Source organism: Melospiza melodia, chromosome 1 (assembly GCF_035770615.1).
Source record: "Melospiza melodia melodia isolate bMelMel2 chromosome 1, bMelMel2.pri, whole genome shotgun sequence".
Lineage (NCBI taxonomy): Eukaryota > Metazoa > Chordata > Aves > Passeriformes > Passerellidae > Melospiza > Melospiza melodia.
In genome coordinates, this window is record NC_086194.1 from 171815226 (window position 1) to 171886259 (window position 71034).

Sequence of the window (71034 nt, forward strand, 5' to 3'; positions counted from 1 at the left end):
GTTGCATCCCACCCTGGACTATTTTCCCTCATTGGAGAAAGACCAGGGATGGAGCAGGGAATGGGGCTAAATCCATCTGAGTACAAAGATTTTCTGGAAAAGGATCTGCAGAGGCTAAGTCCTTTAGCTGAACATCTTTGTGGCCAATCAATCTATTGCTAAAAATAAACATTTTAGTTTAAAACACTCTGAGCTCCTTTCCCTGCTGTGTTCCCTGACTCCAGCCTGGATAACCCCTGGATGTTTTAGAGGTAATGAACCCAAGGAATTGAGGATGCATCAGATAACAAAGCCCCAGCTCCTGGATCTCTGCTGGGTGCAGGTGCTTATCACTCCCAAAGGCTCTTTGGTTGTCAAATGGAGCTGATTGAAGTTTAATTTCTTTACTTAGTCCTATCTTGCCTCAGTTCTGCTGTGAATTTCTCAAACACAAGTAGGAATGTGACTGTCCTAATTTCAAAGATTCTTCTCTCAGCTGTACCCAACCAGAGCCCTGCAGGATCCACAGTCCCACAAAGGGCAGCTTCCCCCAACCTCATGGGCTACATCTGACTCAGTTTTAAGGTCTGAACAACTCAGGGCATTTCATTTTTTATGTCAACCACATGCTTTTGCTAAGAAAAAATATTCCATAAGCCAAATAACCCCAAATTTTCAGAGGGCAGTAGATACTTGAGTCACCCATGAACCAAGGAAGAAAGAGCAGAAAATGAGGCAGGAAGCAATTGAAGCAGATATTTCAAAGTTTTATTGTATAAATCTACAAAAGGCTTTGCTACAATAGCAAATTGAGTGTAGCACTATTCTACTGGCAGGCTCTAGTGGCTTGGTGTGATCTTGTAACTCCAACATGACACATGAGGAATAAACTGCCTGATCCAGTCAGATCCAGGGCAGGTGATGTCGGCTTACAAAGACCTTTTGGCTTCAACCCCTACAACCTGCAGCAATTCGACGCATTTGCCTTTTGCACAAGGTTGCTTGAATTAATAATATCTCTAGTAAAAATAAAACCTCTAAAGTAGTTTCATCAGTAAATGCAAAAATCGCCTAGGGAGGAAAAAAAAAATGCAGTGGTTGAAATCTGCTAAAGTTCCAGAGGTACAACACATCCACACACTTCTCATTCACGTGACTCTGCCCCAGGAAAATAAACTACCAGTCCTTCCTGGAGAGGCTGGTAATAAAAACCAGGGTGCTACAAGTAAAGCTCCGGTTTGCTGGGAGCGACAATTGAAATCAAATCAGTCCAGGAAATTCAGTTCTGCACACTCCAAAAAGCCAGCTGAAAATGTAAAATAACTCAGGACCAAATGACCAAGTAGCACAGACAGGCTAATTCCCAAAAAAAAGCAGGAAAAATAAAATGCCTATTGAGGCAGTCTAGTCCCTTGGAAGAGACTGTGAAAATAAGCACCTCAAAATCAAATATAATTTAGACCTTAAGATGATGCCCGGGAATCTGCCTTTACATGGTTTTATGGAATTTTCCAGTCCTGGACATTTTTGCTGAGCCTTGTTGGAATGTGCCTTAGGTCCCTCTGGCTTGATTCAAATGCAACAAAACACCACAGAATTTAAGTAATGTGGATTTTTTTGCTCAAAACACACACACACACACATCCCCCACACACCCGCACCCACACACAGGACAGTTGGCTCTGGAAGAGAGAGGAACCAACTGGACCTCTTCGGCTGAGAGATGAACCAAAACTGTCTTGTCCAGCTCAACTCGAGCTCTTTTTGGGCTCCCTGGGTCTGGATGGAAACAGTCACTCCAAAGCCAGCACAAGAACCCCGGTTCTTGCAGTAACTCTGGCCCATGCAGACCCAGAGAGCGCCTGCTGTCTCACAAGGCTCCTTGCTGGCAAGACAGCTGGCCCAGATGTGCAGGCTCCAACAGTTCAGACAAGCATCTGGACCGAGGGATGCTTCTCCAAACTCCGGGAGCCCTTTGAGGTTTGGAACTGATACCCGCATGAAAGGACTCAGGAGAGGTGAGTTACAGCATGGCCAGCGCGGAGGGTTCGTAGCCAAGGCAGGATCAGCCCCCTGGCAAAGTTAATCAGGAAAGTTTTTGTTTTTTTTTTTTCAGTGAGGATCATTTTCTAGTGAAGATTTCTTTAGGTGAGTCCCAGCGGCCCCAGACTGCAGAGATGTGCATAATCCTCTCTTCACAGACAGTCAGCATCCCTGCTGTCCCCAAAGCCTGGACTTGGTTCTTCTGTTCTGGCCTCTTTTCATTCTCAGCACTTTGAGTACCTGGACCAGCTCAGGCTTTTCTTTGTCCAGCTGGAAGCAGCTTCCCAGTTTCATTCTGGCTCTCAGCACCTTGAATGTTTGCATTGCACTGCATGGGAGGCTCTTTGGTGCATGGTTTGCCCTCTGTCTGCCTGCAGCACTTTCTTCTCCCCTGGGAGAGCTCTTGGACACAGAGAAGGAATCTCAGCAACAGCAGCAGGGATTGCTGGAAAAGAAAAAAAAAATGCAACAACTCCTATTAGATTTTTGAAGTGGGGAGAAAGGGGAAATTCTCAGGAGCTGGGATTAAATTTTGCTGTGCCTGCAGCCTGGAGGACCCACCAGGTGTTGGGGTTTAAGGATCTGCCCATGGTCCAGCCAAGGGAAAGCCACAATGTGCAGTGCCTGGAGCATCAATTACTGGGGCTGGTGCTTGGGTTCTGACACCAAGGAGCTGAAATCCCACCTCTCAGGTGGTGCCAGGCTTGCCAGGCTGCTGCAGCCCCTGGGACTGAGTTTCAAGACCAGCACAGCTGTTTGCACTTGGGCTGTTCAATATATTGGGGCACTGGGGGGATTAAGGCAGACCCACAAAGCAATATGGGATGTAATTACCTGTGCCAGTCTTTCCTCCAGGTGGTGGATCTGGCTGTTGGTGGCTGAGGGTCCTGAGAGCAGGTCTGATGTTGAGGCCTTTGTTTTGCAGCTTTTTCTGTGGCTTTCCTCCCAAATGCTGCATGCTGCGAAGTGATTCCTTCTCAGAGGAGGATCTGAGTGAGTCACTGGAAGCAAGAGCAGACAAAGCTTGTAATACACGGCCAGCTCATCCTCAGCAGTGACTCCCACTCCCCCCATCACTCAGCCTGGGTCATTAGTGAGAAATGCTCCTTTTCTCTGCACACTGAGCTGTTGACAAACTGGGAAAGAGTGAGAGGAGAGCTCCCACCATTCCTGAGAAACAGCTCCCAGCAAGGATGCAGAGCAGACCTGCAGCTCCTCTGGGCTGTGCATGGACCTGGGATGTGCTGCCTCAGGTTGGGACTCAGGCCCAGAGGTTCTCCATGAAGGACAAGGCAGATTCTGGGGCTGGGCTAATTAAGGAGCTTCCCATTCTTTTCCCATATTAATTAGAAAGTGCAGGATACTGCCCTCTTTGGAAACTTTTCCCATTCCTGTATTTCCCTTTGGCTGGCTCTCCCTTCCCCTTTCTCCCAACCCCAATGCTTCATATCCTTTTTCTGCTGAGTTTTTATCCCAGTTTCTAGTGGACATTAGCTCTGAGGAGAGAATGCCAGAGAGCTTCCTTACCTTCAGCCTCTTGGAAGAAGTCACAGCAAAGGCCTTCTGAGCCACCAGTGCCACGTGCCACCGCTGTGGCAGTGCCAGAACCATCCCAGGGTCACTCCTGCTGCTGCATCCCCGCTGTTTATTTGGTCTGGAGGTGGATGCAGATGATGCCCAAGATGTGTCCAGCCTCGGGAAGCTTTGGAGAGCCAAACTTCAGGAATGCCTTGCTTCTCTCAGTCCTGTCATCAAGCACTGGCCAAAGGTGAGTGCTGAGCGTTTCCTGTCTCAACATGGAAGAAGTCACAAAGTCCAAGTCCATCTCCATCTGTTGCGAGATGTTGCAGGAATTCCTCTGTGAGCAGACAACACTGTGTCCTCAGGTGCTCCAGGGGTGCCCGGCGTTTCCAGGAGCATTTGGAGTCTCTCTGTGTGAGCAGAAACTCCCTGCAGCAATGCACAGGCTAAAACTGTGCTGGGGCACACAGATCCTCTCTCTTCACTTCTTTTGGCTTTTACATGGCAAAAGCTCCTGTTGTCTCCACACATCAGCATGGAGCCAATTTGCTGCTCTGGGGATATTTTGCTCTGAATTTAGGTTGTGTTTGTTTGTTTCATTCAAAGAATAAGGGGATTTTTTCCTTTCCCTCCCCCCCAGTCTCTCTCAAAAGAGCTCTGGTGTCTCTTCTCTCTACCTTAAACACCCTCTTTTCGCTGAAAGGAAGGAGACTGCTCCTTCAATAAATGAGCTCAGAATTTAATTAGAAAATCTGTTTCCTGCTGAATGCACAGGATAATGTGCAGAGAAAGGATGAAATCTGCCTCTGCACTGCAGTGGCCTTGAACTAGAGTGAGCAGAAACTAAGACAAGAAGTAAACCAGTAAGAGCCTCTTGAGAGGAAACACATTAAAGCAGGTATTAGGTGCAGTGAAATGAAAACCACAGAAAATAATCCAGATTCTTAAAGCTTTCCGTTCCTGAAATAATAGGATTTTTTTTTTCTCTTCTTGAGCCAAAAAATAATCAAAAAATTACTTTAATCCTTTGGAGAAAGTAAGAGCAGGAGATTGCCAAGTGAACAGAAACCCAGAGGTTAATTAAAAACAGGCAAGGGTCAAAAAGAAAGCTGTCTCCTTAGGACAGGAGGGAGGAGAGAAGGAAAAAGAGAGATCCAGATGGGTAGGAACCCTCCACCAACTGCTGCACTCCTGTGAAGTCCTTGAGAGCTGCCAGCGCCGAGCGGCCGCTTCACAAGTTGGGGATTGTCTCTAGTTTTCTTGTCAGGGAATTCTCATAAAATTGGCTGTTCCCCGCAGTGGTGCCAGCAGGGTCCCCAGCACCACAGCATGGCACGGCCTGGGTGAGGGGGGCAGCCCCATCCTGGGGTGCCTCTCCCCCACCACCTCCCTCCCCCCAGGAGCAAAGCCAATCCCTCTGCTCTGGGCTGTTGGACTGAGCACTCCTCAGGTCTCAGCCAGAACTTCCCTCCAAGGAGAAGCTTCCTAAATAAGCCCCCTTTCTCCCTTCCACTGGACCCAGACCCCCCTGAGGGGAGCTCATATGACAGTGGCTGGGGGGCTGGGGGGCTCTGGTTGAGTCCCGTTGCTCGGCACGGGACTGGCAGTGGTTGAGGGGGGCACGGTCTCCACGGAGTCTCCTGGCTGAACCTCAGGGGTCCTCTGTGGGCTGGGCTCCTCAGAGTGCTCCATGTTGCCTTGGACCTCCTTCCCCCTCTGGATCAGCTGCTCTAAGGTCTTGGGCAGGGGGTAGCTCAGGAAACGCTTCAGTTTGGGCTGGAGGGTGCCTACCACGTACTGGATGATCTCCTCCTCATCTGCATCCACATAGAGGGTCTGGTACAGGTCTCTCTTGCGCCAGAGGAACTGATCCAGGGGCTCGCCCTCTTTCTGGGGCAAATCCAGCTCCCTTTTGATGGCATCCCTAGTCAGAGTTCCCTCGCTGTACTGCAGGAACTCCTTCTTGAACTCAACCCAGTTTTTGACGGAGTCCTGCTTGTACTCCCACCACTTTTTAGCTGGGCCGTTCATGTGGTTTTGGATCTGAGACAGCCAATACTCCTCCGTTCCACCCACCTGCTTTAAGTATTCCTCCAAGTGGCTCAAGAACTCCCGGGGATCCTCAAACACCTGGGTCTCCACCGGGGAGGCTGGAGCATCCTCGGACACGGAGACCCACTGGTAGGAATCGTGGCCCTGGGGGATGCTGGGCACCTCTCCAGGAGGAGGGGTCAGGGCATACATCTGGCTCATGTCCAGGGCATAATCATAAATCTCTCCCTCACTCGGCCTTATCTCCGGGCCTCCCACCCCGACGGACACCGTCTGCTTGCCCTGCTCCCCAGGGCAGTATTTGCCTCCCATGGACTCCAGGCGGTCAGCCCACTTTTCCAGGCGGAAAAAGACCTCCTTCCAAACATTCATCTCCCTCTTGACCCACCTCTCCAGGTGGGCAATGGTCTCCTGGCATCTAATCAGGCAGGCCTTGATGGACTTCTTCCATCTCTGATTTTCAGTTGGGACATGGTCCTCTAAGTTGTTCTCCAACTTCCCCACGGATTTCTGCAACCCCTTCAGTTCTCGCTCCACCTGCTTGGAGACCTCTGTCAGGAGGTGCCGGTGGGTCCTCCGGACATGCTCCAGCATTTCTGCCCTGCACTTCCCTATCTGCAGGATCACATTGGGCTTGTTGGCAACTCCACGGTGCCCCTGGAAGGAGTGGACGCCCGCGCTGGTGACATTGTCCAGCTGCATGGCTCCGACCGTGCGAGTGGCAAACACAGAAAAACTGGGTAATAAGCCCCTGGCACTAAAGCTGGATCCCAAAAAACCCCACCACAACACTTCCTGAGAGACACACAGAGACTTCTAAACCCCCCTCCAAGGACTTTTGGACACAAACACAACCCAATCAGATATCACCGCAGAGCGAGCTGGTCGGTCCACGTGGATCCCAGAGAGAGTTGTAGGCAAATTTCTCCCGGTGCCAAGCTGGAAACGCCGGTCTCACGTGTTCAGGGGAGTCCCAGAGAGAACCAGGATCCTCCAGGAACAGAGAGAGAGAGGAGTTGGATAGGATGTCCAATCCCGCTGGGAATCTGGAACGCCGCAAAGTCCCCGCCGGAGGAAAAATCACAAGAGATGCACAAGCTGGAAGCTGCAGCAAAAAATCCGGGTGATTTCTCCTCGGGCAAACTAGGTGAGTCGAAAACCGCTTTCACTGGAGATGCTAAGAGCTGCTTCTCCTCCCTGTCTGAACTGCCACTAGTCCAGGCTCCTCCATCTACTTATACTCCACGCAGCTCAACATGTGGGTGGTGCCCAGCCTCCTCCGGCACTCTCAGCGCAGCGTTCATTGGAGGAAAAGCGAGGCCGGTGTCTGTGGCAACCCAGATTTTGGCAGCCTCCCCTCGCTTGCCACCCCCTCGCTCACGCCCCCAGACTCGACGCGAGAGAAGCGCTTGAAAGGTGCTGGAGAGACAGTTGGAGAGATGGATGAGTAATCGCACCTTCCGCCTCTAGGAGCGCAGGAAAAACACTTATTCCTTCCACAACTCTTTACTCAGCAAGGTCATCATTAACATGCGTCCCCTGGCAGGGCTCGGGGAGGGCGGGACGAGGAGGAATGCGGTGTGTCAGACGCCCCCGCACACCCCCTGAGCTCACCACACACACACAGGGTGAGCTCACTCCTCATGCAAATGCCTGGGAATGGTGGAAAATCAGCAGCAGGAAAAAAAGAAAAAAAAAAGAAAAAAAAGGGGAGAGAAGAGAAAGGAAAAGCAAAGGGGGGGGGGGGGATGCAGAGGGGGAAACATTCAAAGGAGCCACTTCAGCACAAATTGGAGCACTCTGGACTTTCTCAGGCTTTGGTGGGTGGGAGTCATCCCCGTGGCTTAATTGCACCAGACCAACCACTATCTTGGGAATTTTGGGTGAGGGAGGGGGACGACATCCTGGACTTTTTTACACCGAATTAAATCCGCCCATCAAAAGCCTGTTCTGTACTTAGCTTTGAATCAGATGCTTAATCAGTGAGCCAGCCCACCAGCGCAGATGAAGCTACATTTGTTCTTCGCTTCTTGACAAGGCAGGAAAAGCCAACCATAAAAGGAATCTCCGGGTCTTACATAAGGCAGAGATAAAGGATTCCCTAATCCGAGAGAGTTTCCCCGCTGCCGGAACACCCTCGGGGAGGTGCTGAGGACATCTGGGGCCTTCTCGTCCTTTCCCAATGCCAGTGGCCAGAGGCAGTGGGATGCTGATCCATCGGGATAATCCCAAAAGGGGGTTTGAGCCTGTTGGCAGCTGGGGGTGCCCTGCCTATCCTCAGGATGGTGGGCAGTGTGCCAAGGAGGCTTAAGGTGGGTCCTCACTCCCAAAGCTCCTGGCTCGGTGGTTCCTGGTGGGAATTCAGCCATCCCAGAGGAGCAAAAAGAGGAGGAGGAGGCAGAGGGTGTTTCAGTGAAGTCCTGCTGAAAGGAGGTCCCGGTGAGTTCAGGTTAAAGCAGAATCACAAACTGGTGGTGGTTAATTTGAAGGGTGTGAGGGGCAAGGGTCAGGATTTCCTTTTTTGCCCACAAATCTGTGTGGTGCAGGAGGGTCCATGTCTGTCCCCTAGCAGGTGATGGCTCTCAGGGGACAAGGGGGTTACTTAGGGCAGCAGCAGCTGACCTAGGAGGGCTGCATGGTTTGGTTGAAGGGAGGGGAGGGAAAGAATAGCACAGTGAGTGGGGAAGGGGACGAAACCCTGAGGGTGTAACACAGAATTCCTAATCCAGCAGCCCCTCCCAGTGCCACTTCTTCTGACTGCCCTCTGCCTCGCTTACTTCTTCAATTTCACCCAGTTTTCTTCAGCACAAGATTTTAGGGCAGCTGTGGTTGTGTTCAGGGAAAGTCAAACATCAATCACTTGAGGGGTTGGGAGAGATCTGGAGCCTTTTATGCTGCGGTCTCAGTGCCCCAGAATCTGCCTCAAACCTCCTCTGGCAGGAAGAGATAACACGGACTGGGAGAGACTCTGCAACCTTTGTACCTCTGGATTGGTGCAAAGATCTTCCCTGGAGAGCTTTTCACCCAGGAACCCCAGAAATGACCCCTAGGATCAGGACAATATAAAGTGGCATTAACTCTGTGAAATGACCTGGATTCAGCCTCTCCTTGTCCCATCAAATGCCAGAGTCTGGGACGGAATGGCTCCTAAACCTGCTCCAATAAATGTGACCCTTTCCAGGCCCTGCTGCCTCTCTTTGCCCCTCCTTTGCTTTTCAGCTGGGGAGGAATCCTGGATCTGACTGGCCTTGTTTGACACTCAGTGCAGGATCTCAGGATTATTAAGGATGAAGGGGACTCAGGAGGTTTCTACCTCAAACTCCTACTCTGAGCTGAGTCAGCTGCTGGGTCAGCTGAGATGGTTTCACACACTGAAAACTTCAGGGATGGCGATTGCTCGGAGGGAAAACATTTCTCCTTGTACCCAAACTGAGTGTCCTGTTGGAATTTGGAGCTGCTGCCCCTTGTCCTCTCACTAGCCACCAAAAAGATCCTGATTTTATCTCCTTAATAACCTCCCCCCAGGGACAGGGCACTGCTGTTAGGTCCCCCAAATCCATCACTTCTCCAGTGTCTAATCCCACATCAGGCACCAGCTCTGACCATCCCAATGGCCTGAACTCATTCCCTATGATCAGTGTCATGTGTTAAGCGGCCCAAACCTGATTGCAGCAGCTAAATATGATCCAAAATTCTCTGACTGGAGGGGGATAATCCCGTCCATGATCTCCTGGCTGTATTTATTTTCCCATCATCCAGGATCATTATTTTGCTACCAGGACACACTGCTGTATCATTCTCAGCCGTGCTGAGCACGGGTCCAGTTTTCCCAGTCTGCTGCTGCCCAGGGACTCTTTTTTCCCCCCAGAAATCCCAGAATTAGCCCTTGCTGAACATCACCATGTTTCTCTTGGCTCTTCCCTCCAGCTTTTCCAGGTCTCTGGGTTAATCTCATTCAGCCTGCTTTCACAGAGCTCTCCCCCTAATCACTCTCCTCCTAATTCTGTGGAGGTGGTGGGGGAGGTGGGAGAAGCGAGGACGAATGGGGGTTTTCCTTCTGGACCTGCTGGGGAACGGAGTTGCTGATTAAGACGTGTGTGATAAGCATTTTCTTTGTATTTTCTAATTAAAGTGAGGTGCGTGGGAAGAGGAGGAGGAGAGAGGGGAGCCGGAAGCCAAGGGAGGAGGGAGATGTGGAGCGAGGTGATGGAGAGAGGCAATTTGAGGCAGACAGGCAGATTCCAGGCACAGAGAGGCAGACAGGCATGGAAGGACAGGATCCACATAATGGGACAGGATAGGGAGGAGGCAGAATTCTTCTGGGTGGCCACAGGGTGTCCAAGGTAAAGAGAGGGGCAAGAAGAGCAGGAAGGAAAGTGGGAAGTGAGGATGAGGGCGAGCAGTTTGCTCCAAAAGAGCTCTGCTGAAGCAAGGGAAGGAGAGAAAATAGCAAAAAAGCCACATCTCAGAGCTCAGCAGGGATGGTGTCAACGTGGGTTGTCTCCCTAGAGCTTCCTGGAGAGTTTTAAAGCACCGGAGGTTAGGATCAGATCCAAAAAAAAAAAAATGAGGAGAGAGAAAGGGAAAAGCCAACAGACCAAATAAAGGCAGCAAAAAGGAGCATGTGGCAGTGAGCAGCTACTGAGTCTTCCCCTGAGGGGAGTGGGACCCGAATAAAGGGACACTGAGTCACTGGCACCTTCCCTGGTGCTATCACTGTCTGCTGAGGACACCAGAGCCTGGTGGCACTCACCCCTTGGCATCACTTCAGGCTGTGGGCTCTCTCTGCCTTAGAACAAATGTGTTTGGTTTAGGGGTTTTTTTGGGGGGGTTGACAGGCCTTTGCCACCTCATCTGGATGAGTGTTCTGCTCAGAGGCTCCTTATGGCAGGAGATGTCACTCCTTGGAGAGCTGTGAGCAGATGAACCTGGTGGGTGGGCGAGAAGGGAGAGATCCCGAGGGAAACTTGGAGAAGTTTCTGGTGCAGCTGATTTTGTGCTGCACACGCTCTGAGGAGCTCTGGTGGATGCTGAAGTGCCCTCCTGTGCTGCCAGGGTCCCTCCCCGGTTGTGCACTGAGATGTTCATTGTGTTCCTCCTCGGAATCGCTGTCTGGAGGAGCCTTTCTTTCACCCAGGACTCTTTGAAGCACCTGAAATTGGAAGCATAAAGCCATGTGGGCAATTCATCCCATATTCTTGCAGGAACTAATATCTTCTAGTGGTGAACAAGGGATTTGCTGCATTATCCTATATTCCCCGTGCTAGAATTTTCCCTTTCCCTTCCATAATTGCTTCCTCTTTCTAGAAGAAAAAAAGAAGAAAATAAGAAACCACATTTTACCCCCATCTGCCTCCGCATCCTTTCAATCCCTAATAATTCTCCTACAGCTCACCAGACAATGCTGCCCAGTCATTTGTTTGGTAGCAAAACCCTCGGAAGGAAATAAAATTAAGAAGAAACCAAGGTGTTGGGCTTTTAAATTCGCGAGGAAACGAAAGAGGGAAAAGAATAGCACATTAAATTTGCACCATACGTTTCTATTCATCCATGCCCAACCCTGGAACACTTTATTGCACTGGAGCTGGCACTCACAACGCAGAGTTTTGCTTTTAAAACATGGCTCACACGTCAGTAGGTCCTTTGTTCTCGGCCACCCATTGTCCCCCAGGCCCACTTCACTTACTGGGAGGGTGTGGAAGCAATTGGGAGTCTGAGGGCATCCTGCTATCAATATTACCCCATAATGGTGATTGTTATTAGTGCCACTCCTTCTGGTGCAGAATTCTCTCTGCAATTCCTTTTCATCTGGAAAGCCCTACTTTGAGAGGACGATAAAGTGCTTTGTTTTCCAACTAAAAATATCTCCCGCGTTTTGTAATTCTCCCCTCTTCTTATTTAATGAGGTGTTTGTTATTTTGGTTTCCTTGCTGGGCAGAGGAAATCTTAATGAGTCTCTTCTTGTGCTGCTTTTTTGCCTCCTCAAGCCTGCCTGAGGCTAAAAGCAAGGAAGTCAAAGGAGGTATCAGCATTTTTCACACTCTGGCATTAGCTGTTATGACCCTCCCGAGGTCAACACAAATAGAAAGACATCTCCAAATGAACTTCATTTTCCTCCCCTGCACAGCCGTGATGAGCTGGAAAAACACATTTGTCGCCCTGTCAGGAGGGCCTGGTTCACAACTGGTTTGTGACATTTCTTCTGCCACGTTTTACAGCTGAGTTTGGCCCACTTTGGGCCTCACACTTGACTCCTCGCCCACCTGCCCCCTTTCAGGGTGTCCCTCTAAGTGCTCCAGTAAAAGTTTCTGATTTTAATGCTTTTTTTTTTTTACTCCTCCTCAGCAGCAAACACTGCAAATCACGGGTCTGCTAAAAAAAGGGAGAGCACTGGGGTGGCTGTGAGGAGCAGACCTGGTTGCTCTGCTGGTGTGGCCTTGCTGACAGAGTCCCACCAGGCCAGGAGAGCTCTGCTCCCTCTGCTCCTCATCCTCTGCCATCATCCCATGGAGATCTACAGATAATTTGTGGCCCGTGGAGCCATTCCCCTCCTCTCCTACATCCCATTTCAATCTGGGCTTCACGTTGACACCCCCAAGGCCCTGTGAGAGGAGTGGTGGTGGTGGTGGAGCACTGGGATTTCACAGCCACACAAGGAAAATGGGGCATGGTCCTTGCTGGTGGCATCAAATCCTACCCTTGATGATGATGATTCCTGTGGTGACCAAGGGAAGCTGTGCAGACAGAGGATTTTGGCTGTACCAGCTGCTCAGGTGATGAGGAGTGAGGGGCTCAGGCTGCTCCAGACCTTTCCTCTGCTGGTGTGGCCTTGCTGACAGAGTCCCACCAAGCCAGGAGAGCTCTGCTCCTCATCCTCTGCCATCATCCCAAGGAGATTTACAGATAATTTGTGGCCCAGGGAGCCGGTTCCCTCCTCCCCTGCACCTCATTTCATTCTGGGCTTCACGTTGACACCCCCAAGGCCCTGTGAGAGGAGGGATGGTAGTGATGGTGGAGCACTGGGATATCACAGCCACATGGGGAAAATGGGTCATGGTCCTTGCTGGTGGCATCAAATCCTACCCTTGATGATGATGATGATTCTTGTGGTGGCCAAGGGAAGCTGTTCAGCCACAGGATTTTGGCTGTACCAGCTGCTCAGGTGATGAGGAGTGAGGGGCTCAGGCTGCTCCAGACCTTTCCTGCTCCTGCTCATCCTGCTGCTCCCATGCTAAGCGTCTCTTTCACTTTTCTCAGCACTTACATGGATTCTTTTCTCCTGCCCTAGAGCACATGGGAAGGACTTTAGGGGTGCTGGGGGTCTCGTTTACCATCACCGAAGTTAGGCTGGCTCGTGGAAAGATTTCCATCTTCAGACTCGCTGCTATGGGCTGTGGGGAGGATAGAGAAATGGGATTGTCCTGTGGCCGTAAGAGAAAATCCTGCCTTGTGGTGGTGAGCAGCCAGAGTTGATTCCATGGAGAATCCACCACAGCCCCTCTTCCACATCCAAATTACAGATTCCTGCCTCTTCTGTGAGTGGCAGCACCTCTGTTTCCATGAGGAAATACACCTGGGGAAGCTAAGGAATGCTCAGGAAAGAACACCTCAGGTACTGCAGGTGTTCTCCAAGGTATCATCCAGACATTTTTCTCCCTGCCTGAACCACTGATCAGTTACTGCCTTGCTCAATGGATGGATGGTTTTTCTCTCTCCAGGAACACCTAAGCCCTCACCCTCTAAATGTTTTATTTTCCCTCATTCAGGCTGAAATCCCAGAGCATTTCCAAACCTGTCCAGGATGTGGCCACAGAGGTGTCTTTGGACAACACCTCAGACAGGTTTAAAGCCACATTCTGCCAAATTTTGCACCAGGATTTCAACCCAAGTGTCCTCAGTGATGGGACATTCCTTAAAATGAAGGGAAAACCTCAATGGTTTATTACAACTCACTTTGTGGCCATAGTTTGTACTTATCTCTGAACAGGGATGTGTGTCTGTCTGTCTGTCTGCATTGGACTCCATCGGGACATTCCAAGGGACACTAGGGGGACATGGAGCCTTTCCACGATCACATCAGGACACCAGGCTAATGTTCCCAACCTAACCTGTGTCCCCAGGGCTCTGTCAGCTCCCTGCTCTCACAGCCATCGCCACCATGAAGACACAAACTAGGCCACTGCTCTCCTCTTTTTAGCAGTTCTGTCACCAAGTTGTGACTCAATTTACCTTTTTTTTCCACCTTTCCATCTTGCTTCTCCTTCTTCTAAGCTGTTTCCCCTATTTTTGTCCCCACCAAGCATCTCTGTTAACAAAAGATTTCCTCTAAGCATCCTCGCTAATCTTGCTTAGCCACAGGGAGCCACAGCTGGAGTCAGTGCAGAAATTGTCCCCTTGTCCCAAGGAAACAACAGAGCACCTGCAAAGAGGCTCCTGCATCGCTGGGAACAGCAGGGGTGATGCCAGGACATTTCTGGAATAAAGGGAGCCTCATTCAGCACATCCTCATCCCAGCCCAATTCTACCAGCGTTCCCATTTCCTTTATTTAAGTACCTGTAAATGAGAGATGGGTAATTAGGGCCCGCAGGGAAGCTTGAGGGAAACAGAATAACGTGAGAAGCAAGCAGCAGACTGTGCTAATTTCTTCCTTCCAAATCTAGGAGGCCCCAGACGTCACTAAAAGCTTTATTAAAACAGGGGTGGGAGGAGCTGGGGAGTGAGTTGCTGTGGAAAGTTTTTCAGGAGTTCCTTGCTCCAAAAACCCCTCACGACTCCTCAGCACATCACTTCCCCAACTCTGAACGCAACTCCTTGGTGGTCTCAGGCTGGAGGTCACAGAATCCTAGAAAAGTTTGGGTTGGAAGGGAATTTTGAAGGGCATTAAGCTCCCACCCCTTTTCCATGGGCACATTCCATTAGTCCAGGTTGCTCCAAGCCCCATCCATCCTGGCCTTGAACACTTCCAGGGATGGGATATCCACAGGATTAGAAGCATAAACTTGGGACAGGAGTGATCTTGACACCAATCTGTTCCTCGTCCTCACAAAATCATTGGAATATTATTCCATCTCCCTTCTCCTCAGGTTGTCTTTCAAGAGGGCTGGTCATATCTAGAAAAAAAAAAAAAGCTGCTGATGGAAATGTTTGTCCACATAGATCTGTTGGATCTTAGCAAGACCAAAAAGGGGAAAGAATAATACTGAAAACAAGGGGGGAAGGGAGGAAAGAAAATGAAGAGAGAGAGAGAAAAAAAGGGGGAATAAAAAAAAGGAAAGAAAACAGGGGAAAATAGGAAAAAAAAATCTAACAGTATAGTGACAGTCAGAGTTACTTGAGCCTGATTTTAGTGACAGATCCCTAAGGATTGCAGAATTTTTTGTTCGTGTCCCTCAGACATGAACAAAAATGGGATGATCCCGCTGTAGGGCAGTCGGGATGGGATGGGATGGGATGGGATGGGATGGGATGGGATGGGATGGGATGGGATGGGATGGGATGGGATGGGATGGGATGGGATGGGCAGCACTCCCCTGTGCTGTGCTCCTGCTCCCAGCCTGGCGGATGCTGGGGAGGCGCTGGCAGCTCGCTCCCAGCACAATGGGATCGAGCTCTCCATGGATCCCCGCAGGAATGCTGCGACAGAGAAAGGGAATTTGGGGGGGGGGGGATTCAGGGTAATTCCTCCAGCCCTGCCAACCCTTCCCTGCCCTCACTCCCCTCTCACACAGAGCGCTGACCTTCCCCGAGGAACCTCAGCCCCCGCTGCGGGGGGAGGATGCGCTATCCTGGATTTCCCACCCTGCTCCCCCCTTTTTCCTTTTTTTGTTTTCTTTTTTTTTTTTGTTTTCGAGCAGGGGAGGGAGGGGAGGGCGAGGCGAAGCGGCAGCTCGGCGGCGTTAATGGGTTCCTTGAGGAGAAGCCGAGGGTAGAGCATCCATCCATCCATCCATCCCTGCAGGTACCTGGAGAGCCATGAGCCATTCCCGGGATGAGGCATCGGCGGTGGGTGGGAATGCGGGGGGAAACGGGGGAGTGGGAGAGGGGCAGACAAAAGGGAGGGATGAGTAGTGTGTGTGTGTGTGTTTGTGTGCAGGGGGATCTGCCGCACGCTCCTGCCTTTCTTCCACCTGCCTGCCAACACCCAGATGCCGGGTGAGCTTTCCAGGGGGGTGAAAATGAGCCACGGCAGCACCCCCAAGGCGTTGCTAAAATAAGGATGCTGTGGGCACGGTTCCCCCCCAGGTGTGGTGCCTACTCTGGGGTGGGTTAGAGCCAGGTTTTCTCCTCTTTTAGAGATGCATCAGGGAGGGGGAGAGAGCCCCTGCAGTGCTGCTTTGCTCAGAGCTAGGAAGGCTCTCTGAAGGGATCATACAATCCTAGAATCCTAGGTGCAATCCTAGGATTGGGGTTGGATTGGGATGTAAAAATAAATAATAATAAATAATATAAAAATAATCCCATTCCAACCCCCTGCCATGGGCAGGGATACCTTTCTCTAGACCAGGCTGGTCAGAACAATGTTTTGGGAATTTGTGACAGAAGGGGAAACCCTGAGATTTGGTGTTTTGTGGCCTCCACAATACACACAGGAAGATCCTTCCTTCCCATCCACTGCTGGTTCTCCAAAATCCTTCAACTCCCTCCCCAAGTTCTGTGAGGGTGACGCAATCTTGCCTTGCCAGGATACCCCCAGGTTTCTGTCAGTGGTCGTGCAGGAATTGTAGTGAACATGAAATCTCTACCCAAAGCTTGAGTTTAAGTGGGAATGAGGAGGTGGAGGTTGTATTAAAATCATGTTTGTCACTTACATAGAATCATGGAATTGTTACTGTTGGAAAATCCCTGTATCACTGGCACAGGTTGCCCAGAGAAGCAGTGGTTGCTCTATCCCTGGAAGTGTCCAAGGCCAGGTTGGATGGGGCTTGGAGCAACCTGGGATAGTGGAAGGTCCATGGCAGGGAGTGGAAGTGGATGATCTTTGAGGTCCCTTCCAATCCAAACCATTCCATGATCATCAGTGATCAAATTCAACGATCAACAAGTGCAGCTATGAACCCAGCACCACCACTGTGTTCACCACTAAAATATGTCCTCAAATCATTAAAAATTAGTCTGGTTTTGTCCAAAACAGACATAGGATAGGGTTCCCTTCCCAGGAATTTTGGGAAACCATATTCAGAGCACGTCTATTTTAACTGGGACACGAATTGTGGTTTCTTCACAGCTGAAGAGTTCTGACCCCCACATCAGCAACTACCCAACCTCTGCAAGAGCTTTGCATTTTGGATAACAATAAACATCCATCAGGCCAGACCAAGGTATCAACCTGACTGTCTTAAACCTCAGAATACACACCCCAGGCAATGCATCCCAGCAGGAAAGCCAACACCAGAGAATTGTTTAGGTGGGACAACACCTCTAAGATCATGAAGCCCAACCAATAAACCAGCCCTGCCAATGTCCCCAAGTGCCACATCTGCACATCTGTTAAATCTCTCCAGGGATGGGGACTCCATAACTGCCACATCCATCTCCCTGACTGTGCACATTTGGTCACACAGAACACACAGAGATGCCACCAGGAGTGACCAAGCCTTGCTCTGACCCATAAGTGTTCACCTAAGGCACAGAAGTCCAGACCAAGAAAGGACCTGAACTCACCACACCCAGGCTGAGCACCCCTAAGAGCACCTTATTTCCTTTCTCAGCCCCAAAAACAGAGGGTTTCCCCTCAGGCTGTTTGGTCTGGATGAATTTGTGGTTTGCACTGAAGTCTTGTGGGTTTAGGGGAGACCCCTGAGGCTCAAAAAGCAATTACCCCAGAGCTTCCAGGTAGAGTCCTGCCTTGTTTCTGAAAGGACACCCCCCTCTCCTTAATTTGGGCACTGAATGACCAGAACAGAACTTTCTTGCTCCTCTTCTCTCCCCAAGTACTTGTACAAGACTGCCTGTGACATTTAGAGCAGCTAAAATTATCTCAATTAAATATCTCCACTGGTTTCCCTTTGTTCTCTTTTCCTTTCTAGTTCTTTCCTTCCAGACAGCTGGAACATATTCTTTAGACACTCTTTAAAGACAAAAGGGAAAAAATAAAAACCCTCCCTACCTCAAAAACCCAACAACTAAATCTCATGTAGCTTCAGCCCAGCTTTATTTAGAAACACAGTTGAAATAAATGTTGAGAATATTTTATGTTGCTCCAGGATTCATCCATTACAGACTAGAGAGTGCCCAATAAAGTAATTCCTTTGTGGATTGCAGGTCTGGTGGAGGTGTGGGAGAAAGGGATAAAGTGTTGTGCACTGATTTTTGGGGGATACTTGGTACCATGAGACAAAACTCGGCCTTGTTGGCCTCTGTGATGTTCCTCCTCTTGCCCACATGTTCATCCTGACAACACCTGGTCCTGTTGACTGACCTTTAATCTTTACAAATTCCCTGCCAATCTGTTCTGGGAGTGAAAATTCCTTCCCAGCATGAAATTTGGCAGCTGCCTCATCCCTGTGCCTGAAGCATGAATCACCAGAGTTAAGTAACAAACCCGTTTATACATCAAGACACAATCACTGTCCATGCAATCATTCTGTGTTTTTCAATGTGAAGCCCATTATTTGTACATTCTGTTTATATTCATCTTCCCCCCCCCTCCCCTTTTCTTCCATTATTTTTTTCCCCCTGTACCTTCTGGATGTTTTGCAAAACAATGAAAAAACTTCAGAAGGAGGCTGGGATGTTAACCAGAGGCGGAAAATATCTCCTAGCCCCCAAGAATGGTTGTTTACTATTAATTTTAGGAGTTTCTGGGAAATCTCTCAGGGAACCTCACCAAAGAATGTTTGGCAAGAACAATTGGTTCCCTAATGAGGTTCAGGCCCACCTGGTTTGTGTATTAATATCTTATAAATATATTAACACACCCCTACACACATTAAAACACCTGTTATTTTTTACAAATATTTCCTTGGTGCTGCTCTTCTGTCTTTTTAGCACCTATTTCATTCTTGTGGTCTATTAGTCATTAAATAAGTGATTCCCAAATGTGTTTGGTTTATTCTGCTGAAAATGAAGTTTTGCTGGGTTGACATGGCAGTGGGTGATCCATATTGGAAGGAAGATGTGGGGAAGGCAGAGGCACTGAGAGTTTGTGGGGGCAGAGCAGGATCTGCCAGTGTTATTAAGGCTGGGGAAAGCAGCAGGGCTTGTGCTGAACTGCAGCATTGCAATATTCAGGAGCTGGCACAAAACAAATTTAGGACAAGGCTTGTGTCTCCCAGTGCTTGCTCCAAGATTTTCAGACAAGGTTTCTCCTGCTGCCTGGTCAGGCTGTGTCCATGCAGGACACAACCATGGACATGGACATTGCCCTCTCTTTTCCACACAGAGCTCAGGTGCCCTCATCCAGCTCAGAAAGTTCTGCCTTAAATGCGTTCCTTTGTCTGAAACTATGATTTGGTGAGCACAGACCTCTGCTTTCCCAAATTTTCTCTTCCAGTCCGAGTGAAATGCATCCAAGATGCTGCCCAGAGAGCTGTGGCTGCCCATCCCTGGAAGTGTTCAAGGCCAGGTTGGGCAGGGCTTGAAGCAAGCTGGGATAGTGGAAGATCCATGGCAGGGAGATGGGAATGAGATGATTTTTAAGGTCCCTTGCAACCCAAACCATTGGAGGGTTCTAAGAGCTCTCAGGTCTCTTGTCGCAGACAACTTTTATGAAAAATCCTTTCCTTAGGATTTTTCCTCCTGAGAAGCTGAGAGGCCTCAGGAACAAAATGTAAACAATGATTATCTGCTGCTGTGGAATACAACCGGTGGATCTGTGATTGGTCTCATGTGGTTGTTTGTAATTAATGGCCAATCACAGCCCAGCTGGCTTGGACACAGAGCCCGAGCCACAAACTTTTGTTATCATTCCTTTCTTTTCTATTCTTAGCTAGCCTTCTGATGAAACCTTTTCTTCTATTCTTTTAGTATAGTTTAATGTAATATATATATCATAAAATAATAAATCAAGCCTTCTGAAGCATAGAGTCAGATGCTCGTCTCTTCCCTCATCCAAGAACCCCTGTGAACACCGTCACAGTCTCTCACTTTGAGAACTACTAAACACTAAAACATTGTTTTTCTCAGAAAAAAAAGGGGGTTAAATCTGGGGACAACTTAAATTCCAGGTCTGGGTTTTGTTCTCACTGGGCCTCCCTAGCAGTGAGTTTGTGGTTATTTCACCACAGGGCAGATTGCAAATACTCATCCAGGCCCAGATTATTTCTGCATTCCTCCACCCAAGCTCTGTGTTTACAGCACAGGGATACTGCACCTCAGGAGAGCAGAGCTGTTATTCATAGCCTGAATTCCTAACTTAAAAAAAAAAAAAAAAAAAATTAAAGAACCCAGAATGCCACCCCCCCTGAATGATGGACTGACAATCTCAGCATCTTTTAGACATCAGACTTCAGGAGGGAGAGGAAATGGCTGTGTGACAGGCAGAGTTTGGCAGCTGGGCTTCATTAACTCTGTTTTTCAAAGCTGCATTTGTGTCTCCAGCATAACAATGATGTTATCACAGGCCTCATCTTCCATCCCCTCACAGCCATTGTGGTGGGAAGGACCCCAGTGCCCTTTGGGCCATTATCTCTTTCTTTCCCTAACATATTAAACTGCCATCAAAGAAGAGTTTTGCAAATATGGTTTGTTGCTTATCACAGCCTTACATTTCAGAGGTGCTGCTGCTGTTGCATGTTTTGTACAGTTTTATTTTCAAGCAGTCCATTTTTCCCCTAATGGGCTCACTTGGGGGTCTGTTCAACCAGAGGAGAAAATGGAGCTGAGCAAACTTCCTGCTGAGAGACCTTTACAAACCTCAAGAAACCTTTCTCAGAAACAGAAGTTCCACGTTTCCTAATGAGATCATTTTCATAAAAGTCTGGGGAGAGAGAGCAGAAAGAGAAAATAGTGACAGCAAAATAGAGATAATCACTAAAAATGATTTTCAAGTAAACCAAGAGCCCTCTTGGTGTAATGAGACAGAAAAATTTCAAGAAGCCTGAAGGAAGAACATGTGTTTTTTATGACACATCAGAGCCAAGTCAGGGAGTGAAAAGCAATCACATCCCAACCCTGCAGCTGGATGTCACTCCCCTGGTACAGAGTTGAGGAAAGAGCGAGGAAATGCAACAAAAATCCATCGAGGCAGAACGTGGTGCCAGGATGTGTGCAGGAAAAACTAACATGGGTGACAAATTTGATGTGCTGGGTTGGGTGAAAAAGGTCACCTCTCTGTGCCTCCTTCTGGGTGATGCCCCTGTCCAAGCTAAAAAAGAGTGAATTGCACAAGAGGTGGTGAATCCGGACTGGAACACAAAGGCATGCATGGCTCTGGACAGGGAGGTTGGGATAATTTGGTGGTAACTCTCAGCAAATCATGGAATCACAGAATGGCTCGGAAATGAGTTGGAAAGGACTTAAGGATCATCTACTTCCATTCTCCTGCCTGGGCAGGGACACCTTCCACTATCCCAGGGTGCTCCAAGCCCCATCCAACCTGTCCTGGAACTCTTCCAGGGATGGAGCAGCCACAGCTTCTCTGAGCAAACTGTGCCAGGGCCTCACCACCCTCACAGGAAGAATTTCTTCCTAATCTCTAATCTAAATTTACTCTTCCTCATCTTAGTCCCATTCTCTCTTTTCCTGCCACTCCATCCCTTGTAAATTGTCTCTCTCCATCTTTTTTGTGGGCTCCTGTCAGGTACTGGAAGGCCACAATCAGGTCACCCCAAAGTCTCTTCTTCTCCAGGCTGAACATTCCCAATTCTGTCATTTTTCTCCTCACAGCAGAGCTGCTCCATCCCTCTCATCACCTTGGTGCCTCTTCTGGACTCCTCCAACATCTCCATGTCCTTTATGTGCTGGATGCAACATTCCAGGTGGGATCTCTCCAGGCTGGAACAGAGGGACAAAATCCTGTTCCTCACTTGCTGCCTGCAGTTCTTTGGATGCAGCCCAGGACATTTGGCTTTCTCACTGGAAATGTAATTATGGATGTAATTCCACAACCTTTGAAAGCTTCTTCTGCCTGATGGCAGATGGATATTTGAGAAAGCACAGGCAGATCAGACTGGAGTGGTAGGAAAACTGGGAAAAAAGGGAGGAGGGGAAGCAGGGGCAGAGGGATGGCCTGTCATCTGTTTGTCATGGCCAGAGCCTGAGCCACCCGCGTGGGAGCGGTGATTAAACACTTGGCTGGTGGCATGAAATGACACCTCCAGCACGGCTCTGCACAAGGTGCCAGCAGGGTTTCGCAGGCTGACACCATCCTGGTGCCTCCAGAAGCCGGAGCATGAGGACAAGGAGGTGCCAGAGGAGATGTACAGAAGAACATCCAGCTCCAAACCCAGCCTGCAACATTTTCCATGAGTTAGTGCCTAAAAAAGGAAAAACAACAGGGTGTTATATCACCAGATGCTCTGCTGATCTCCAGAGATTTGTGGCTCAGGCCCTGCATGAACCAAAGTGGGAAGTTCCATATTTTTATGCTCTTTGCAGAGGTTTTTTTTCCCCCTCCATAAATCTTCCTGGTCATCTTTTAAATATTTTTACAGTTTGGGGATCTATAATAGCAGGGATTTGCACAGATAACCAGACACTGTGTGAGGAAATGTCTTCTTTTTCTTTGTTGCAAGCTTGGAACTTGCTCTTTTCCAATGATAACCTTCAGTTCCTGCATCAGAAGAATCAATAAGCCACCAACCCATAATGATTTCTCTCTAGATTCTAAAATACCATTTCTTTCTTTAGGTCCTGTAATATCCTTCCCTTTACTTTTTTTTTTTTTTTTTTTTTTTGTTGATTGGATAAATAAGGTTTACACAGCAATTCCCTCTGCAGAAGGTACTTTATTAAGGGCTTTTTTTCACATTTTTCATGGGATGAAGGCACCAAAATAACACCCCAAAGAGTAATCAAGAAGTGAATGACACAATAGTTTTTTTTTTTTTTTTTCAGGGGGAATGGCACAGTGGAGAGAGGACAACAGGAGATATCCCAGTATTTCACTCCTTCCACTTCATTCTCTCCCTACAGAGCTCCAGCCCTGAGGTCTGAATTGAGCTGGAACAACAGCTTTAATTTCTTCCTCTTCAATAAAGAAAAGTGTGATCTTCCATGTGACTTGTCAAACTGGCTCCACAAGTCTGACTTCTGATGACTTTGCCCACAGACTTCCAGTTCTGGTGTTCCACCAGCTGAAAAACCCAAGTTCCCAGTGAGTCAGCTCCTCAAACTTCTAATTTAACTGCAATGTAGCACTTCTATCAAGGCCTGTTCTTTATCAGATCCTTCACTTCTTCCTTTCCACCAACACTGCTGAGCATTTGCAAAGTGGCAGCGCAGCTCAGCTTTCCACAGGAATTCTGTGCCCAGCTGAAGCTTCTGTATTTCCAGTGAGGAAGAGTGGGCTGTCAAATACCACACAGTTTCCATGTTGGGATCGTTTCTTCCTGTCTGAGGAAAGCTGGTGGGAAGCCACTTTCCTTGACAAGGAAAAAGCTGCTGAAGCAAAAGTGGGACAGCTGGAAAGGCAGAGCCAAGTGCAAGTGAGACAGGCATCCACATCTTCCCTTTCCTAGGGAGAACCTGCAGATGGATCCTTGTCACCCACTGGGAGCCGTCAGGACAGGGATGATGGCAGCTCTGTGGAGTGAGAGATTAGCTCAGCCTCTGAGAAAACTCTGGAGCCTCCAACTTCAAAAGGATGTGGAGTGAATTCAAAGGAGGCCATTGAGTTCCAAATGCTGGAGCTCCTGTGCTCTGGAGCCAGGCTGGGAGAGCTGGAAAAGTCCAGCCTGGAGAAAGGAAGGCTCCAGGGAGACCTCAGGGCCCCTTCCAGTGCCTCAAGTGGCTCCAGGAGAGCTGGAGAGGGACTTGGGACGGAGGGATGGAGGGACAGGAAAAGAGAGAATTGTCACTGTGATATTTTATGAAAAATCCCTTTGCTGGGTTTTCTTTTCTTGGGAGGCTGGGAGGCTTCAGCTTCTTCCTTGTTGCTTTGGAATGTGATTTGGAGAATTGTTTATTCAGCATGTGAATTGTTTTAATTAAATGACCAATCCCAATCCAGCTGTGTTGGGACTCTGGTCAGTCACAGGTTTTTATTATTCATTCTTGTTTTAGCCTTCTGATGCATACTTTCTACTTTCTCTTTCTTTAGTATAGTTTAGTATATAATTTTCTTTTAATATAATATCATAAAATATTAAATCAGCCTTCTGAGATCTTGGAGTCAAATTCTCATCTCTCACCTCATCCTGGGGTTCAAAACACCACAACAAGGAATGGCTTTAAATTGACACAGGGTAGGGTTGGACTGAATATTAGGAAGAAATTCTTCCCTGTGAGGGTGGTGAGGCCCTGGCACAGGTTTCCCAGAGAAGCTGTGGCTGCCCCATCCCTGGAAGTGTCCAAGGCCAGGCTGGATGGGGTTTGGAGCACTCTGGAATAGTGGAAGGTATCCAATCCTGTGGCAGGAGGTAGAACTGGTCCTTTCAAATTCTCTCTATCCCAAACCATTCCATGTGTCCATGAAAATCAGTTTGGGTGCTACCACTGCAGATATGGCTGTGAGAATAATTCCAGTCTTGGGTGTTTATCCAATCCGCCATTCTGATTTGAAGACCTTTGATAATTGTTGACCTTTCTGGGGTCTGAAAGTTGATGTTTAGGCCAGATGTTTATATATCAAAAATAGTCAAGTGTCCACTGAGCCAGCTTGAGTGGTAGAAGTCTGAAATCCCATCATGTTCGAATAGGTTTTGGGACAAGCTGACCCCCTAGCAGAGCTGAAGTAGCTCAGCTGGGAGAGCATTAGACTGAAGATCTAAAGGTCCCTGGTTCAATCCCGGGCTTCAGCAGACTTTTCCTGCACTTTTGGGTGCCCAGGCCTGGGCTCTGCACTGCAGGAGAGACCTGCACACCCAGGACAGAGCCCAGCCCAGGGCCAGCAGCACTGGGAGCCACTGGAGGGCACAGGAGCATCTCAGCTGTGGGGAAAGGAGGAGAAACTGGGCCCAGCGGCCTTGAGAGAGTGTGGAGCTCCCCTGCTCTGGCATGTTCCCAAGTGGGAATATGGGGGCCTGGAGGTGGTGCTGGGCAAGGGGCTGCTGTAGGTTCTGCTTGAGCAGGGCTTTGGAGCAGGTATCTCATGGACGAATCTTGGGAATATTTTGGATCAGGAATTCCAGAATTTGCGGATTCCGGGATTTGGGACTTTTTGGGAATATTTTGGATGGGAAATTCTGGGATTTGGTGATTCCCAGGAATATTTGGGATCGTAATTTCTGGGATTGGGGAATTTTGAGAATATTTGGGATGTGGAATTCTGGGATTTAGGAATTGTGGGAATTTTTGGGCTGGGGAATTCTGGGATTGGGGAATTTTGGGAATCAGAAATTCTGGGATTGGGGAATTTTGGGATTTTGGGGAATTTTGGGACTATTTAGGATGGAAAGTTCTGGGATTTGAGAATTCTGGGAATATTTTGGAATATTTGGGATTGAGGAATTCCAGGTTTGAGAATTTTGGGATTGGAATATTCTGGGATGTGGGAATTCCAGGATTTGGGAACATTTGGACCTCAACCAGCCTGAGCCTGTGAAAGAGGGACAGGGTTTTACAATTCAAGTATTTTACAAAAAATTGTGATGTAAAGGGATTTTTGTTCCTTCCACTGCCTGTTCCCAGTCCTGTGGCATGGACTGCCCTGAGAAGAAGCAGAAAGGTTGACCCATCTTTGGTGTATGGCCAAGCAGGAAATCAAAACTGGGTTTTGGGAAATAGGAAAAACCCCTTATCCTTGAAAGTGCTTTTTAGCATCAATCACAACTGACTTTGAAGCAACCCCTCTCCCTAAAATTTGTATTTTCCAAGCGGAAGGTCTCCAGTGTGTTTACCTGTTGTTTATAGGGAAAAATATCATTGGTACCAGGGCTGAAGTAGCTCAGCTGGGAGAGTGTTAGACTGAAGATCTAAAGGTCCCTGGTTCAATCTTGGGCTTCAGCAGACTTTTCCTGCACTTTTGGGCGCCCAGGCCTGGGCTCTGCACTGCAGGAGAGACCTGCACACCCAGGACAGAGCCCAGCCCAGGGCCAGCAGCGCTGGGAGCCACTGGAGGGCACAGGAGCATCTCAGCTGTGGGGAAAGGAGGAGAAACTGGGCCCTGTGGCCTTGAGAGAGTGTGGAGCTCCCCTTCTCTGGCATGATCCCATCTGGAGGTGGTGCTGGGCAAGGGGCTGCTGTAGGTTCTGCTTGAGCAGGGCTTTGGAGCAGGTATCTCATGGAGGAATTTTGGGAATATTTCAGATCAGGACTTCCAGAATTTGGGAATTCTTGGTTTGGGGAATTTTGGGAATGTTTTGGATGGGACATTCTGTGATTTTGGAATTCCTGGGAATATTTGAGATCAGGAATTCTGGGATTTGGGAATTTTGGGGAATTCTGGGATTGGGGTATTCCAGGATTTGGGAATTTTAGGAATATTTGGGATAGGGAATTTTGGAATTCAGAAATTCTGAGATTTGGGAACTTTGGGAATATTTGGGATCAGTAATTCCAGAATTTGGCAATTCCAGGATTTGGGAATATTTGGACCTCAACCAGTCTGAGCCTGTGGAAGAGGGACAGGGTTTTACAATTCAAGTATTTTACCAAAAATTGTGATATAAAGAGATTTTTGTTCCTTCCACTGCCTGTTCCCAGTCCTGTGGCATGGACTGCCCTGAGAAGAAGCAGAAAGGTTGACCCACCTTTGGTGTATGGCCAAGCAGGAAATCAAAACTGGGTTTGGGAAAATAGGAAAAACCCCTTATCCTTGAAAGTGCTTTTTAGCATCAATCACAACGGACTTTGAAGCAACCCCTCTCCCTAAAATTTGTATTTTCCAAGCGGAAGGTCTCCAGTGTGTTTACCTGTTGTTTATAGGGAAAAATATTCTTGTTATCAGGGCTGAAGTAGCTCAGCTGGGAGAGCGTTAGACTGAAGATCTAAAGGTCCCTGGTTCAATCCCAGGCTTCAGCAGGGTTTTAGCAGTTGGAATCAATGTTGCATCCCTGGATGTGTCCAGGAAATGACTGGACATGGCATTCAGGCATCTTGCTTAGTTGATGAGTCAAAGCTTGGACTCTGTCTTGGAAATCTTCTGCAATCTTAATGGTTCTCTGGTTTTATCCTTGTGGGTCCTTCCAGCACAGGGTACTCTATGATTCTCTGATTAAGTTTTCTACTTTTTCCTGACCATTTCATGTTTTTATCCTGACTCTTGTCAAATGATGGTGTTCAATGTGCAGACACCCCACCAAACTGAGTAACTCTGCTTTGTGTTTGCTCCTTTTGTCCCTTTCCTATTCCTGTTCCGTGGGAGAATGGACCAGAGACCAACACCAGAGACAGGACATGAAATGCCAGTTGTCCAAAAAGACAAGTGAGAAGCAGCAAACCCTTGATCTTCTCAAGATCAACCCCAATGCTCATCCAATCCCTTCTTCATAGACATAGGCAAAAGACAGGAACTTTTCTCCCCCCTTTTCCTTCTGGTGGTGCTCTAAAAGTCAGGGACATCAGGCTGCCTGATATCCATAAATTCCAAAAATACTTCCCTGACCAGGATGTGTTTAAAATAACTTTGGTGTATAAACCAAAAACATCATCACTTGCTTAAGCCTTGAAGAGATACCAGGGGTCCTGCTGGGCAAATATCTCTGCCGAGAGCCACCACTCAAATACACCTTAAATGCAACACCACAAATACAACACCACAAATGCAACACCACAAACATAACACACCACAAATGCAAGACCACAAACACACCACCTCAAATGCAACACCACAAACACAAAACCACAAATGCAACACCACAAACACAACACCACAAATTCAACATCACAAACGCAACACCACAAATGCAACATCACAAACACAACACCAGAAATGCAACACCACAAATGCAACACCACAAATGCAGCAGCTGCTCACCCAGGCCGGACCTTTTCAGACCTGATGCCCTCAGGCAGGATCATCTGGCTCAGGGATGCACCAGCTGGAAATTAGCCTTTATTCCACCTGTCTTTGCCTGGATCTAAATTAGGCCAGGAGCCTCCTGGTCCCCAAATTGGATCAAAGTGGGTCAGAACTCCCTGCAAGGTCCATGTGTGGGATTAAATGATATCAAATTTTGTGTGTGTCTTGGGCTTCGTTTTGTTATGAAAGCAGAGCTCAGGTGTTATGAACATCCCAAATATTGCCCTGAGGTTTAAGAACAGTTCACACACCATGGTTGTGCTGAGGGGCTCCGACCTCACTAACCCCCTGGAGAAAGGCAGCCCTGAGCCCCAAGGAGAGAGGCAAATCCCTTAAGGAGAGAGGCAAATCCCATACCAGAGACACCAACCTGATGGTGACCAGAATGGCTTAAATGTGACAATCTGTGTGCTCCCAGACTATGCCCAGACACAGTTCCCTGCATAGCAGGAGTCAGGAACAATTCCCAGGAAGTGGTTTGGATTTAATAGGTCTCTTTTTGAAGAAATGCTGCGAGATGAGAGAGATAATAATAAGAGATTATTCAGATTGGAGAATAAAAGGTTTGGAGATCTTAGAGGCCCTTCCAGAGCCTAAAGGGGCTCCAGGAGAGATGGAGAGAGACTTGGGATAAGGGATGGAGGGACAGGACACAGGCAATGGCTTCCCACTGCCAGCAGGGAGGGTTAGATGGGATATTGGGAAGAAATTTTTCCATGTGGTGGTGGTGGTGGTAAAATTCTGGGACCTATTTCCCAGAGAATCTATGGCTGCCCCATCCCTGGAAATAATTGGCCAAGCTGGATGAGCAACTTGAACAACTTGATCTAGTGGAAGGTGTTGATGGAGATGGTTGGAACCACAGGAGTTTAAGGTCCCTCCCAACCCAAACCATTCCATGAATCTGGGATTCTCTGACTTCTGCTGGGGCAGAGAGAGGAAGAGGTTTTAGCCCTGCCAGATGGGTTTAGTCTCAACAAACAGGGCAGAGCATTTCCATTTCCTTTGGCCACTCTAACACCCAGTGCAGGGGACCTGTTCCCCCTCCTGACCTGGTCTCTGCTCCCAGCCAGCACCAGGGGATGCCCAGCCAGAGCTGGCACCTTTGTGCCTGTGGAAGTGACAGTGATATCTGGGCTTGTTGGCCTCAAACACGAGTGTCGCAGACATCTTTTTCTGAAAATCTTTTCATTAGGATTTTTTCCTGCTGAGAAGCTGAGAGGCTTCAGCAACAAAATGTAAACAATGGTTATCTGCTGCTGTGGAATGCAACAGGTGCATCTGTGATTGGCCCATCTTGGATGTTTACAATTAATGGCCAACCACAGCCCAGTTAGCTTGGACTCTCTGTCTGAGACACAAACCTTTATTATTCATTCCTTTCTATTCTTAGCTTAGCTAGCCTTCTGAGATGAAACTTTTCCTTCTATTCTTTTTAGTATAGTTTCAATGTAATATATATATCATAAATGAATATGGAGTCAACATTCTTGTCTCTTCCCTCACCTGAAAACCCCTGTGAACACTGTCACACACGAGCTCAACCGAGCTCAACACACGTGGGCAACTCCAATGAAATCGGTTTCAAGCCTGACCCACAGCTGTGGGAAGGCAAAGGAAAGATCCCCACTGGTGTGTCAGCATTCAGAAAATCCAGAAATCCCAGAGACCACAATGTAGCTCTGAGAGGAGATGAGAGAAGTTTTATTTCCCCTCCTCCTTCTCCTGACAACTCAGTCCCCTCCTGGATGAAACAGCTTTGACTCAAACCTGAGCACCAGAAGTTGCCAAGTTTCCCTGGATTTGGCTGAGAGAAGGGTTAAAACCTGCCCGTGCTCCCGGGGATGCTGCGAGGGAAGGAGCAGGATGAATAACCGCGGTGGGCGGCAGGAGCGGGGGCGGCTGCCCTGCCAGCACCTCCTGCAGCCCCCTCGCACTCAGCTGCCTCCTCTCACCCCCGCTCAGACCCCTCCAGGGCCCCCACACCGATCAATCAGAGCGCGGCAGATCCCAACATCCATCTTTCCCCGGGTACCTGCTGCAACCCGCAGCTCTCTCCCCCACAAACAGCTCTGCCCTTCAGCTCTGATTCTCTGCCTCTTATTCTGGCGATTTCTGCTTCTTTCTCTCAATGCTTTCAGTCCTGGTTTGCTTTTCCCCAGTCCTCGGGAACTTCCCTCTCCAGCTTTGCTGCCAAGAGCTCGGGCAGGGATCGATCCTCACAAACCCACCCCGACCTCACGGTTCCAGAGCTGATGAGGAGCGTGAATAGAAAGACCAGAGAGATAAATACATAGGAAACACTCAGCAGGGGGTTAAAATCTTTTACTGCAGAAAGGAAGAAAGAGAGAAAGAGAGAAAGAGAGAAAGAAAGAAAGAAAGAAAGAAAGAAGAGAGAGAGAGAGAAAGAAAGAAAGAAAGAAAGAAAGAAAGAAAGAAAGAAAGAAAGAAAGAAAGAAAGAAAGAAAGAAAGAAAGAAAGAAAGAAAGAAAGAAAGAAAGAAAGAAAGAAAGAAAGAAAGAAAGAAAGAAAGAAAGAAAGAAAGAAAGAAAGAAAGAAAGCCAAATAAAACCCAGGAAATTTGGATTTTTCTGATTGTTTTTGTGACAGTTCTCATTCCCACAGAGTGATTTTGCTTTTGCTTTCTTTTTCATTGAATCATAGAATGGTTTGGGTTGGAAGGGACTGGAAATATCACATAATTCCACAGTCAGGAGCACCTTCCACTCGACCAGGCTGCTCAGAGCTACTTTAATATATGGGTTAATTGCATGTCTGCTTTGTCCCTTGTTCTGCCAATGGCTGGCACGAGGAAAAGGCAATTCCCTTCCCCATGTCTCAGTTTCACCCTTGGATTTGGCAATTCCCTTACCCATGTCTCAGTTTCACCCCTCAGAAAACTGGGCAAAATTCTCCAGAATCCTTGGGAAAGCCCTCTGGGATGTGCCAGAGGGATCTCACCGTGGCAGAGACAGCACATGCAGACAAAAAAAGGCACTGCAGATTAATTTCCTAAATTACATGGCAGCTACAAGGTGAAGGAAAAGAGAGGATTATTATTTGCATGCCTTGGGAGCAGTAATCCTGAGATTACTGCTGCAGGCACAAAGATATTAAGGGAGCTCTTGGAGCTGTGCTGGTAACACGGGAGAAAATTCCCCCTTTTGTGGGATGCAGCCCACCCCTGCTCACATCAGGAGAAGGATCCAGCAATGGGAGGCAAGAGCTGCCATCCTGACCCTCTGACAGCAGCTTAATCTCGGATTTGCCCTCTCTCATGCCCTCTGAGCAGCTCAGGTTGGTCCCCAACATTTTGGTGGCTGAAGGTCGAGTCGAGGTCTGAGGCACCAAATATTCTGAATTACTCCATAAGGATCCTGGGAATACCAAGGGTTTTACTGCTAAGGAGAAGTTTTACCTCAGAGAGCCTCAAGAAGAATTCCATGGCCTAGGAGCTGACCCTGTACATCCAGAGGGGAGTCCAGCTGCTCCTAAGGGCTCAGCTTTTCCAAAATCTGAGCTTAGAGCTGAAAATCCATCCCTGCCTGCTTTTAGCAGTGGGAGTTGCCAGGATTTCTGGGAAAGCACAGGGTCTGAATTCAGCTGTGAAGATGATGTTGAAGGTGACTTATACAGAGTGAATGTGACCTCGAGCCAGGCTGGGAGAGCTGGGAATGTCCAGCCTGGAGACGAGAAGGCTCCAGGGAGAGCTCAGAGCCTTTTCCAGTGCCTGAAGGGGATTCAGGAGAGCTGGAGAGGGACTTGGGACAAGGGATGGAGGGACAGGACAAGGGGGAATGGCTTTAAATTGACAGAGGGCCAGGCTGGATTGGATATTGGGAAGAAATTCTTCTCTGTGGTGGTGGTGAGGCCCTGGCACAGGATTCCCAGAGAAGCTGTGGCTGCTCCATCCCTGGAAATGTCCAAGACCAGATTGGATGGAGCTTGGAGCAACCTGGGATAGTGGAAGGTGTCCCTGCCCATGGCAGGGAGGTGGAACTGGATGATCTTTGAGGTCCCTTCTGACCCAAACCTTCCCAGGATTCTGTGATTTATTCCATGTGGGCATCAGAATGGTTCTTTCACTCAGCTCATCCAACAAAACCCCAGAAAAAATTGAGTTAAGATTTCTGTCACTGACTAAACTCTCTCTTAAATGGGATGTGGACATGTGCCATGCAAAAAACCCACCCCCAAAATTAAAAACAAAACCAAAAACAAACAAACAAACAAAAGACCAAAAAAACAACCAAACAAAAAACCCCAACCAAACAAAAAGAAAAGAAAAAAACCCATAAAAGATGAATATTCAAACGCAGCAACTGTCCAGGACTTGCTCTGAATATCAAACACTAAAACTGGAGAATAAAACAATGCTTTTTGGACCCAGCTCAATTCCTCACAGGTACTAATGTAAACAGTCAAAATACCTTTAAAGGGCCTTGGCTTTACTATGTGTGGCTGATTAATTAAATACAATTGAGGTCATTAATGGGGCTGTTAACTTTAGGGGGTTTGGATTCTCCTTTCTCTTAGTTTTGAATACAAACCCTAATTTTATTTGTGACTGTAGGCTGCAAGTGGAGGAAAAGGAGAGAACGTGAAGCACTGTTCATTCCAAGGGGAAGTAGCCTATTTAAATATGCAAATTGTGCTCAGAAAAGCAGAGAGAAACAGGATTGTTGAGCTTCCTGCTGTCACTTATTAGATATCGAGATTTTTTAAAATTGTCCTGCCCAGGGTAGGATTCAGGCTGGGACAGGAGTAAAAACTCTTCTGGCAGCTTCTGGGAGCATCCAGGAGGTGACAGCTTGGGGAGAGTTTGAAATTCCATACAGAAAGGTGGGTGGATTTCAGTTTGGTTCCTAGCAAGTATCTACAGCACTGAAAACATCCTTGGCAAAACTCGACAAATTTGGGAAAAGTATTTAATGTAAAAAAGATGAGGATCCAGTAGAGAAGTGATTTTAATTACTCTACAGCATGTAAGGCTTTAAACTACACTTAGATCAGATTTTTAACCTCCTTGAGTTGTCCACATGAGTTGAAAACTTCTCTTTTGCTTTGGAAATTCAATTTTCCAAAGCCTTCTCATCCCTCATTCCAAGCAATTGGAAATGTTAGGAGAAAGCTTGACCTGCTGAATTGATTGGGGTTTTCTCTTCATGGGGAAAAAAAATGGATTTGGGTACACTTCAAGTCCCAGACAAGCAGCAAAAGGATAAAATTATGAATTAAAAGACAGCAGGAGTAAATTAAAAAATGAGATATATCCCTGTCCATGGTCAGAATATGCTGGGCAGATGTCCCATCACCCAGGAATTTTGGTGAAGTTGATTCCATTTTCCCATTTCTTTCACCCTGGCACGGGGAAACTCCTCAAGTCGTTTCTCATCAGAGCCTCTGCCTCCGGTATTTTCATGCCAGCCTGGTTCCGTGGGTGATGCTCTGCTCCAGTTTTCAAGCAGAAGTTCTCACAAATTGATGGAGGAGGCTTTGGCACCTCAGAGAAGGAGAATTTTAAGGAGGAGGAGGAGGAGAAGTGAAACGGGCTTTGGGAAACCATCAAATCTGCATAGAAAACGGCAGCAGCTTTTTTTGTTCCTGGGACTGATCTTCACCAGCTGCTGGTTTTGAAGTCATCAAAGATCCTGAAGGGTGGCCATGGATGTGCTGAGGGGAGCTGGGTTTGCAGCCACCTGAAAGCTTCCAAAAGTGGAGTTCACACTTTGCCTCAGCTCCAGATTTAACCTGCAAGCTCCATATTCTTGCAGCCAATCCTTTAAATAAAAACCAAGAGCAGATGTACGTAAAATCAGGAGTAGAAAGCTTGAAAAATCCACTGAGGGCACTTTTTTTTTTTGGCTCAAGGTCTCAGATCATCACCTCTAACTTGAAACTTAGAACTGAAGTTTCTAAGTTGAGCTGCTTTTCTTTTTCTTTTTTTTTTTTTTTTTTTTTCCTTTCCAGCCTCTCAATATAGACAGTAGATGAAAAACTCAGTGCCTTTGCAATTTTAGTTCTTCACTGGGAAAAAAAAACAAACTGTTGCTCAGGGTTTGGAATGTGGGGTCAGAATTCCCTGAAAAATAGAATTACACCTCTCAGCTGCCTGATAATTTTGGGGTAAAGGTGAGGGGCCTGCACAGAACCTCAGCCCAAGTTTATGGATGGCCTGTGGTCATCCATCAAAATGTGTGGATAGCTCTGGATATTTCACAAAATCACAGAATATTTTGAGTTGGAAGGGACTCACAACGATCAAGTCCTACCCTTCGGTGAACGGCCTGTACAGGGATTGTTGTCTCAAGTCTTCTTAGTGTCTGGCTTAGAAAGGAGCAATATAAAAAATAGAAATAATGTAGAAAATAGAAATAATACAGAAAATATTTTTCCTGTAAAGGTTCCTACTTTGGAAACACAGTGACACAATAAGATGATTTTTCAGAGGAGCAGAACCTGACAGCAAGAGAAAATATGTCCAGAAATATGATTTATCAGCCTGTGCACATGCTGATGGAGAATCCAAGTGACTTGATGGGGCTCTGAGTGACCTGGTCAAGTGGAAGTTGCCCCTGTCCATGGAGTGTTGGAACTGGATGATCTTTAAGGTGTTTTCTAGCCCAAACTCTGATTCTGTGATTGTATGAATCAGGGGCCAGAGTGACCTTTGAGAGGCTCAGCTCAGCTGAGGGAAGTGAGCCATGACTTCCCACATGGGTCAAAGGAGGAGGAGATGGAACATAAACTATTAAAAAAAAAACTATTAAAAAAAAAAAGAGAAATTAGATAGAAGATGTCAGGAGAAGGAGCCAAATCCCCACAAACACCTGCAAATGTGCCTACAGCCATCTGCAGCACAGATAAATCTGCATCAATCCTCCAGCAGCGCTGAGGAATTTGTCCCATTCCAGGGCTGGCAGCTGTCAAGATAAATTGTTAAAAGTCAGTCTCACACACTGCAGCAAATTAAACAGTGTTTGAAAATGTGAGAGAGAGACTTCCAGAGGAGTATGCAAGAGATTCCTTAATCCAAACGAGCCAAACTTTGTGGACTGAATTGATAAAAATGTTAGGACACCTCTTTGAGCCCTTTGTCCCTCTCCCCTGCCCACCTTTCATGCCCCTAGATCAGGTTCAACCCAGAAAGCACCTGAGAATGAAACTGTGGCATTTCACAGGATCCTCCTCTCTCACCTCCTCCAGGAGCTGCTTGTTTTCCCTTCCAGGTGAACTTTTCCCTCCCCACTCCCCCTGGCAGGTGGGCGGGAGGCACAGACAGAGCACGGCAGGGCTCTGGAATGTGTTACGAGTTATTCCCACTCCTTGTTTGAAGGGTTTTGCTGGCTTTGAAGGGTTCTGCTGTCACTCCCAGGAAACATCAGATCCCTCCCATGTCCATCTTTCCTGGAATTTTATTGCTGTAAGGAATAGCAGAACAGCTGAGATAGATAGGCTGAAAATGAGATTAATGATCTTTTTCCCTCTCTGCCATGGCTTTTTTTTTAAATTGGGTGCTTTGAATCGTGGAGTTATTTAGGTTGGAAAAGCCCTCTAGGATCACTGAGTCCAACCATCCATGCAGCACTGCCAAGGTCACCACTAAACCATGTCTCCAAGTGCCACATCCTCATGACTTTTAACTAATTTCAAGGATGGGGACTCCACCACTGTCCTGGGCAGCCTGTGCCAGCACTTGACAACCCTTACAGAGAAATTTTTCCTAATATCCAACCTAATTCTTCCCCTGATGCAACTTGAGGCTGTTGTCCCTTATCCCATTCCTCCTTTCTTAGGAGAAGAGACCAATCCCCACCTGCCTCCATCCTCCTGTCACAGGGATTGTGGAGAGAGGGTCCCTCCTGAGCCTCCTTTTCTCCAGGATGAGCCCCTTTCCCAGCTCCCTCAGCTGCTCCTGGTGCTCCACACCCTTCCCCAGCTTCATTCCCACCTCTGGACACTTTCCAGCCCCTCAATGTCCTTCTTATCATGCGGGACCCAGAACTGAACCCAGGATTTGAGGTGCTGGGTACAGGGGGGTGATCACGGCCCTTGTCCTGCTGGCCACACTATTCCTGATATAATGATTTAATATGATATAAACTTTCTAATGCTGAAACTTTCCAGTGAGCTCGATTATAACTGGGATTTGAGGGAATGGGGGTCTCCATGTGAATACAGGAATGGAATAGAGGGCTTTAAATCAATTAAAATTGCTGGACATTGATTTAGGAGTATCTTTTTCTTCTCCTTGCTTCTGTGTGATGGCCACTTCTCTTGCCAAAATGTGCCACAACCAGAAGCAGAGTCCATTAAACAAAAGTTATCAAAATGATCAAGAAAGTGTTTTAACACTTTTAGACAAAATCTTCACAACCAGGATTACTGATTTAATAACCAGGGTTATTAAACATGGCAGCACCAAGGCAGCAGATGTCTGAACACCTCTTGTTTTGGCAGCTGGGAGAACCAAAATAAACACTGAACCATGGCTGCCCATGTCAGAGTTTGGGGCTACCACCTCAAAATCAAAGGGTAATACAATTTCAAAAGTAGGTTAAACCCCTGAATTTTGTGGCTCAGCTTTTGATTAAAAAAAAAAAAAAAAAAAAAAAGAAGAAAATAAACCAAAAAATTAACACTTAAAAACTAATAGTGGAAGGAGAATGCGGAAAAGAAGGATTTGATTCATCACACCTTCTTCATCCACTTTGTTGTGTCTTATGAGACCTGAGCATCCTCAGAGGGATCAGCCACAGTGGCAACAAAGGGGGTTGTGCAGCAAAACGAACATTAGGGATGGGAAGGGAGTTCCCAGCAACCACATGGCAAAACTCTTTTCCTAGATGTCCCTACAAGCCTCTTCTGGCATTTCTAGGTCTTTCTGGAGGACAGGAAAGAGCTCATTGGGAGCTGCCCTTTATTGACTGATATGAGCCTTCGAATTTGCACTTCCTTATCCAGTTTAAACCCCTTTCTTACAGTGCTGACCTCTGGCTTGACCACAAATTCCTCATCCTTACAACCTCCAGATCCACATCAAGATCAACACTCAACCTGGTTAACCTTTGCCATGATAGGCAAAATATTCCAAGTTTTTCTCATCTCCAGTACCCTCTCCCTTTCCAGAAAAATCCCAAAGTCTTTCCTGGCTATTTGAAAAGTTGTGTATCAAAGGTGACCCAGGATTTGAATCATCTGTTTTCCCACATGGTTTCCTAATTATTTACCTCATCTTGCAGTGTTCTGAGACAATTTGTCCTCTCCTCTCTAATCACTCCCTCCTCCCCATTTCCGCCCCACTTGGAGGTGAATCCACCTGAAAGTCCCAGGAGTTTCTCAGGAACAGCCTGCCAAGCACAGCTCTGTGACGCCGGTGCTGGCATTGTGAGGGCTGTGTTTTCCTGGATAGCATGACTGTTCCTAATTCTTGCAAATAAAAGGAATTAGAGAAGCAGAGGACTCGAGAGGTGTATGAGTAATCCAGCATCATCCCTGGGGACACGTGCTGGGATAACACAAGAAAACAAGCTGGGAACACAGAGTACTTTCACCTGCAAGCTGGCTCTTCCCAGGAGAAAGGAAGGGAAGTGTCAGTGCTGCAGAGAGGGAAACTGAGGCACGGGATTGGCAGAGATTCAGCTGGTTTGGTGGGGAGCCTAAGGCAAGGCTCTTCATGATATGTTTGGGTTGCATCTGCCTGAATTATGCATTAAAGTTCAATTTATTTGCATAAGAGGAAGACAAAATTGTGAACTCCATCCTGGGGAAGCTGTGTGAGAGCAGCTGAGGGCACTTGCTTTGTTCAGCTGGAGAAGAGGAGAATGAGGGGAGACCCCACCACAGTCTAAAACTTCCTCCTGAGAGGAAGAGGAGGGGTGGACACTGATCTCTGCTCTGTGGTGACAGTGACAGGACCCGAGGGAATGGCCTGAAGTTGTGTCTGTGGAGGTTTAAGTTGGATTTCAGGAAAAAGTTCTTCCCCCAGAGGGTGGTTGGGTATTGGAACAGCTCCCCTGGGTTCTTGTGTTCACAGAACTAGCCTGACAGAGCTCTGGGACTGCTTGGACAACACTCTTGGGCACATGGTGGGATTGTTGGGGTGTCCTTTGCAGGGCCAGGAGTTGGATTGGATGATCCTTAGGGGTCCAACCCAGGTTATTCTGTAGTTCTGTGATTCTGTGGTTCTGTGACTCAGTGACCCAGAGCAGTTCCATGTTCCAGTGCATTTGGACCCCTCCACGATTATCCCCAACTTGGCTCTTCCTCACCTCACCACTCCCACCCTCATCAACACCCAACACCCCCGTAAAGCCTCTCCCATTTCCTGCAACCAGATGACCAAATGTTATCTTCACCTCTTCTTTGGGTTGCCCTGGAGCCTGGTTTGAGGCCATCTGACCAAGGACAAGCACCAAAATCATCCCAGCACCCAAGGACAGCCAGCGCGGTGCACGGAGCTGGGATCCGTTCCACCCGCCGACTTCCCCACCTCCGAAGTCTGCAGCTCAGGCAAGGGGAAAGGAACATTCCATAGAAGGCAAGCAATCTCTGCCAGGCACTGCAGAAATGGGACACAGATGGTGCCTGAAACGAGAGCGGAAGTTTATTTGGGGGCTCTGGGTGTGACGTCACGCTGCAGATCCTGCAGCAGATGACAGGCACCGGGATTTCAGAGTGGGTGAGGAGTTCAATTTGAAGGAGTCTCTTTGTGCTTTTAGAGTTATTATTTTGACTCCAAAAAAAAAAAAAAAAAAAGGGAAAAAAATAAAAAGAGGAGAACTTTACCTTGATAATATTTTAAGGATAGGAGTGTTTAAATTTGGTTTTATTCATTTGTAGGTCTGTTTTTTCTGACACCCTAATCTTGGTCCCAGCTCTTTGTTGGCTGGCTGGTCAGCCAGGATGATGGTGCAGATTGGCCAGGTGGACACTGCTGATGGGAAAACCTGAGGATGACATTGGCCTGGCTTTTCCCTGCCCTACACATAAAATTTTGTCTTTGTCCTCTACTTGCTGAAGAGTTGGAGGAGATTTCTGGACATCTTCTAGTGCAACTCTCTGCTCCAGCAGGGCCACACAGAGCCAGTAACCCAGGGAAATGCCACAGCTAGGTGGCATTTTAAAATTTCTCAGAATGGAAACTCCACAACTTCTCAGGGCAACCAATCCCTCTGATCCTCTACTGATAAGAAAGAGGCTCCAGTCTTTTCATTATGTTCAGCTGGGGCTGTTCAGCCTTGAGAGGAGACACAGCTGAGAGGGGACCTCATCCCTATCTGTCCCTGTCCACAGGGAGGGCTCAGATCATGGAACAGGCTCTGCTCTGGGGGGCCCAGCAATGGCACAAGAGGAACAGGCAGGAACTGATCCCAGGAACTGATCCCACCTGGACATGAGGCAGAACTTATTCCCTGTGCAATGACCAAGCCTTGAACAGAGATCAGAGGAGGTGGGAGTCTCCCTCTCTGGAGATATTCCAGAACTTCTGGACACAATCCTGTGTCTGTGCTCTGGGATGATACTGTTTGAGCAAGGAGGTGGCACCAGATGATTCAACTGTGGTTCCTTCCAGCCTGACCCATTCCATGATTCTGTGACCACCTTCCTGGCCCTGGGATGGATCTCTCCTGGGTGTGCAGGCCTCTCCTGTAGTGCAGAGCCCAGGCCTGTGCACAGAAAAGTGCAGGAAAAGTTTGCTGAAGCCCAGGATTGAACCAGGGACCTTTAGATCTTCAGTCTAACACTCTCTCAGCTGAGCTACTTCAGCTCTGCCATGGCTCAGATTTTCCCAAAACCTGTTGGAATATGATAACTTTTCAAGCTTTTCAGGCAGCCTTTGGTTGACTTTTTCTTGAGAATCCAATAATTGCTTTAGGGAACAGGATAGAGACAGACTGAGATCAGAATTAATGGCTCAAGACACATGGAAGTTTTCAAGGCCAGGTTGGATGGGGCTGGGACAGTGGAAAGTGTCCCTGTCCATGCCAAGGGATTGGAAAGACATGATTTTTAAGGCCCTTCCCAACCTGAAACATTCTGGCATTCTGTGATAAAACATGGCTAAATCTGGAATTAAACAGCAGCCCTGATTTGGGAACCAGCCAGGAGCAGTAGCATTGAACAGAATTTCCTGACACCTTTTCACAGATCCCACGGAAGGATCTGGAATTATCCATGGAGCCTGGCTAATCTTTTCACATCAATCTGTCTCTCTCCACTTAAGGAATGGGAGCCAGGCATCTTCATGCAGTGATATGGGAGATGTTTGCCCATCCCACCAGCTTATCCTGCAAATTATTTGCTCCCAGGACAATCTCCCATCTTTCACCAGCTTCAAATTCACATATGTATTCCCAAAATACATATGTGGAACGCACAGCAAGCTTTCCATGTCTGTTAAAAATCTGGTAGTGAAAGGTGTCAGAAATATATTTAATCTGGGTTTGAATGTTCAGCTTGACAGCAGCTGATATTTCCTCACTGACATTTATTAGATAACAGTTCCTGATATCTCGGGCTCCTAAACTAGGCTACAGAATCTTTTGAAATATCCAGGCAGCAGGATCATTCCCAAAGTGGGTTTTCTTTCTCCAAAAACCCTTCCAGCACTGGATCCCAGTGGTGATCCCCACCCGTGGTCACTGAGGAACTGGTCATGGATGGCTGAGGGTCTCAGCATCTTTGTGCTTGACAGGTGGACAATTTTTGGAGAGATGAGCTACAGAATTTCTGCTTCTTGACTTACAAATTGTCTCCTCTATGTGACCTAAAACATTCCAGATCCAGCTTTTGAAAGCTCTGTAGTGCTGGAAAAAAAAAAAAAAAAGGTGCAAAAATAACATAACAAATCCAGGACCAACAAAGACCACAGCCAACAGACAACATAACCCCAGAAAAATTCCCAAAACCAATTCCATTTTGTGTCTGGTAGAGCTGCTGACATGAGAGGGATCTACAGTGTTGTCCAGGAATTAATTGGAGCCACAGGAGGGTAATTGGGCCTCAGCCCTGAAGTGGGAATGAGCCATCCTTGTTGTGTCTCTCTCGTCTCCATCAGGACCTCAGCATCCATAAGAAGAAGGAAGCTCAGCATTGACCCCAGTAAGTTTTTCCTATTGTCCATGCAACAGGATGAGGATAAAGTCTTGCGCTGCATCCTCTGCAAGGTCATCCCCAAACTGTGTGCTCAGAGCAGGTTATTTTTATCTGCAGAAGGTTTTTAAAGGAGCAATTTCTTGAGCTCGGTGACTGTGGATCTTACAAGTACATCTTGGACCAGATTTGAGGAACACAACACTCTTCTTGGTATTTTTTTCCACACTTGGATGATGAAGGAAAGTGAGAATTGCGCAGCCAGATGATTTCTTAGCTGATTATTTTGGAGTCTATCCTAAGTGTTTACTCACATGTGAAGGTTTGCTTTGAAGAGTTTTTAATGTCTGGAGTGTGGACTTGCTCCAGGCTTAATTTTTCTTCAAAGATTCTGTCTTTGAAAGCAAATCAAAACAGACCAATGCCTATTTTGAAACATCAGAGCCTCTAATTCTCTGAAATTGTTATGTTTTGTTCTTCCCTGAGCAGCTGTGAGCTGTTTGGCATTACCAGCAGTGATGATTTCCAAATTCCTGGAAGGCCAGGTGGGCACATCCATGTGACAGGGAGTGAAGACCACAAGAGAAGATCTGGCATGACATTTTTTTTCTGTAAAACACAGCAATTTTGAAAAGGTTCCTGGGGTGAGATTCATCTCACCTACACTTCTCTGAGTCCAAAAAGGCAAATGTCTACAATTGACCCAGTCACGGAATTTTTGGGGGGTTGGAAAGGACCTTCAGGATCATTTAATTAATGCCAAGAGCAGCCAGGTTTTGTCTCTCTATGGTGGTTTCCAGAATCTCTATTAAAGATAGGCTGGGCCCTATGAAAAGTTTTTCTCCAAATCAATTACAACAAATAACCCACAGCACTTTTAGTTCTTCACAAATCAGATCCATCTTCAGCTGTTTCTGAATTTTTGGGAAGGAGAGATCAATGCATTTGGATCTCCAGCACTTTTAGGTCTTCACAAATCTGTTCCATTTTCATCTGTTTCTGAATTTTTGGGAGGGAGAGATCAGTACATTTGGGTCTAGGTGTATCTGGCTGGATGGAGGCAGAGCAGATGAAAGCCTTCCCAAGGCCAGTGGTGCCACCTAATGGGAAAATTCCCAGGGAATCCATGTCTCGGAAGTTCAGTCCTTAACGGAGTGTTGCTAGGTGACGTAGAAATGGAAATGAGGAGCTCTGACGTCAGTCCCTCTTTTCTGCTGCCTTACGACCATTCCTCCGTCAATCCATTCCCTCTTCCCAGGCATCCGGGCCACAAGCAGGAGATTGCCCTGGGAAATTTGTTCTATTTCCTGCTTAAATCCAATCTCAGCAATCCCTGGAGCTCCTGAAGCGTTTTTGTCCTTCTTGGCGCTCAGTCTGTCTGGAGAGGAAATGATCCCAGATTTTGGGGTGATGGAGAGCCAAGCAGGAAATGAGATGGAATGAGGGGCTGCCACAGGAGGGACCAGGACTCCGGGAGGTTTTCTAGCTGCAGATTTTGCAAATTAAGGATGAGACAAGTTCTCTGCATTGCAGCACCCACACTCAGATCCATCTGGATCCACACTGTGGCTCTGCAAAAGAAGGGATAATACGTCAAATATCTCACAAGTTTCCACCTGGCAGCCCCCTGCAGCCACTCCAAATCATGGGTAACCATGAGAGTGGGCAGGAATGAGCTGCCAAGCCTCTCCTGGTCTCCAGGGATTGCTGTATTCCCTGACTGTGTTGTCTGCCCAGCACTCACACCTATTTTTCCGTGGCTGTATCACTCACCACCGCATCCCTGCCACCTTTATTTTTCAGAGATGTGTTACAGGGTGTAGAGCAGGTCTTTCTCAGGTCTCATCTCAGCTCTACCCTTGATGAATCATGTGTTTTAAGCTGTCTCAGCCAGGCTTTCTCCTTTTCCTTTTCTCTGAAGTTCAAAAGTTATTTCTTTAATTCTTTTTTTTTTCTGCGATAAAGGTGTTTCCAAGGGCTCATCAGAAGAAAATTATGTAGTGTGATATCAAAGCATTCTTTCTGCTTTTCTGGGGAGAGGGCAACACTGAAGGGAGGAGGATCCAGTCCCTCTTTCAGTGTTCAGTGCCTCACTGACACAAAATACCAAGAAATGAGCTCACAGAGCCCCAGTGCAATTCCATGGCTGGAGAAGGGATTGACATTTAGGGCAAAGGGGAGAAACCTTTAATTAAGCAGACTCAAATCATTAATTCCAGCAAGGATTTGAGCTCTGCTGGCAATGATGACTCTGCAGCTGTGTCTGGTGTTGCTCAAAGCCCGGAAAGGTGCCTGGCACAGGTGGTTGGGCACCAGTGATTGTCCTCAAAGGATCATAAAATCATGGAATGGTTTGGGTTGGAAGGGTCCTTCAAGATCATTGAGTTCCAACACTCCCACCATGGGGCAGGGACACCTTCCAATATCACAGGGTGCTCCAAGCCCTGTCCAACCCGGCCTTGGAGACTTTTAAGGATGGAGTAGCCACAGCTTCTCTGGGAAACCTGTGCCAGGGCCTTCCCAGCTTCACAGGGAAGAATTTCTTCCCAATATCCCATCTAATGCTGCCCTCTGTCAGTTTTGAGCCATTCTCCCTTGTCCTTTCCCTCCATCCCTTCTCCCAAATCCCTCTCCAGCTCTCCTGGAGTCCCTTTAGGCACTGGGAGGGGCTCTGAGGTCTCCCTGGAGCCTTCTCTTCTCCAGGCTGAACAAACGCAGCCTTTCCTCATAAGAGAGGAGCTCTATCTTTCTAATAATCTTTGTGGTTTCCTCTGGACTCACTCCAGACTAAGCAGCCTCCCACATCAGTGGCTCAACATTACCCCCAGTTTCCAGGGCAGTCCATGCCACAGGACTGGGAACAGGCAGTGGAAGGAACAAAAATCTCTTTATATCACAATTTTTGGTAAAATACTTGAATTGTAAAACCCTGTCCCTCTTCCACAGGCTCAGACTAGTTGAGGTCCAAATATTCCCAAATCCCAGAATTCCCAAATCCTAGAAATCCGTATCCCAAAGATTCACAGGAATTCCCAAATCCCAAAATTTTCCAATCCCTAAATTCCCAAATATTCCTGGAATTCTCATATCCCAGAATTTCCCATCCCAAATATTCCCCAAAATTCCAAAATCCTGGAATTCCCAAATTCTGGAATTGCTGATCCTAAATATCCCCAAAATTCCCAATCCTGGAATTTCTGAATCCCAAAATTCCCCGATCCCGGAATTCCCCAGCCCAAAAATTCCCAAAATTCCCAAATCCTGGAATTCCCCAATCCCAAAAATTAGGATCCCAAATATTCCCAGGAGTCCCCAAATCCAAGAATTCCCTATCCAAAATATTCCCAAAATTCCCCAAACCAAGAATTCGCAAATTCTGGAAGTCCTGATCCAAAATATTCCCAAAATTCCTCCATGAGGTCCCTGCTCCAAAGCCCTGCTCAAGCAGAACCTACAGCAGCCCCTTGCCCAGCACCACCTCCAGATGGGATCATGCCAGAGCAGGGGAGCTCCACACTCTCTCAAGGCCGCTGGGCCCAGTTTCTCCTCCTTTCCCCACAGCTGAGATGCTCCTGTGCCCTCCAGTGGCTCCCAGCGCTGCTGGCCCTGGGCTGGGCTCTGTCCTGGGTGTCCAGGTCTCTCCTGCAGTGCAGAGCCCAGGCCTGGGCACCCAAAAGTGCAGGAAAAGTCTGCTGAAGCCCGGGATTGAACCAGGGACCTTTAGATCTTCAGTCTAACGCTCTCCCAGCTGAGCTACTTCAGCCCAGCTAGGGCTTAGGCATTCCCAAGACCTCTTGGAACACAATCAGATTTCAAACTTTCACCCTTCAAACCAGTTTGCCCAACACTTGTTAGGACTCAGGACACCCCTCTGGCTGTCCTGAGCAGCCAAGACCCCTGCCAGGGGTCTTAGAGACCCTGGCACAGAGCCCAAAAATGCCTGTGTTTTGATTATGACCCATGGAGCAAGTTACCAACCTTAGATGATCTGCAAGCCATGACAAATTAAGCAGAATGATAGTGAATTTATCACAAGGTGAAAAAGTAGATTTTGGAGTTTTTAGAATAAAGATTCAGGAGGGCAAGGTGGAGGGATCTGGGCATGTCCAGCCTTTCTCCTTCTTCTTCTTGGCCTTCATCTTCTGCTGTGGTGTTGGCACTTTTAGATTGGTTTAGAGTAGAAGCTCGCTGTCTAACATAGGTGATAGGTATTGGAAAGTAATTGTAAACATTGTGTATGTAGTTTTTGGTATAAAGACATAACACCACCCCAGGGGCAGGCAGAATGCTTCTGACTGTCTTGCTGAGCGGACCTCGGCAGGACAGGAGAAAGAATTTTATAGATAAGACACAATAAACAACCTTGAGACTGAGAAATGAAGAGCCCTGACTCCTTTTTCAAGCGCCGAGCTGACAAAAGAGAATTTCTAACATTTCTCAGGGTCACTCTCACAAGCTAAAGATCCCGACAAACACTCCTTCAAGAAGAGCCCTGGAATGGTTTGGGTTGGAAGGGACCTTAAAGATCACCTCATTTCACTCCCTGTCAGGGGCACTGTCCCAGGTTGATCCAAACCCCATCCAACCTGGCCTTGGACATTTCCAGGGATGGGGCAGCCACAGCTTCTCTGGGCAGCACATTCCAGTGTTGGAATGGTGTGACTCAGCACACAACAAAGCAAGAGAGAACAAATCTCAGGAAAACGAGGCCAGGAGCAGCCTCTCCCCACAAATAAGAATTTTCCCTGTGGAGCATCCACTGGGAAGCTGACATGGAAAACAGACTTGAAAACCTTTCAGGTCTCCTGGACTATTATGTCAGACATTGCACCAAAATGTGCAATTGTTTAACTACACTTAAATCACTCTAAACTACATAAATTACCTCAAATCATCCCTCTTCTTTCCAAATGCTGGCACTTTTTTGTTTCGGAACACTGCAATTCTGCTATCTTCTATATAATTATGTAACATATGCAGTTCATTGCTGCCTCTCCAATAAATAAGGCTTGTGCTCCCCAGTATGCATCCAATAACACCTAATTTTCCCTGTCTTAAATTGTCTTAAAAAGAAATCCATTTAGAAATGATTGGTGGGTAAATTCGTGCTTAAATGTAAATTATTTGAGATCAAAAAATAAGAGAAATTTTCCCATCTAAATGTTCTGAATGTTGTTGTTTAACAACTTGACTTATAAAATCCAAGTCCCCAAAACTGCAAAGAACAAAGAGTGTGGTTTTTGGTTGTGCTGCCTCTTGGGAATCCAGCTCCATTTCTTGAGCATTCCCAAGCATTCCTTGTGCCAGTGGTTTCAGAGGGAACCTGGTGAGGGTCCTCATCCAAAGCACTCCAAAATCTGTGTGCAGAGTCAGGATAAATCTGGCAATGTAGGCAAAGGACGCCTACAAGAGGTGGCACCCCCTGGTTTCCCTCAGCTCAGAAGGAAAGCAGAGAAACAAAAAGTTTTTCTAAGTTTACACCAGGATCCTGCAAGGCTCCAGAGCATGTGGAGATGGAGGAAAAATCTGGAGCATCTTTAGCTCCCTCCAGAGCAACCTCCTGCAGTTGAAGGTCATCAGTTCACCCACATGCTTCATTCCAATGCAAGAAGCATCAAACATCAGAAACAAACATGGAACGGTTTGGGTTGGAAAGGACCTTAATGATCATCTTGTTCCCACCCCCCTGCCATGGGCAGGGACACCTTCCACTATCCCAGGTTGATCCAAGCCCTGTCCAACCTGGCCTTGGACACTTCCAGGGATGGAGCAGCCACAGCTTCTCTGGGCAATCTGTGCCAGGGCCTCTCCACCCTTACAGGGAAGAATTTCTTCCTAATATCTAATCCAAACCTACTCTCAGTTGGAAGCCTTGTCAGCTTCTTCAGGTACTGGAAGGCCACAGTTAAGTCACCCTAAGCCTTTTTTTCCAAGCCAAACAATCACAATTCCCCCAGCCTTCCCTCACAGCAGAGCTGCTCCATCCCTCTGATCATCCTGGTGCCTCTTCTGGACTTCCTCCAGCAGCTCCACATCCTTCCTGTGCTGGAACCCAGAGCTGGATGCAGCACTCAAGAATCTCTTCTCCCATTAGATGTGTCTGCTTCAAGAATGGGATCCAAATCTTTACACAGTCTTAAGCCTGGGTGAATGATTCAGCTTCATTAATTGTCTGTAAAAAAACAGGTTTTCTCTAACAGGGAGAAAAACCTGGGTGTGAGAGATGGAAAAGGATTATGGCAGTGAAATGTGTGGAGGATGGGAGGTTCTGTTTTCATGGAAATCACAGCTCTGACCCAATCCTGGTGTGCAGTTCTGTGTCAGCACTGGGAATTGCTTTTCCAACCTCGGGGAACTCCTCCAGGTACTCAACCCTTTCAGATACAGGGTTTGTGCTGCAGCTTCCCATGGTTTCTCCTCCAAAATTCCACTACTGCACTATGGCTAAGCATGAACTGTGAATTTGGCTGCTCCAGCTGTGAATTTGGCAGCTCCAGCCATGCACAATGAGCTTTCCTGGGTAGACAGACATTCCCTGCCAAGATCTGAGACTGTGAGTGCCAGCTGGAGGTGCTCCATAGGACTCATTGGGAAAGGGGAAGCATGAGCCTCCAAATCTGTTTGGAAGTCAGGCAGGTCACAGCAGGCTGTTGGGAGGTCTCCATTTGGGATCCAGGTCTGAAAATCTCTCCTGGCTAAGCCAACCTACTCCTGTAAAATTTGCTGCTGGAGACATGTGAGGATATAAATTGGATCTTGCTCTTGGAATTAGACAAGAGATGAGGTTCAAGTCCTCAGCCTGTCTGAGAAGAACATTCAGAATTTGCTGACCAGATATCCTGAAGACTCTACTGTGGCCTTCCAGTCCTTAAAAGGGGATACAGGAAAGCTGGAAAGGGAGTCAGGCAGGTCACACCAGGCTGTTGGGAGGTCTCCATTTAGGATCCAGGCCTGATAATCTCTCTTGGCTAGTTTGGAAGTCAGGCAGGTCACACCAGGCCGTTGGGAGTCAGGCAGGTCACACCAGGCTGTTGGGAGGTCTCCGTTTGGGATCCAGGCCTGAAAATCTCTCCTGGCTAAGCCAACCTACTCCTATACAATTTGCTGCTGGAGACATGTGAGGATATAAATTGGATCTTGCTCTTGGAATTAGACAAGAGATGAGGTTCAAGTCCTCAGCCTGTCTGAGAAGAACATTCAGAATTTGCTGACCAGATATCCTGAAGACTCTACTGTGGCCTTCCAGTCCTTAAAAGGGGATACAGGAAAGCTGGAAAGGGAGTCAGGCAGGTCACACCAGGCTGTTGGGAGGTCTCCATTTAGGATCCAGGCCTGATAATCTCTCTTGGCTAGTTTGGAAGTCAGGCAGGTCACACCAGGCCGTTGGGAGTCAGGCAGGTCACACCAGGCTGTTGGGAGGTCTCCGTTTGGGATCCAGGTCTGAAAATCTCTCCTGGCTAAGCCAACCTACTCCTGTAAAATTTGCTGCTGGAGACATGTGAGGATATAAATTGGATTTTGCTTTTGGAATTAGATAAGAGATGAGGTTCAAGTCCTCAGCCTGTCTGAGAAGACCTTTCAGAATTTGCTCACCAGTTATCCTGGAGACTCTACTGTGGCCTTCCAGTGCCTAAAAGGGGATACAGGAAAGCTGGAAAGGAGCTTTTTCCAATGGCAAACAGTGACAGGACAAGATGGGGGGGGGGGGTCTTTAAGATGAGAGAGAGTAGATTTAGATGGGATATTACAAAGAAATTCTTCCCTATGAAGGTGGTGATGCCCTGGCACAGGCTGCTGCTGTGGATGCTCCATCCCTGGAAGTGTCCAAGGCCAGGTTGGACAGAGCTTGGAGCAACCTGGGATAGTGGAAGGTGTCCCTGCCCATGGCAGGAGAGTTAAACAGGTTAATCATTAAGGTCCCTTCCAAGCAAAACCGTTTTATACCATTCTCAGAGAGCACAGAACAGGATCAACCCCTGTAAACAACACAAGCCTAGTGGGGCAAAAACCCTGAGTGGATCCATCTCCATATTGACATCTGAAATATGGGAATAATTGGACTTTTCTTTGATTTGGGTGTTAGAAGGGCACTGCTTTAAATCCAGAAACATCCACAAGCCATAAACAAGATAATGGCATCAATAACCCAGCCCCAAGCCGTGCAATTGATTCTCCACGGATAATGCATCCAGCGGAAAATAGACCCGAGTGACACCGAGATTGATGGGAAGATTGACAGCTCTGAGGCATAGAAATATTGACCTAAAGGGACTTTTGGTAGCTTATCTGGGTCCTGTGTGGCAGGAATGACATTGGAACAAAAACCTAGCCAGGATTTGGGGGTAGGGAAGGCTCATTTTTCCCCCTTCCCCACATATTTCTCAAGTTAACAGGCCCCAATAAACCCTCTGATAGTCTGGTTGTAAAATAACAGTGATATCCCCTCCCTGCCCAAAATGAGATTTTCCTTCCCCTTCTCCATTTTCCAGGTTCTCCCTCCAGCACCAAACTTTCACCCTCCATCGTGAGAAGAGAAAAAAAAATATAATGTTCCAGCCACAAAATGCTGCACTCTGGGCTTTCAAACTCATTGTCCCCAGGTGGGAAATGACAGCCAGCAGAAGCGGTAAACAGAAAATAGCAGAGCAACTCCCACTCTGCGGAGCTGCTGCCTCTCCCTCCCTCCAAAGGCAGCCCAGGGATGAGTCAGAGCTAAAAGCATCTCTCTCCCCGTGGGGCTGGGGCTCTGCCTGGCCCACCTGCCTGCCCCCGCCGAGGAGGGGGCTGATGCAGCCCCCCGGGCACTGCCTGTGAGTCAGGAGACCCTGCCGAGTCACAAATGTCCCCAGGGAGGCAGGTAAAGCCATCTGCCAGCTCCTGCTCATCTGACATTTAAAGGGTACTTCACCCCAGCATGGTTTTGGAGGGGTGAAGCCTCCATCGGTCTCCTTGCTCTGGGAATTCTGTGATGTCGAATCTCTTTTGGGGAACGGAGATTTTTGGGAGGGTGGTCAGACCTCCTCCTGCCATATCAGCAGCTTTTCCCTGTGAAAAAATTCCTTCAGGATCAATGAACAACGCAAGAGCTGCGTGATTCCAGGGATTTAGCCACAGACCTGTGTCCCTGAGAATGATTATGCAAATGGGAATAATTAAATCTTTGAATAATCTTTGTCCAGGTAAAGTTCCTGCTCATCTGACATTTAAAGGGTATTTTATCCCAGCACGGTTTAGGAGGGGTGAAATTGGGAGTGAAGTCTCCATCAGTCTCCTTGCGGCTCTGGGAATTCTGTGGTGCCGAATCTTTTTTGGGGATGGGTGAAAATCAGAGCTGAGTTTTTTGGGAGGATGGTCAGACCTCCCCTTGCCACATCAGCAGCTTTTCCCTGTGAAAAAATTCCTTCAGGATCGATGAACAACCCAAGAGCTGTGTGATTCCAGGGATTTAGCCACAGACCTGTGTCCCTGAGGATGATTATGCAAATGGGAATAATTAAATCTGGAATAATTAAATCTGTGAATAATGTTTGTCCATCACAATTGCTACCTGGATTGTTTTATGCTTTCTTTAATCCCTCTGTCTCTGGCTGAGAGCTACTCCCATTGAAATGTCCTACAGCTGATGGAAAAGGGTGGGGTTCTGTATTTCTTAGCATTTCAAAGCTTCAGCCCTTCCCTAAAAAATGGAAAATTATTGAACTGAGGGTTCCCACTTAAAGGAAGACAAATCTAAATACAAAGTTATGAAGCAAAGGGGTTCTTTTTTAGTTAATATATGGGAAATTGTGGGGGAAAAAATGTTTGACCTTCAGTGAATTTTTAAATTATTTCAGCACCAAACCCTATATTTCTCTTAGTAAAGGACTTTAATGTAATTGGATAATCATCAAATGGTTTAGTTTGGAAGGGATCTGGAAGATCATCCAGTTCCAACTCCTCTGGCATGGGCAGAGGCCTTCCACTATCCCAGGTTGCTCCAAGCTCCATCCAGCCTGGCCTGGAACACTTCCAGGGATGGGGCAGCCACAGCTTCTCTGGGAATTCCATACCAGGGCCTCCCTAATATTTAATCCAATCTAATTTACCCTCCTTTAGCATTTTTTTTGCCCCAAATTAAGGGTGAAATTCAGTGATAATCCAAATAAAGCTTCTCCTGATGGTTGACAAGGGAGAGGGAAGATAAACCACCTCTAAAAACTCCCAACAGCTGATAAACTGTGCATTTACCAGGCTTTAGATTTATTCCAAACATATAACTATGATCATCAAGCAACAGCCGGAGGGAAAAGGGGAAAAAAAAGGAAAAAAAAGATGTTTTTGGAAAGTTTTGAAGACAACAAACTCTGTGTTTGCTGAGTCTTCCCCCATCTGCTGCATTTCACGCTGTTCTCACAGCCTTGAGTAACAGACCCCAACTAATTGCAGAGTTCTGCCTGTAAATCTATAGCATGGCTATTTTTAACCAACCTTTCTTCTTTTTTTCCCGGAATCTCTCCAGGAAGCAGAAAGGCCATAATTTTCCCACCTTCCTAATGCAAGCAGAAGTGGGTGGCAGGGAGTTGTGTCTATTAGGACAGGGAATGTGGACAGCAGCTGTTGGCATCTCCCATGGATGGTGAAGCCTAAAAGTGAAACCTGAACCATTTTTGGGGGGGGGTCCAGGCCACACCCTGACCATGGTGGTGTTTTTGGAGTTCTGGGTATGACCCACCACACCTAGGGAGGATATTGTGGATTCTGGGATATTGTTCTTTCCTTCTGGGTCATGTGGGCAGTGAGAATCCGCTCACTTGCTTCCAGCAAAACAAAAAAACAGCAAAGGGCTCAGGATGGTTTGGAAGGGAAAAGACTTGAAAGATCCTCTCATTCCAATCCTCTTTCCAAGGGCAGGGACATCTTCCACCAAACCAGCTTGCTCCAAACCCTGTTCCAGCCTGGCCTTGAGAACTTCCAGGCATGTGGAATCCAATCTCCTGATGATTAAAACTCTGAGAAGGGGCCTGGAGTTTCATCTTTAGTCCCTAAGATGGAAGGGTACAGGCTGGTAACTGATAACACATAGGGATTAAAAAAAGCCCAAACTTCTGTCAATTAAATGGCTGACTTTGAGAAATGCCAGCCAAGTATTGTATGTAGAGAGGGCTATAGATACCCAGGCTTAGAGGCAGATATACGTTCTTAAAATAAAATTATTCTTTCCACGAAACAGCACAAATATCTGTAAAACTGTGGCCAGCCTTGCCAATAAATTATATTTTCTCCAGCAGCAGTGGGAGTCTCTGTTGCTGGCAGGATTCTGTCACGCAGGACACACCAGGATGTCTCCTTCTCTCACTGACAGCGTGAAAACAAATGGGGATAAAACCCCCACGCAGCTCCTGGGCTTCCCCCAGGAGGAGACACAGCCCACACGTGGGGTGGGTGGGTGTTGGCAATTGTAGGTCATGGCAAAAAGCTTAGTTTTTTGAGGGCCACCTTCCTGCTGGGCGAGTGACAAATGTGTCCCTCTGCAGCCCCAGCAAGTCTGGCAGACACCGCCACTGCCACTACCTGATGGCACCCAGGATTTCAGGACAAGAAAGAAGAGTTGAGCCTGTAAAACTCAGAGTTGGGTGAGAATTTAGAGCAAGGTGAGCAGTTCACACCTAAATGTTTTTTTGGGTTTTTTTTTTTCCCAGCTCGTTCTGGGGCAAGAACATTGCAGGGTCAGGATGTGGAGGAGTCACAATCTCAGGAGGTGTTCAAGAAGATCCTGGATGTGGCACCATGTGCTGGGTGACAGGGTGGGGGTCAGTCAGAGTTTGGGCTCGAGGGTCTTCAAGGTCTTTTCCAACCTGATAATCCTGTGATTCCCAGCACGCAAACAGCCTGAACCTTTCCCATATGTGCATCGGAAAAGGTTCTAATGCTGGAGGAATCCTAAAAGTTTCACTCATCTGATTCCTTCAGAGGGAGGGAGCATTGCTCCTGTGAGGAAAATCTGAAAGAGTTGGGGTTATTTATCATGGAGAATAGAAGGATCCAGGAAAAAACTTATTAAAGCATTTCAATACTTAAAGGGAGTCTATAAGAAATATGGAAACAGAGTTTTTCATAGGGTGTGTAGGGATAGGACAAGGGGTGATGGTTTTAAACTGAAATAGGGGAGATTCAGACTGGCTTTAAGGAGGAAATATTTTGTGGTGGGAGTGGTTATAAGACCAGATGAGGTTATCCAGAGAAATTTCTATCCCAGGAAACATTCAAGGTCAGGTTGGATGGGGCTCTGAGCAACAGGATCTGGTTGAAGATGTCCCTGCTCATTGCAGGAGGTTGGACTAGAGGACCAAAAGTTCATTTAAAGTTCATTTCCAACCCAAACCGTTCCATGATTTTGTTATAAGGGAGTCTGAATGTGACCAGCTGGGATGGAGTTCTCTGAAATGAGATGAGGTAGATCCCAAGCAAAATTCCTCCACACATTCCATCCTGAATTGCATTAGATTGCTAAGAAATCAGCCTAGCCAAGGTCCTGCCTAGAGAAAGAAAAATGCCCCCAGTCCCCATTTCTTTCACAGGACCAGACATTTTTGCTGTTAACATTTTTTGGTTGCTGCAATCTAAGGGGGGTTAAACCTTGCCTGGCCTAAAAAACTTCCAGATGGATGTCACAAACTCCCACAGGTCCAAACTGCTTAAAACTCCTGCGCAGAAGGTAAAGTCTGCAATGTCCCATCATTCTGATGGGTTTGATAGCAAAATTAAGGATGTGAAATTCCTGATGTGGTCCTTTGCCCATGAACATCTTCATTTCTCTTATCTACCACAATCCAGCCCAGACACTGTATTGGAAACACAGCTCCAAAACAAAATAATAGATAATAAAATCCCTGAAAATGAGTTCATTATTGAATAAGAAACTTTCTGAATTTATGGATCATAATATAACTAATAGAAACAACAACAACAATAAAAACAATTATAATAATAAATGTTATTTTTAATAAAAATCAACAAAATATAAAAATATAAAATTAATAAATAATAAAATAATAATAAGAATAATAAGATATCTTTGTTGATGGTACCTTGAATCACATTTCTGCTTTTGTTCTTAGATCTTTATGATCTGTCTACACAACCCAGGTCCTGACTTCTCCTAGTTGTTTTTCTTTCCTTATGGAACTCCCTGTCCCATCCCAAGGACCACCCAAGTATGGAGTTGGTGGGAATCCTCAGGCACAAGGAGATGTGGCATGCCTTAGCCCATGCACAATGGATAAATTCTTATCAACGATTTGGGTGCCCAACTCCAAATTTTTCTAGAAATAACAGAAAGACACCTTCACCCCACTATATCAGGAGGCTCAGCTCCATCCAGGCAGGTGCCAGCAAACCAGAAGAGGAGAGATTTAAATCAGATTTTAAGTGGAAGTTCTGTACTCAGAGGGTGGTGAGGCCCTGGCACAGGTTGCTCAGTGAAACTTTGATTTCCCTTTTCCCTGAAAGCATCCAAGGCCAATTTGGATGGGGCTTGGAGCAACCTGGTTGGAATGAGATGGCCTTGAAGGTGCCTTCCAACTGAAACCATTCCCTGATTCTATTCTATGATAAATAACTGCCTTCCTTCCCTATAAACACACCTGGAAAATTCCAGGCACATCTCATGACACCAAAATCATGGAGAAATGTTCCTCTGAACACACATGGAGAAATGTGTCTCTGGAGAAGTCCCCTCGTCCAGAGGACACAGTACAAACAAAATAGCGATTACCAGAAATAGAAGAAAAAGCCAGCAAATAGCAATTATTTCTCTAAGGGTCACATTCCAGGGGTTTAAAAAGGAAGAATTCCGAGGATTTCAAAGCCAACTTGAAGACTGTTTTTTGTAGGGCTGGTTTGGGAAAGGGGTGGTGGATTTGAGTCCATTCTGTTTAATTCAATCAGCCACTAATTTGGATTACAGGATCATTATTAAAGCTGGAATTGGGGATAATTTGCATTTAGAAGCAACTCCAAATGCTCCTTTTTTGTGGCTTCATCTCATTTGACACAGAGAGAGAAGGCCACATTCAATCAGAGTTCTTGTGTAGAAATCAGAGACCTTCTGGAATTTACTAAAAACAGAGCTTTGATTGAAGATTTTCATCTCTCATTACAATTTGACATGGTAAGAAATTTAACTAAGTCATATTTAAATGGTAATTAAGAGTGTTATGGGTTTTTAAATTGATGCTATAGTAGCTCTGAAATTCCCAACATTATGTGCCAGACAGATTAATGTGAGGTCACAGCTCTGAGGAACATTTGGTTAGCCCTGAGTCACTCTTGCCACTAGAAGTTTCCATTAAACCTAAAATTCTCATGTTAAAAACAGATGAAAAATGCCTGTTTTGTAAATTCAAAACTATTCCAGAGTTTGTCTTAGTTTCACAAATTAGTCGTTCTCAGACAGACAAACAAAAAACAGCAGGAAGCAGAAAATGTGTAGGAGATGCAGCCTCTCATTTAAAAAATATTTTGATTTTCTGATTGGAAATGACATTTATTCCATCAGAAGTACTTTTGAACATAAATCAAAATCTGGGCACTGAAGTGAAACATTCCCTTCTAGTGAAAGCATTATCAACTTTCCAGTCTGCCAGAGGAAAACAATGTTTGATCAGACTTCATGCAAAATAGGCTACTGGGCTTTCTTTCTGCTGCAGACCACAAGGAAAATAATAAATCCATTTTCCACAAGGTCTCCTATTAAGGGGGGATCATTTCTGGGTTGGAAAATGTGTTTATCAGAAATAAAGATGCAGGCTCTGAAGGGACTTCATGATACTTTTATAAATGCCCTGATAAAGTTTCCCACTTCCAGAAAGTATTTGGAAGCCTATTTCTCCGTGGAACATCAATATTCAGAGTGGTTAGAAATTCATTTCAGTATTCCACACACAATCCTTTATAAATTGGTCAGCCAGTGTTAAAGCTGCAGAAAAATATCATAGCAAGTCAACGAGTTATGAAGACATCATTTTTAAATAACACTGGGTTGCCCCACTTTTCCAGCAAAGTTCCTAAATATGTGCATAATTTCCAAAGTTGTGCCCTGCCGAGACAAAATTCCCACTTGAGATTTATGGAGTGGACTTGGAGGTGCTGGAGGAACTGGGATTTTCTGCCTTCTAAAAGGGGATTTACAGGCGTGTGCAGACCTCTATTTCTGCCTCCCTGCTATGTAGAGCACGAGCCATCCCTGCACCACACCAGGGGGAAAACACATCCACGGCTCACAGGGAAAGTGGGGAATGTCAGAGTCTCAGCTGAGGCGATGAGAAAGGTGCTGTTTTCATATAAAAACTCATGTGAAAGTAGCTAGGAATAGGTACCCACTGCAGAAATGGAAAGCAGATTCCTGAGGGCTGCCCAGATTGGTCTTCATGAGCCTGAGAGCAGGGTTTGGGGGGAAGAAAATTTTTTTTCTTTCCTTTCCCTAACTTGGGTAAGAGGATTTTGTAGCCAAAAAGGGAAAATTCTGCTCTGTGCTGCAGCTCAAGAAATCAAATTTGTGAACTACGAAACAATGGAAAAATAATCTTTTTGTACTCAGTGGTGCCTGGAACATTTAACTTCACCTTGAGGGTTTTATTTGATACTGATCTGGTCTCTTAGTTCAGCCTTAATAAATAACAAGTGAGATGTGACTATTTTCCAAAGCAATTCACGTCTGAATGGAGCCTAAATGTGAGGGCCTAAATTTATGGAGGTACTTGTCTCTTCTGTCTTGTTTACATGGCTTTCCTCATTCCTGGAAAAATCAGTCTAAGATTATTTTAAGAATTCTATTCAAAGAGGCTGAAATTCCTGGGAAATCTGTATCACTATTTGACTCATCTCAGCATTAGGAAATTTCTTCACAACTTCTGGAGAGAACTCTTGCAGCTTCTTGTGGTACCTTCCACAGTCACAGAATCATGGAGTTGTTTGGACTGGAAGGGGCCTGTAGGATCATAGAATTTCAACTCCCTGCCATGGGCAGGGACATCTTCCACTGTCCCAGATTGCTCCAAGTCCTGTCCAACCTGGTCTTGGACACTTCCAGGGATGAAGCAGCCACAGCTTCTCTGGGCAACCTGGGACAGGACCTCACCACCCTCACAGCCAAGAATTTCTTCCCAATATCCCATCTAACCCCACCTTCTGTGAATTTAAGACCATTCCCCTTGTCCTGTCCCTCTATCCCTTGTTCCAAGTCCCTCTCCAGCTCTCCTGGAGCCCTTTTAGGCACTGGAAGGGGCTCTGAGGTCTCCCTGGAGCCTTCTCTTCTCCAGGCTGGACATTCCCAGCTCTCCCAGCCTGGCTTCAGAGCAGAGGGGCTCCATCCCTTGGAGCATCTCCATGGCCTCTTCTGGACTCACTCCAGCAGCTCCACATCCTTCTTATGTCAGGATCCTCAGAGAGGGAGACTTTTCCAGATGGGGTCCCTCAACCTTCTGGTCACACATTATAGATGTGGAAAAAAACCCATCTCTTCCATTTTTCCCATTCTGGGGTTCAGTAATTCTCATTCAGTGAAGAGAACCTTGGTTCCATGAATGCCACAGTCCCTCTACATCCAAATTCAGGCTGCAAAACTTGTTCCAAACTTGAGCAAGGGTTCTCTTGCACAGGCAAACTCTCTGGTGTTAAGGATTAGAGCATAACGGATTGAGCTCTGTGCTCCTGAGAGAACCAAGATAAAAGTTCACCCCTTGGCCAAATCCTGAAGGGAGCTGAGAGGACAGCATTTAAAATCTTTAGATGAAATATGATTTATGTCTCTGTCTGTATTTGCCAGCAAACTTGGGAGGAACTTTTTGTGAAGACTGGAAATTTGGAAAAATGGCTGTGTAGGGAAAGATATTAAAACAGGGTTCAAGTTAGAATCAGAGAATAAAAGATTCAGAGAATGGTTTGGTTTGGAAAAGACCTGAAAGATCATCCAGTTCCAACCCCTGCCATGGGCAAAGACATTTTCTACTATCCCATGCTGCTCCAAGCCACATCCAATCCCTTGAACACTTCAAGGGATGGAGCCACTGATACTCCTGCAACCTGTAGGAGTGGCTTTCCAGGAATTAGGAAAGCCACGTAAACAAGACAGAAGAGACAAGCATCTTCATAAATTTAAGCTCTCAGATTTAGGCTCCATTCAATCTTTTCAAAGCTTGGAATAAATCCACATTTTCTTGTGCGCAAACAGTGGGATGGTCACCACAAGTTAAGCTGAGCTTCCTAGGCCACAAACCTACCAGCAACAACATTCTGGACATTTATTCCGGCCAGTATCCTCAGTATAGTCAGAACAGAGACCATCCAAAGCTAAAAAAACCCAAAGAAAAGAAAAATACAAGCTGTCTAGCAGCAAAATCACTGTCAATGCACCATGCCCAATGCACAATTCAATTTTGAGGACTGCACTAAAACACCAAAGCTGCTGCCTGCAATACTCAAAGAGATGCTGTTTTAACTTTCCGCTTGCGTCAGTGTCTGGCACCTTTTAAGATGACAGCTTATTTGTAACTTATTCAACCTGATGCCTCCTGAGCAATGAAATGTGCCCCTGGGACGTTCTTTTTTTCCTCTTTTCCTCTCCGTCTCACATTTTACATACCTCATACATTTCAACAAGTTCATAATAACTTTGCTTTGCCTCACTACTCTGATTGCTCCCATCTCCGGGTTATTTACCGAGCGGAGGTGCTGCCGCAGAAAGGACAAACAGATTAAGGAATTCAGCACTTTGCTGTGCAGGTAAGAAAATTGCATCTCTCTCTGCACATGGAGATGAAACAGGGCTGGAAGTGGCACAGCCGTCAACCTTCACTCTTGCCTTGTGAATGGCGAGGACAAGGAAGCAGAAAATAACCCCTTTTCTCCTGAATTTTCAGAGAACATTGCTGTGTTCTGGCTGCAGAGAGCATATCACAGAAATAACGGTGTATTTTTATGTTTTAAATTTTATTGGGCATGATGGGGGAGCCACTGTTTGAGAACACTGCCTAAACACACATTTGGGCTGACAAAATGGAGCTGTAAATTCTTTTATGTAGAAGGAGAAGGGCTGTAACACATGGAGGCACCAAAATTCTCCCATCATTTGTGAATCCCAGGTTTGTAATGAAAATCCATTGGCTGAGCATTGCAATATTCCCAGTGCACCTGGATTAGTGAATGCCATTATGGCAGTAAATATCCAATAGGTTTAACCTATAAACATTTATAGAAACATGGAAGGGTTTGAGTTGTTCAAGATCCTCTCATTCCAACCTTCTGCCATGGGCAAGGACCATTCCTAGACCAGGTTAATCCACTTAAATTTTTACCAACTGAGGCCACAGGTGTTGCAATGAAATATTGGAGAATTTCAGCATCATGAAAGTTGATATTCCAACTCCTTAGAAAAATTTAAAGACTTTTAGAAGCTGTTTTGGGATTTAATTCCTCTCAACACATTTTCAAAAACTGGAGGCCTTCCAAAGGATGAGGGCCTGTGGACATTTCATCAAGTCCTTGAGGGCTCCTTCCAACTCGGTTTATTCTGTGATTCCATGTGGTAAATGCTGGGCTGTAAAGTCTGATCCTCAACAAGCAAAATCCCTGTTAGCTCAGAAGGTCTCCAGAAAAGAAAGTTCAAAGTTAAAAATATCTCTCCAGCGCCAGATGACTTTGTTCCTTGGAAAGTAGGGCTCGTCAAAGAAATCTGTTATCTGTTCAAGGAGATTTCATGTCTAGGTGATAAAGAAAGTCAGAATGATCAAACATACTTTGGTTCCACTGGATTATAACCAGGTGCTTTCAGGATTGAAGCTGCTGCCAAATAAAGGTACAAAAAGACACATCTTACATCAATTAAAACCCGTCTCAGTCCAGCAAATTCTAATTTTAATGGGGAGGGAAGGGTTTGCAGTGATTTTTATCTTCGTTGCAATCACCTTAAAGAGAAGATTCTGAGCAAATATTGTTCAATATTTTTATCACAAGGGAAAATGGGTTGAAAGAGAGTAGGTTTAGATGGGATTTGGGGAAGAAATTCCTTACTCTGAGGTGGTGAGGCCCTGGCAAAGGTTGCCCAGAGAAGCTGTGGCTGCCCCATCCCTGGAAGCGTCCAAAGCCGGATTAAACAGGGCTTGGAGCAACCTGGGATAGTGGAAGGTGTCCCTGCCCATGGCAGGGGTTTGGAACTCAATGATATGAGGACCCTTCCAACCCAAAAATCTCCATGATTCCATGATCCTGTACTAAGGTGCACAATCACATCAGTTCATTCAAGTGGATAAGGAGCAGTTTTCTTGTGAAGTTTTGCAGTGCTTAACATAATATCTGAGATAGCAAGGAGGGAAAACTTCATAATTTTGAGTTATGCAAGAGGAAGTTGCATGAAGCAAAGTGTTGAAATTGCATTTAGTTGAATTTAGCCTTGAAATAAGACAGTATTTCCAAGAAGTGGAAATAATTACATTCACTTGGAGTTTAAAAGCGGACAGAGTGGACTGAGTATTCCCTAGAATCTCTGAGACAGAAATAGACAGCAGAGTTTGCTGGAAATCAGAATTTACCGTTTTTTGGTCCTTTTGAAAGACATCTTTTAAATTATGAAAAAGCAAAAATCATCCACATTTCCATGAAACTGGAAGCTCTCAGATCCCAGAAGTTGCTCAGTAAATCTGACACTCCTGTACACTTCATTACTAGCTGGCAATTAGCAAGCCCATTAGATGCTGGTTAATGAGAATGCTAATTGCACTGAGCAGCTGCAGGTGGCTCCCAGCACTCCCAGTTCTGGGGCAGATCCTCCATCTCCCTGCCCAAGGCTGGGAAATATCCATCTTCCCAAATCCCCAGCTCTGGAACAGCCCTATCAGAGCCATCTGCTCCAGAGCTGGAGAGGGCACAGCACATAAAACACCCAGCTCTGGATAAATCCAGCAAAGGACCATCATGATGTGAGGAAAGTTGTTCTTGGCTTTGAGAAACACAGCTCTGGACTTGATTAAAGGTCATGGAATGAAATGGGAAGTGGTGAGGCACCTCCAACCTGGGGTCAGTTTGGGGCTCTCATGATAAGAAGGACATTGAGGGGCTGGAGAGTGTCCAGAGAAGGGAATGGAGCTGGGAAAGGGTCTGGAGCACCAGGAGCAGCTTCGAAAAGGGCTCAGCCTGGAGAAAAGGAGGCTCAGGGGGGACCTTCTGCATCTCTACAATTCCCTGAAAAGACATTGTGGTGTGGTGAGGGTCAACCTCTTCTCCTGGGCAACGAGAGATGGGGAAAGGGGGAACAGCCTCAAGTTGCACCAGGTGAGGCTCAGGTTGGATATTTGGAAAAATTTCTCCGCTGAAAGAGGGGCTAAACACTGGAAAGGGCTGCCCAGGGAAAGGTTGGAGTCACCATCCTGGAAAGTGTTCAAAAAAACAGGCAGACCTGGCATTTTGTGGTGTGGTTTAGTGGATGTGGTGGAAATTCAGCTGGAGGTTGGACTTGATGATGTTGGAGGTCTTTTCCAAAATCAGTGATTCTGTGAACCTGAACAAAAATTTAAAAAAATCTTTCATTCAAAGGTCCTGTCATTTTCATGAGTTTTTGCAGCAAAAGGAGCACAATGGGAGCAGCAAGGCTGATTCTGGAATTATAAGCCTGTGGAGTTCCTTTGAGAGGGCAACTCAGCCATGGAGGGGCTGGATTGCAAAGCCAGTCAAACTTTCAGGGGTTTTCCTCCCAAAACTTTCACGCCTGTGGCTTGCAGCAAAGAAAGATCATCCTGATTCTCCCTGTGTGACAAATTCACTGTCACTGAGGCAGCATTGGGAGCCCAAAGTAGAGATAGAGAGATAAACCAGCTTTTGATGTCAATTCCAACAGAACCTTCTAGCACTGAAAGTTCAGCATCATTAATAATACAAAAACCTTTGAGTGCAGCACTCCACCCCCAGCCCTGCACTCCACACAATTCAACTTACTTTACTTTTATTTCATCTAATTACAAAGCATTACTCACGAGAATGACGGATTTTATTACTCACTATTATACAATTTCTGTGTTCTCCGGTCCTAACAAAAAGAAAGTATGGAAAAAGAAGTTATTTGAGAAAAAAATAAGACTCCCCATAATAACAAATGACTTAATTTTTAGAAAGAATTTTGATGCCAAGACACAACTTTTGCTGAATTTGCCAGTTTGATTCAAACTTTTCCCGTGTTTGACATCTAATAAATGCCACATGAAGTAATTCTGTAGTGAGCTTCAAATTTGTCACTCTCGTGACTAATTCCTTTTAATTAGACTTAACAACATATAAGAAAAAAAAATGTCATCATTTAAAGTGAAGTCAGTGATGTATTGATTGGATAAGGACTTAACAGCATAAGTAGTTTGTTAGAAAATTATTCAAGTGAGGATATTTTTAATTTCAGGCCATTTCTTTTCTCTCTCCTGGGTCCCATTGTAACAGCAATATCCTTCCTCACTTTTCCCTACATCCCACGCTCAAGGTACACAATGCTTTATGGAATTCTGCTCATAAACATGGTCATTTCAAGCATATGAATTAAAATGATTAAGTATTCTGATAAAATAAAGCATTTTGAAAACATTCAGAGGAGAAACAGCCCCCTTATCCCAATTATTTTGACTACACTTGATACATGGCTGTAACAGCAAAGGTAAAAACAATGGAAATTTATCCCCAGATATTTGAGGAAATAAAATGTGAGCAGGCAGATTGTTGGCATCACCTTTCAGCCATAAATCCATGACATCACTTGGGATCATCCTTTGCCACTTCACAAACTTTGAACAAGTTTGCAAGATTTCTTTTTGCTTGGGTGGAAATGTCTGAAAAACTCCTCTTTGGGAGGAGTGCAGAATTCCAGTCCTTTCCAGTTCAGAATTCCACTCTTCATTTGTGAGAGTTACCTTCAGTATAAATGAATAGCCAAAAATTGCGTCATCTTAACCCAGATCTTTTAAAATCATCACTGGAGTTTATTCCTTAGCATCACCGTGGTCATGGAATTATCTACAGTGACAAAGGGTTAATATTGTACTTTTATCCATGTTTGCTTTCTCTGGAATATCCTCCTCTTGTTCTACTTTTTATACAGAATGAAATGAAATTTTTACTGAATTATCATTTAAGATGGCCTGAGGAAAACACCAGATCCTGAAAAATCTGTGCAGATTTAAGCCATCCTTCAACTCCTACAGTGCAGAGGTCCCTCCCAGGCAGAGCAGCCTTGAGGGATGGCTTCCGGGTCTCAGATTGTTCAAATAATTCCCAATATTTGTTTGCAAGCAGTTACTCCACCCTCAGCAGTTTGGATTTTCAGAGAACTCTTTTGGGAAGAGGGGTAGGAAATTAAACTAGGCTGGGAATTCAGTCTTAGATTTTTTTCTTCTCCTTTCTTTATTTCAAAAGTGCTGCAAAACAATTAACTTAGTCCTAGTCATTAGTTTTATGCTAATGAACATCATCATCAATGTCTGAGTGACCTCCTGAATTCCTTAGGAAAGCAGTGCTCTTACCCTTCTGTCCTTTGACAAGGGTTGATTTATTGTAATTAAATAGTTGATTTATAGTAATTAAATATTTGATTGGTAGAAAGAAATGGTTGATCTGCAGTAATTCATGGAGAATCCAGGAGACCAGGGATAGACCTGGGGCAGGACAGAAGTTGGAGACTGGAGTTCCTTTTGGGCTGAAGCCTGGAATTTCTCAGAGGCAGTTCCACAATGTGACAGCTCAAAATGCTCAAATGATGAGGAATTATTAAACCTGTATGATTTATTATGGAGCAAATATCAGGAAAGCTTAGGAATATCATAAATACTGAGACCACCAAAGCAGAAGGATGTGCTGAGTACCAGTGTCTGAACAGGAGAAGGAAGACCAGCTAACTTTAGCTGATTATTTTCTTGTGTTTTCCTGTGTTTTTCAGGAAGTAAGGGGAAGTATTATTAAAATTTTCCAGTGTCAACCACCCATTTTATTGCACCCAGCCCATTCTTTTTTTCCTTTTCTTTTGTCATACAGTGTCAGTATGGAAACTCCACTATGGAAACACTTGGTAAGGATGCTGTAGGAAGATAAAAACATTGACTGTTTGTTTAGGCTTTGGAATAATCTTAAGGATTTGTGTATTTAATTCTGAAGTATCTTGTTCCCATCTTGTCCCCCATGGGACAAAATCTGACTGTGACACTCAGGACTTTTTTAAAAGACTTCAGTGCCTTCTGTAGAAACTCCTTCGGAGCAGAGTTGCCAATGTATTTTGGATGTCCCATACAGGATTCTCTATGAGAAATACAAGGTTATGTGAACTGATTAATCCATAAAGCTGATCAGAGGATTTCTTGCCATTTCACACAGAATTTCTAGTGATAATTACCATCTTCATGGTTCTTTCATTGACAAAGGTGAAGAAAGAAAAAAGTAAGGGTTTTTTCACCAAAAAAAACCCAAACCAAAATCCAAAACTTGTTGGTTTATTTCTAACTTGACTTGCAGAGTTAACTCATCTGTTGCCTCCAAAAAAAGCAGAATTTTAGAATTTTACTCATGTGGTTGAATAAAGACAACATAATATTCCAAAGCAAATTGGGAGGTTGGCTCAAGTCAAGCCCTGCTCAGGCCCAGTGCCAGCAGACCACTCCAACTCATTGGAGCTGTAAAAATGTGCCTGATCAATGGATTGGGATTGTATGGTGAGCCCTGAATTAATAAATATTGATTCTGACTTCACAAACTTCTTCTGACAAGAAATTGAGTTTGGCTGGTTTAAAGCTCCAGCTGCTGTCTGAGACACTGGACAAATCTTTTTCACATTAATCCATCCTTTTCTCTCTCTTCTCTTTGCTTCCCAAGGATATGAACACTGATTAGATCTGGGAGTTTCTTGCACTGGGGAGCAAAAGGTGATGGCTCTGCTGATGTTGCTTTCAAGAAGCCTTGCTTGCACATATTAATATGCACAAAAAGTCTGCATATTAATGCACACCTTTGAGTTGCAAAGCATCTTTGGGTTCCCTAAAAGTGGCTGAATTGGGCTGGTTTTTATTCCTGTGCAGTTCCCCTGCCCAGGAAGGATCAGGAACCTTTTGTCTGTCAGACAAAGGATGGTAAAAGTGTGTTCTGGAGAGATCCTAAAGCCAGCACAAGTAAACAGGTAAAAAAATCTTCTGGATTTAGGTCCAAACAGCCAACAAGTCTTCTTTTAACTTTTACACAACCATTTGTTCCCTCACTACAGAAGAATTTCCAGGTATAATCTCATACTCCGCCTCTACAGCCCCAGGAAAAGTACAATGGGTCCCACTCCTCAACAACAGGCCTTGATTCCTCCTTTGTTCCCTCCAAGAGCCCCTTTATGAACAAATCCACTGCTGGGAATTTTCAAATATGAACAGAAGCACCATGGGAAATGTAGGGAGAGGTTGTTCTTAGCACAGATGTCAACTTAACCATCTGAGAGTTCCTTCTCCTGCAGAATCCATGTGAGGCAAGTGTCCTTTGGTGAGCTCCAGGAGAATTTAAAGCTCATTGTAAACACATGAGGGATGAGAGAAGGTGAAGTGAGACAGAGACAGGAAAATATCATCCTCTGAAGCAGCTGGAATTTGTGCTGAGGGGTGACAAAGCCCCATCAGCAAGGAGACTCTGTCCTCAGAGTAGTCTGTGACAGATTTCTGTGGAGACTCTGGCATTAAATCCATCCTGTCTCAACCTCCTCTTTTTCCTCAGAGGAAAATAGCTGAGAGATATCCAACACTATCAAATGATGGTTCTTATTATCAGCATCCCATATTTGTTTCAAGTAGCAGCAAAGTTTTCCTTGACATCAATTTACAACTCATCTGTTCTGACAGTAAAACAAAACCTTGGCAAAAGAACCCCAAACCCTCATGAATTAATTAATTTATTGCATCCCTCCATCCTTGTCCTCTTTTTCTCTGTGGTGAATGGATCCAGATTTCTGATCTGAAGGTTAAAAGACACTGGAAACAGTTCTTAAATAATGAACTGCCTCATAAAGACAGTGTTCTGCTGAAGGCCAGTGGTCAGAGCATGAATATCCAGTCTGAGGAACCTGGTCTAGTGGGGGATCCTTGCCCATGGTGGGGGTGTTGGAACTGGATCATCTTTAAGGTCCCTTTCAGCCAAGCCTTTCCATGATTCTGTGATCTGTGCTCCTTCTAATTAATTGTGTCGTCTTTGTTTCCATACCATCAGAGGATGGTTTGGGTTGGATGGGACTTTAAAGCTCATCTTGTTCCACCCTTTTGGCATGGACAGGGACACCTCCCACTATCCCAGGCTGATCCAAGCCCCATCCAGACTGGCCTGGAGCATTTCCAGGGATTGGAGCAGCCACAGCTTCTCTGGGCAACCAGTGCTAGGGCCTCACCACCTTCGCAGTAAAGAAATTCTGTCTAATATCCAACCTAACCCTACTCTCTTTCAAGTCACTCCAGGCCTTTGTAAAACATTTCTCTCCTTTCTTGCAGGCTCCCTTCAGGCACTGGAAGGCCACAATTAGGTCATCCCAAAATCTTTTCCATGCAGAACGATCCCAATTCTCTCAGCCTTTCCTCATGGCAGAGCTGCTTCATCCTCTGATCATCCTGGTGCCTCCTCTGGGCTCGCTCCAGCAGCTCCAGGTCCTTCTGTGCTGGGGACCCTTCCTTGCTGCCCTTTTCAGCATCTCCTGAAGGTCAGTGTTCCCTCACACCCCCAAAGAAGAGTTGACAGGAAGAGATGCTCCTCACTGGAGCCTTCTGAGAGTTCAGACTCATCCCCAAGTTGTTGCTGAATTCCAATGACAAAAGCCAAGAGGAATTAAGGTGTGATATCTGTGTGTAAGTAGAGATTTGGAATATTTAATGAATTTACATTAAATTCACACTTTTACTTTAGGATGAGGAAAAAAGAGGAATTTTCTTCATCACCAGCTCCAATTCAGCTGCATCCTGAACCAGGTCCTGCTTTGTGAGCAGATGAAACTCACAAACATAAATTTTAAACCCAGCTCAGGTCATTTTCCACCACTTATCCTTATCCTGAGGACAGTGTGACAAAACTCTCCTGAGGACAACATCACTCCTTTTACAAACAGGGAGCAACCTTATCTCCTGGAGAACAGGCTCAAGGTTTTTGACTCATTTGTGTTTTACTAGAAGGTTTTTTTTTGTTGTTTTGTTACTGTGGGCAACCAGCTGCTTCCCAGGGTGCTCTGAGGAAAAATGCCATGACAGGAACTTTCATTCCTTGTTGTTTACCACTGTTCTGAGGTGTTCTGAAGATGCCTGGCAAAGCTCTGGCACTGGATTGGGATGAAGAAAAACAACACTGAGGGGAAAAACAACCCTTCAGCAATGGCAGCCTTGAGAAAGGGTCCCTCTGCCTGCAGATTTGCATGGATCACATCAGTCTGGGGGTTATGTCAGTGACAGGGCAACAAATGCACAAATCCTTTTGAAAACAAGTAAGTTTGACTTAGAATGCTGGGCTGGGATCATTGGGGACTGAGTTTCTCCTCACTTGAGATGTGGAGGAACAGCAAAACTTCCCATCCAGAATTAATTCCTCATCTATTCACGGCTCCCTTTTTTTGCTGGCTCAGTCATTCCTCAGAGGAAGATCACACTGAGATTTTTGTGGCCCATCGATGCTCTGATTTCTGTGAGGCACAAGGGAAAGACATGGTTGTAAATAACAACAGTGGTGATTTGGTTCCCTAAACTCACGGACCAGTGGCCATTCCACAGTAAAAGTGGGATTTTGTCCCCAACTATTACATCTCCTTATCAACCATCTCCTCTTTTCACTCTCATGCAATGGGATTTTCCACACTTGTAGGATTTATTTCATAAAATACCAGAATGGTTTGGATTGGAAGGGAAATGGAAGATCATTGAGTTCTACCCCTTTCCATGGGTGGGGACAGTTTTCCACCATCGCAGGTTGCTCCAAGCCCTGTCCAGCCTGTCCTTGGACACTGTCAGGGATGGGGCAGCCACAGCTTCTCTGGGCAACCTGTGCCAGTGCCTCCCCATTCGCTCAGGGAAGAATTTCTTCCCAATATCCAATAGAAATGTCCAAATTGTCTGGACATCCAAGGGTTTCCTTAGTCACAGGGTGACATTTCTGCTTTGTCCCAACCGAGGTTGCAGTTGTACTTGAATTTCTTGTTCTCAGTTGTAGCTATGTAGTTATGTTTATTCATGTCAATTCTGATTTTTTTTCCCTCTATTTTCCTATTTTCTATCTCCCAATCCTTGCTTTCTTAAGCAATATAAGTGAAAAATATCTCATGAGAGAGTGAGTTTGTTGATGGCAGACACTAAATCCACATGAGAAGGAAATGCCACAACCTGAATAACAGCCCAAAAAAAACCAAAAAAACCCAAACACAGAATCACATCCAAAAATCTGGAAAATAATTATTTAAAAGGATACATCCAACAAAATCTTCAAACAAACAACCCCTACCATCCAACAAACAAGAGCAATTATCCAAACTGCAATTCATAAGCAGAGAGAAGAGAAAATATTCGGAAGTTTCATTCCTGGCATCAGGAGGCTGGGCAGGATGTAACCCCAGCCAAGAGAAATATGAGATTTTATGTGAAAAAGACAGCGGGAAATGAGGAAGCAGCTCCTCTGATGGATTTCCTGATTGCCCAGAACCCCTCAGAATGTAAAGATTGGTATTTTTACTGTTTTAATGGTTCTTGTTTACAGAGCTGATGGGATATTTCACATCCAGCCCAGGTTTCTTTGGATTCATTCTGTTTTTTCTTTTAACTTTAGCTTACCTCTAATCCACACCATCAATACCAATATATACAAGACCACTTTCTACAACCTGGTCAATGACAAAAAAATGCCCAATAATGAACTTTAGTCAGCATTAAGGAAACTCAATGATTCTCCAGTGAAATTCCTGATATCTCAAGATCAGTGACTGAAGGCTAAATGACACCTCAAGAGATGCTTTTCCAACCTGATTTCCTCAGAAAATTAAATTTTTTGCCCATGTGAGCAAAGATAGGAATTTCTGTTTGCTCAGTTGTCACCTGCATATATCATGGAGGCAAAATTTCCAAATTATATTGATTTCCACCACTTTAAAAGTTGTTTTCAAGTGAGTACCACCCTTATTAGAGATTAGTGACCATCACAATTCTTTGTGACTTTTCAAAACTGAACTAGAAATCACTGCAGTGGTGCTTATTGTAATAAAATAAAAAAAAAAACAGCTAGAACACTGCAAGGAAAATAAAAAATTATTAATATTGTCCATTTATTTATATTTATTTAATCAATCATCAGCATGTCCAAGCATTTACACATGAGGAAAAGAAGTCAGAAAAAGCATATGGAAAAAGGAGGGGTTTTATCCTTATTTTAATGATAGACAGCAATGATGCAGAACTGTTCTGGTATTTTTTCCCAGGTTATGCACTGACAGTCAATGGAGGAAGCAGGAACTCTCCTGAAATTTCCTAACAACCAATATAAAGCAAGAGAATTTTTTTCACTTCTGGATCTCATTTTCCATTGCAAATGGATTTATGTGAATGAATTACAGCTCCAGCCAACATGTTCCCATAAAGCACCAAAATGTGGTTAGATATTTGGAAGAAATAGGTATACCTTTAGCAACTTCTGAAACCGCAGAGAGAAGGCAAAAAAAAAAAACCAAACCCTTTCCCTTCCCCTCATTTCCATTTCTGTGGAGGTCTGAGCTGAAGACTCCAGGAACTTCATGCTAAGAAAAAAAGATCTTGGAGGTCTTTCCTAACCCAATAAACTCCATGAATCTGTGATTCTCTACCCCAGCAGATCTCTTAGCTCAGCTGCCCAGTTTATCCCTGTTAATCCCGGTTTATCCTATTTCTTACAGTTGATAATTTGCAGCATGGATAGTCCGAGTCTCTAGCAAATATTCACCCAAAAAGCTCTGTCAGATAAACTCTTATAAAAATAAAATGCCATTTATGTATTTTTCAGCATCAACATTGCAGTGGCAATACTGGAGCAGGTCAGGAAGATGAAGTTTCCTCAGAGGGGAAGAAAGAAAAATCAAAATTATGCTGCTTTGCTTTCCAACCTTTAGAACTGGAGCAGAGAACTGATGGTGGAGACCTCAAGAATCAGGGGGGAAAGGCAGCACCTCCAGATTATGTTTGGGATCACCTCCAAACTCTTGTGAGGGATTCCTTGTGTGTCAGGTGACTCAAACCAGCTTTAAAAATATGTATAATCCTAAAATGGTTGGAAGAAATCTCAAAGATCATCCAGTTCCAAACCCCTGCCCTGGGCACCTTCCACTATCCCAGGTTGCTCCAAGCCCTGTCCAACCAGGCCTTGGACATCTCCATGGATGGGGCAGCCACAGCTTCTCTGGGAAACCTGTGCCAGAGCCTCAGGATCCTTTCAGGGAGGATTTTATTCCCAATATCCAATCTAAACCTTTACTCACTGAAAAACCATTCCCCCTTTTCCTGTCACTCTCGACCCTTGGGGTGATTTCAGAGTCTCACAGCTGTTTCTCAGGCACTCAACGATTCGCATCATGGGGACAAAAAATGTAGAACACAAAACTAAATTATTATGATGCATTTAATGCTAAAATCTCTCCTCAGCTTAATTAACTTCCCTGCTAAATGCCCCTCTCTCTGGATAATGTTGAAATTCCAAGAATCACAGAGTCATTGAGGTTGGAGAAGACCTCCAAGATCATCGAGTCCAAGCTCTGCCTGATCCCCACCTTATCACCAGCATGGAATTTTCAGTCATTCCTTGGAAACCTCCAGGGATGGGGGCTCCACCACCTCCCTGAGCATCCCATTCCAGTCCCTGACCACCCTTTCCATGCAGAAATTCCTCCTAATGAAGAAATTCCTCCTAATGAAGAAATTCCTCCTGATTTCCAGTCGCTGCAATGCTGTCAGATGGGGCTTGGGTGTGTAACATGAATTTTATTTCTCTCATCACTCCATCTTCATTTCTATCTCAGCAACAAAATGAAAATGATAAATAATAAAAAAATTGAAAATAAAGTTTTTACACTTTTCTTTACTTTGGCCTCTTTGATAACCTTTGCTTAACTCCAGGTTCAAGTATTTGGTATTACACAGCTTTGAGGTGACATAACCCTGCTGACAGACTTGTTTTTCCTCAGCATCTTCTGAGTGAAATATCTATTTTTTTGTCTAACACATGTCTGGTTTTGGCTGTTTTTCTCCCTTCCAATTTCCTGTAGGGAAAAAAAATA

At 45.9% G+C, this 71034-nt stretch overlaps 1 protein-coding gene and 5 non-coding genes across 6 annotated transcripts; 3 read left to right on the forward strand and 3 right to left on the reverse strand.

Moving 5' to 3' along the window:
• Window positions 1-725: 725 nt before the first annotated feature.
• ARC (activity regulated cytoskeleton associated protein) lies at window positions 726-6797 on the reverse strand. The gene is made up of 3 exons (XM_063175064.1): window positions 3550-6797; window positions 2857-3023; window positions 726-2467 (listed from the first exon to the last, which is right to left on the reverse strand). The coding sequence occupies exon 1, from the start codon at window positions 6295-6297 to the stop codon at window positions 5083-5085; it is 1215 nt and encodes a 404-aa protein (XP_063031134.1). The 5' UTR covers window positions 6298-6797; the 3' UTR covers window positions 726-2467; window positions 2857-3023; window positions 3550-5082.
• A 17625-nt stretch (window positions 6798-24422) lies between these two features.
• Window positions 24423-24495, forward strand: TRNAF-GAA (transfer RNA phenylalanine (anticodon GAA)). The gene has a single exon. It is a non-coding gene; the product is annotated as a tRNA-Phe (tRNA).
• A 1074-nt stretch (window positions 24496-25569) lies between these two features.
• TRNAF-GAA (transfer RNA phenylalanine (anticodon GAA)) lies at window positions 25570-25642 on the forward strand. The gene has a single exon. It is a non-coding gene; the product is annotated as a tRNA-Phe (tRNA).
• Window positions 25643-26583: 941 nt separating this feature from the next.
• Window positions 26584-26656, forward strand: TRNAF-GAA (transfer RNA phenylalanine (anticodon GAA)). The gene has a single exon. It is a non-coding gene; the product is annotated as a tRNA-Phe (tRNA).
• A 12697-nt stretch (window positions 26657-39353) lies between these two features.
• TRNAF-GAA (transfer RNA phenylalanine (anticodon GAA)) lies at window positions 39354-39426 on the reverse strand. Its single transcript has one exon. It is a non-coding gene; the product is annotated as a tRNA-Phe (tRNA).
• Window positions 39427-44441: 5015 nt separating this feature from the next.
• On the reverse strand, window positions 44442-44514 carry TRNAF-GAA (transfer RNA phenylalanine (anticodon GAA)). Its single transcript has one exon. It is a non-coding gene; the product is annotated as a tRNA-Phe (tRNA).
• Window positions 44515-71034: the final 26520 nt, after the last annotated feature.

Bases quoted from the DNA above. Each gene is read 5' to 3' on its own strand.
- ARC (XM_063175064.1), bottom strand. From the start codon at position 6,297: ATGCAGCTGGACAATGTCACCAGCGCGGGCGTCCACTCCTTCCAGGGG.